This window comes from Humulus lupulus, chromosome 6 (assembly GCF_963169125.1).
Source record: "Humulus lupulus chromosome 6, drHumLupu1.1, whole genome shotgun sequence".
In the NCBI taxonomy this organism is placed as follows: Eukaryota; Viridiplantae; Streptophyta; class Magnoliopsida; order Rosales; family Cannabaceae; genus Humulus; species Humulus lupulus.
This window is the reverse complement of record NC_084798.1, coordinates 42,138,978-42,211,066: the sequence shown is the minus strand read 5'-3', so window position 1 is coordinate 42,211,066 and position 72,089 is coordinate 42,138,978. Positions and strand designations below refer to the sequence as shown.

General features: G+C 40.4%; 2 protein-coding genes, 1 long non-coding RNA gene and 1 other non-coding gene across 4 annotated transcripts; 2 read left to right on the top strand and 2 right to left on the bottom strand.

Moving 5' to 3' along the window:
- The first annotated feature begins 35,364 nt into the window (after positions 1-35,364).
- LOC133783986 (uncharacterized) lies at positions 35,365-37,114 on the top strand. Its single transcript, XR_009871060.1, has 2 exons — positions 35,365-36,175; positions 36,877-37,114. It is a non-coding gene; the product is annotated as an uncharacterized LOC133783986 (long non-coding RNA).
- Positions 37,115-41,558: 4,444 nt separating this feature from the next.
- Positions 41,559-43,039, top strand: LOC133785015 (uncharacterized). Its single transcript, XM_062224273.1, has 2 exons — positions 41,559-41,932; positions 42,229-43,039. The coding sequence occupies exons 1-2, from the start codon at positions 41,559-41,561 to the stop codon at positions 43,037-43,039; spliced, it is 1,185 nt and encodes a 394-aa protein (XP_062080257.1).
- Positions 42,741-44,965, bottom strand: LOC133783985 (E3 ubiquitin-protein ligase RZF1). The gene is made up of 3 exons (XM_062223549.1): positions 44,043-44,965; positions 43,572-43,747; positions 42,741-43,339 (listed from the first exon to the last, which is right to left on the bottom strand). Exons 1-2 carry the CDS (start codon positions 44,908-44,910, stop codon positions 43,713-43,715), a joined length of 903 nt encoding a protein of 300 aa, XP_062079533.1. The 5' UTR covers positions 44,911-44,965; the 3' UTR covers positions 42,741-43,339; positions 43,572-43,712.
- A 13,256-nt stretch (positions 44,966-58,221) lies between these two features.
- On the bottom strand, positions 58,222-58,327 carry LOC133787655 (small nucleolar RNA R71). Its single transcript, XR_009872661.1, has one exon. It is a non-coding gene; the product is annotated as a small nucleolar RNA R71 (small nucleolar RNA).
- Positions 58,328-72,089: the final 13,762 nt, after the last annotated feature.

The following is a 72,089-nucleotide window of genomic DNA, read 5'->3' as shown; positions in this document are numbered from 1 at the left end:
AGTAACCAAGTAACTAAACAAGCATATGGATGATTCTTGAAACCTTTCATTTTCTCAAACTCTTGATTACATCTTACCTTTATTTCACTTATCTCATTTCATCACTTTATCAAAATACAATACCAAAATCTCAAACATCTTTCCATTTACAATTTTATTTACTTCTTGTTACTAACTTTTTGTGCTATTTTCTACTAACCTTTTGATTTTAGGTTACCTCCTTGTGGATCGACCGCCCGATCTTACTACAACTACCGCTTAGTGTAGTCACATTTTGGGCGTTAAACAATCTTCTTGGACAGGCTATGCCCCCCGGTGTGGTCTCCGCAGAACCCTTCATGAATTTCTTCAATGGTCTTCTTTGCTTCGGGAGGGGTTACACACCTGAGCAGCGACATGGAATATCCTCTTCTGTATAGTTTTCCGTCCACAATGGTGTAACGAGGAAGTTGATACATCAACTTTCGAGCCTGATTTCGATCTTTTGGAAGAACTCCATTTTCGAGATAGTCAACTATCGGACTCATCCAGGTCGGCTCCGTCTCGATCATACACACATCTTCCTCGTCTGGCTCAGTAATGCTGGGTGTTGACAGGTGTTCTATGGGTACAACATTCAGCTCTTCATTTTCGGTGGAGGTGGCGAGTCGAGCTAAGGCATCTGCATTTGAGTTTCGTTCTCGGGGAACCTGTTTGATTGCATAAAATTCAAAATTCTCTAATGCGAATTTCGCCTTCTCCAGATAAGCCGCCATTCTTGTGCCACGAGCCTGGTATTCTCCCAAGAATTGATTAACCACGAGCTGGGAGTCACTGTAGCAATGAATGGCTTTAGCCTTGAGCTCCTTTACTATTCGTAGTCCCGCGAGTAGAGCCTCGTACTCGGCCTCATTATTCGATGCTTTAAAGCCGAATCTCAAAGCGGAGTGAAATTTGCTCCCTGCGGGGGTGATCAGAATAACCCCTGCACCCGCTCCATTTTCATTTGATGAGCCATCGACGTAAAGTTTCCACAGCTCGTGGGCCGTGGTTATTACCTCGTCGTCGGCTATACCAGTACATTCCACTATAAAGTCCGCCAATGCCTGTGCCTTAATGGTCGTTCTTGGATGGTAGGTGATCTCGAACTGTCCGAGCTCAACAGCCCATTTAAGAAGTCGACCTGAAGCCTCTGGTTTAGACAAGACCTGCCTAAGTGGTTGATCTGTCAGTACATGGATGGGATGTGCCTGAAAATAGGGGCGGAGCTTACGAGATGAATGAATTAGACTGAGGGCGAGTTTCTCCATCAATGGATACCTTGACTCTGCCCCCAGTAATCTCTTACTGATGTAATAGACGGGTTTCTGCACCCTCTCTTCCTCTCGAATGAGCACCGCGCTTATCGCGTGTTCGGTGGTTGAGAGGTATAGGTACAATACTTCTCCCGTTTCGGGTTTTGACAGGATGGGTAGTTCAGCGAGGTGTCTTTTGAGCTCCTGAAAGGCTAACTCGCACTCTTCTGTCCATTCAAACTTCTTACTTCCTCTCAATAAGTTGAAGAATGGAAGGCTACGATCCGTTGACTTCGAGATGAATCTGCTCAGGGCGGCCATCCTGCCAGTCAAGCTTTGGACATCTTTATGCTTCCGAGGTGAAGGCATATCAATCAGGGCCTTTATTTTGTCGGGATTAGCCTCGATTCCACGAGAGTTGACAATGAAACCCAGAAATTTTCCCGAAGATACCCCAAAAGTGCACTTCTGAGGATTTAGCTTCATGTTGTATTTTCTGAGCACGCCAAAGCACTCTTCGAGGTCATCAACATGGTTCTTGTTAAGTTGAGACTTTACAAGCATGTCATCAACATAAACTTCCATGTTGTTCCCTATTTGCTCTGAAAAACATCATGTTTACGAGCCGCTGATATGTAGCTCCAGCGTTCTTGAGCCCAAACGGCATAACATTATAACAGTATAGCCCTTTATCTGTGATGAAGCTCGTATGTTCTTGGTCGGGGGCATGCATGGGAATCTGGTTATATCCAGAATATGCATCCATGAATGACATCAGGCCATGCCCCGTCGAGGCATCCACGAGCTGATCAATTCTTGGCAACGGAAAACAATCTTTTGGGCAAGCTTTGTTGAGATCCGAGTAGTCAATATAGGTTCTCCACGTCCCATTGGGCTTTGGGACCAACACTGGATTGGCTACCCAGTCAGGGTAAAAGGCATCCCTAATGAAATGGTTTGCTTTTAACCTGTCAACTTCCTCCTTTAATGCTTTCTTTCTGTCCTTGTCCATCTGTCTTCGCTTTTGTTGCTTCGGGGGAAAGCTTTTGTCTATGTTTAATGCGTGGCTCACAACATTCGGGCTTATCCCCACCATGTCTGAGTGTGACCACGCGAAGACATCCTTGTTTTTCTTCAGGAAGCAAATTAATTGCTATTTTGCCTCGTCTTGGAGGTGTTTTCCGACTTTCACCTTCTTCGAGGGATCAGCTTCCTCGAGCTGAATTTCTTCGAGCTCCTCTAGGGGTTCGAGGTCAACTTTCTCCTCAACCCTCGGATCGATCTCCTCATCAATTTCTAGGACTATTCCGTCTTTATTTTGTATGATAACGAGTGTTTGAGCGCTCGTTTGATTCTTTCCCCTCAAAGAAATGCTATAGCACTCCCTACCTGCCAATTGATCTCCTTTTAATGTCCCGACCCCGCTTGGGGTTGGGAACTTAAGGGCCAGGTGCCTTACAGATGAAACTGCCCCCAGCTCGACCAGGGCGGGTCTCCCGAGCAGTACATTGTAGGCAGATGGTAAATATACTATCACGAACTCCATTATCTTGGTCACCGAGACTGGATAGTCTCCTAAGGTCACAGGGAGTTCAATGGATCCCATACAGGCAGTTCCTTCTCCTGAAAAGCCATACAAAGTAGTTGCACACACCTTCAGGTCGCGAAGGGAGAGTCCCATTTTCTCGAGGGTCGCTTTATAAAGAATGTTGACCGAGCTCCCATTATCTATGAGAACTCGGCGGACTCTTTTATTGGCAAGCTGAAGAGTAATAACCAATGGATCATGATGAGGGAACTGAACATGGGAAGCGTCCTCCTCAGTGAAAGTTATCGGTTGTGTTTCAATCCTTTGGCTTTTCGGTGCCCTAGGTTTGGGTTCATAAGGAGACCCGTCCCCTGTCTTCAGCTCGTTTACATATCTCTTTTGAGCATTTCTGCCCCCTCCTGCGAGATGAGGCCCTCCCGAGATGGTTATCACGTCCTCTCCATCTATCGGTGGGGGCCTGTCTTCTTCCCGAGGTCGGGAGTTATTATTTTGTGCCGTCGAAGGTGCGGTTACTCTCTGGCTCGCAGTAGTCTGTCCAGTACTCTAGTTTTTGACGTACTGCCGGAAGTAACCTCTCGAGATCAACCCTTCGATCTCCTCTTTCAGTTGTCGACATTCATCATATGTGTGTCCGGTGTCTCTGTGGAACCGGCAATACTTACTGGAATCCCTCTTGGATTTTTGATTTCTCATTGGGTCCGGACGCCTGAAGGGGACCTGGTTTTCATTAGCCAGGTATATGTTTTCTCGAGACTCGTTGAGCTCGGTGTGCACTTTATATATGGAGAAATACCTTTCTCCCTTCTTTTTCTTTCCTCCCTCAGCCTCGGGGTTATTTCCCTCGCTCTTTTTCCTCTTGGAGGGATTCTTCGAGGTAGGCTGTGGAGCTGCTGGGTCAGCCGAGGTTGAGGCGGAGTTAATGTTTATCGTTGTAGTTTCGGTCTGCGAGGTCGCCTTGAGCGTTGACCTCGCCTCCTCTACATTGACAAACCTCTGCGCTCGTCTGTTAAACTCGGTTATTGACCTCACCGGTTTCCCTTGCATGTCATCCCAAAGGGCACTTCCGGGTAAAACACCAGCTCAGATAGCCATCAGGTGCCCACTGTCATCCACATCTCGAGCTCGGGCGACCTCCAGAATTAAATCTTGTCAGGTAGCTTTTCAGTGTTTCGCCTGGCTGTTGTCGGACGTTGGTCAAAGTGGATGCCTCTGGCCTGACTCCCACCATAGCTCGGAACTGCTTCTTGAAGTCTCTAGACAACTGTTCCCATGAAGTTATTGAGTGTTTCTTGTACTTTTCGAACCAACTTTTGGCAGGTCCTGCCAATGATATTGGAAACAACATGCATCTGAGCTCGTAACCCACGTTACTAGCTCTCATAATAGTGTTGAATGTACTCAGGTGACTACATGGGTCGGTTTTTCCTTCAAACACTGGGACGTGAGGAATTCGGAATCCCTGAGGAAATTGAGTGTTGGAAATATGTGGAGCAAACGGCTCGAGCTCCTCATCAGAGTCCTCATATTGACCATTTCCTCGTTCATTCTTTAAAAGCCTAAAGGCTTTTTCGAGCTGATCGATCCTTGCTTGGACTGGGTTAGTAGGAGGTGTTGTCTGGAATTGACTGTCATTGATCGTGATTCCAGGCTCGCGTCTCCGTGAGGGATCTCTACGCTTATTCAAGCGATCCCTCAGGTCCGGATTTGTCTGATCTCCCCTCCCCCTACTTTGATTCAGATGACTTCGCAGATCAGGACGATTCTTGCAACTTCCAGTGTTTTTACGACCACGGTCGTTCTTACTGACGAACCTGGTCTCTCCGGACTCGTCACTGGTGAAACTCATTGATCGGTCATTTCGTGATGGATTCTTCCCATGTCGTCTCGTCTCCGCAGTGCGGGACAGAGACGTCTGACTTTTCTCAGATGGTACGCCTCTCCGCTCCTGGAATGTCTCCCTGTTTCCTTGTCTTTCCCCTGTACGCCCTTGATCCTGATCTCGAACAGGTTGAGCGTTTCTGCAACGAGGTGAAGGATATCTTATGGGAGACGGAGGGAACCGTATAGGCGACGGTGGCTGTCGCCCTTGTCGCGGCCTAGAGGGGCCAGAATTTGCCCGAGATGGGTCAGTTGCATTCGGTGCACTCCCAAGTACCTGAGTCCGAGCCTCTGCAGGGGTTCGGTTATTCTCAGTTCCTGGAGGCACTTCCACAGGTGGGTTAGGCGGGACCCGAGCTCGGGTACTCCTCTGTGGCCTAGGAGGAGCAGATGGCTCCGCTGGTGCCGGAGGTAGAGTCGGCCTCCTTATGGCAGCATTTTTTCGTGGACGTCCACGGGGCCTCCGGGGAGGAACATGCACGTCCCTTGGAGGAGGGACTTGGTTTTCGCGCGGAGGCGGGGGCTGAGCCACCTGCGCCTCTGCGGCCATCCTAGTCAACTCCTCATTCCGTTTGTTGGCCTCTGCCAACAGCTGTTTTAATTGCCGGTTTTCCAGTTCTACAATAGGAACGTAACGCTCAGGATTGTAGTACATATCCTCATCCCTTGGTGGAGGCGGTGGTCCCCGGGAATCAGAGGACCCACTTCTCTCCTCAGCATCCGGGTTCTCCATTGGTTGTTTTCCAGGACGCCTTGGGTAGCTTTCATCAGGGGTGTTCTGATTGTTTGTTGCCATGGCTTTTTCAGGGATGAATGCTTAAGGCTCTCAATGAAAGCACCAAACTGTTGACGCCGTTTTTCGTCAAACAGTGAAAGAAGAGTTCTTAAACAAGAATTGATAATGGCCAAATACAATAAAACAAATCAAACACACGATTTTTACGTAGTTCAGCAGTTAAATCTGCCTAGTCCACGAGTCTCTGTTATTAAACTCAAGATTATCTCTGAAAATTCTTAAGCATGAATTCTTCAGAGTTTTCTCTCAAGGTTCAGATTTTTCGGTCCTTTACAATGTTGCATGGCCTCTCTATTTATAGAGAAGGCTGCAAAATACTATCCCACATATTTTGGGTAGTTACTCTTTTTATGAATAAAATAAATGGCTTTAAATGCCTATAATCATATATAAAAGGAAACATCCCTGAAGACCAGGAAACGCATAACTGACCAAATAATATCCCACGATTCCAGGGAATTTATATTAATAAATGAGGATTACATCTCATATTTATAATACTTGTAGATATCCAAGGTGGTTATCACGTATCTCTAAGGCTTTAGTCTCCCAGGTTTCCTGTCACCTTTCGAGCTGGAGACATCTTCCGAGGTCACTCAACCTGTTCGAGATCGTATGCGCGTCGAGCTCGGGAACCCTGATCCGAAGTTGTCCCCGAAGATGAATGTGTTCCCGGAGCTATCTTTCGAGATCATGAACTCTTCGAGGTCACCATACTCGAGATCGTCCATATCCTGCAAGCTCGGCATATGATCCTGGAGCTTGCTTCCAACCTCATGAGTCCACTTATTTGCGAATCCAACTTTCGAGGTCATAATTAACATGGCTCGAAATCTGGGTATAACAGTATAATTGGTGTATTGTGCTCTTTTGGGTAAGTATGAATTATATATTAAACAAATTATCTATAGACAAGTTTCTCTATTTATATATAGTAACCATGTCTATAATATAGTATGTTTAATACATAATTGATTACTGAGCAGATTTCTTGGTCTTAATTGATTTAATTTGATTATCTTGAAATATCTTTGTGTCCAAGAAAGTTCAAATTCGAAATGAACTTGGTTTAAAATTAATTCCAGGTTCGTTCATTTCTGATGATACAGAATGATGTTTTGTTACATCTGGATTTTCTGGAGCAAAAGTAATTGAAAGTTATTTTTGGAAACTCTTCGATTTGATATGATTGAGATAAAAAAAAAAACGAGGTTGGCTTGCCTTAGGGTTTCTTAAAATCTATAAACATCATACTTAAGCAGCAGCTAATCTTAACTCTTCCCCATTCTAATATTTCATATATTGAAGGGTTCTTTTTTATGTAAAGAGTAATCTTGTTCAACTATCTATTTGTTTGTTTGTTTTGCTTTGTGTTGTTTATTCTTAAACATGTCATAAAGATTTTGAACGTGACATACAATCTTTGGGAGAAGATTTTGTTAAGTCTCACTTCGGGAGGAAGCGAGCACTCATCAAGATCAGAAGGAATTTCGTGCTCTTGGTGTTTATCAAAATCAGATTACTAAAGTGGTGTACTTCAAGGTTGAGACAAGGATTTAGAGGGAGTCGAATCTTGTATAAGTCAATTTCTTATTGTATTCTTGTGACTTTACTAATTGATTTTATCTTTGGGCGTGACCCCATGGACTAGGTATTCTTAACCACGTAAAAAAATTATTGTGTCACTTTACTTTTAGTTTGTTAACTTTTTGTTCGTATATTCTGATTCATCAACAATCTGTCTTAATACATTAGAATATTTGTTTGATCAAACAATTTTATAACTATTCCGCATTAATTAAATTATTTGTTAAATTCAGAGAACATACCTTGACAACCCTTAAATCAATTGTCCAACAATCTTTGAACAAAATATAACCTAAATTTCAATAATAATAATATATATATATATTTTCTTAACATTATCTAAGTTCAAGACAAAAAAAAGTTGAAAAAATATCTTAATCAAATGGAAAATAACTTATATAAATCAAATACCTACTCGTGAATAAAAAAAAACTAAATTTGAGATTTTAGGGTTTAAAAATGAGTTATCCGGGGAAAAAAAACTTACTGCAATTAGGGGTGTTTTCATCAAACCGCTCATACCACATAAACCACCTACATCGCACCACACCACACCACACTACATCACACCACACCGGTGCAGTTGAGGTTTACAGTTTTGTCAAATCACGCGGTGCGGTGCAGTTTGCAGTTTTAAATTTTACAAATGTGATTCAAACTGCACCGCACCAAATTGTTATATATACTTTTTTTCAATTTTACTATATTTAAACTTAATGCATATATATATATTTATATATTATAATATACACAATATCTAGAAAAATTATTATGTTTCATAGAATGCTAACACATATTCTACTTCAACCTAAAAATATTCCTCCTTAATCAAAATCTTTACTTCTATATCACTTTTTTTTCTTTGTTATTTTTTTTATTGTTTTGCTTAAAATTATTAGTTTGTTAAAAAATCTTTAGTTATGAGATTTATTATGAATCTTTATTAATTATTATATTTATATGTTAAATTATTTGGAGATAAGTATAAATCGCCCACACCGCACTATATTTTTGCGTTGCGATTTGAGGTCTATGCAGTGCGCGTTGCGATTTAAAAAATTGTTCAAACTACATATGCGGTGCGGTCTAATAAATTAGCAATAAACCGCACCACCCGCACCACGAACACTCTGCAACTAGCAGGGATGCATATGCTTCATACAAGGAGAGAAGGGCCAAGCTTGAGTGGAAAATATAAGCATGTTTTTTTTCTTCTTTTTTTCTTTGAAACATAACTAACGATAGTGCATTCGGAATAGTTGTTGCTACATTCTTCAATTTTTCATTCTTTTTTAATAGCATTAACGGCGGAATAAGATGTTGCTAATTTATTTATGTTTTAAGTGATTTTATGATGTCATCTCTGTTTTGCCCCGGGACACGAGGCATGACATAATGGGACTATGGGCTCTTTCATATAGATCAAAGGCCCAGTCTAAGCTCAATGGACAGGGAGGATAAGAAGCCTAGTGGCCCACTCGTCAGTAAGCCCAACACTGTTCAATGGGCATCGCCATTACGAGGGAACCAAGACTAAGGTTTGGACCCAACTCATTTTCCCGGTCCCGATTTAGTGGCATCATTCGGGATGCGAATAAGGATGATGTTCAACTGTTTGAATAAACTAAGACATCAGTAAATAAACCCGGGATCTGGAAAAATGAACCGGAGTCCTAGTAAACGAACTAGGATATTAGTAAATGAACCTGGACCTGGCATCCGGGTTGCAGGATTGAACTCCCCTGATGCTGACACATTCCGGAGAAACACAGAGTTTGGTCTCCCTAACTAACCTCCAGAAGAGGTTACATACGGAGTGTACGCTGATATTGGGGAACAATACTGCCACCACTCTGACGGATCATGTCCCCAAGATCTCCTTAGAAGCCCACGCGGACCAATCTGAAGCTACGTATTGTTGTTAGTTGTAAAGTGTGGTTATGCCCAAGCCGACCCAATAGGCCCTGATTAGTGTGTATTATTTAGCAAAGTTCTTTGTATTAAGCCTCTATTAGCGAGTGAACCATGATTATATCCCTATTAGGCCCAGTTTAATTTGGCGCTCAAGCCCATTGCACCTAACTACCTATAAATAGGACTAGTTATGCATTGTAGAAGGGATCCAAGAATTTTCTCTTGTAAGCAATTACTCTGCTCGAATTCGCAGAAAACTCCATTGTTAAAGTTCTCCAAGCTCTAATACAATAGACTCGTGGACTAAGGCTCTTTAACGCCCCAACCACGTAAAACCCTTGTGTGATTATCTTTAAATCCTTTCTTTTGGCTCTCTTATCTTTCGTAATTCTAGTTTCCAAAAAACTCAGTAAACATTTTGGTGCTTTCATTGAGAGCTGAAGAAGGCTTGAAAGGATCTTGAACGTCCGCAACAATGGTGAACACTAGACACACCATATTTGATCTTTCCCAACAACAACACCAAGGCAATGAGGAACCATTGCCCAACCAACCGCCCCTTCAGGGCCAACCTGAGGATACACCCTACCAAATTCCTCTGCCCGATGATTCCCAGAATTTCAAGGAGGGGGCTGACTATGAGGAGGGTTACTATGAGGAAGACGAAGAATATGAAGGGGAATACCAGGATCATGAGGCTGAAGATCCTAATAACCCTGAAGAAGAGATGAATCCCGATCAGGAGGATCCAAAAGTAGTCCGTCTGAGGCAACAACACCTGGACCAAGAGGCCAGGATAGCAGAGCAGAAAGTGGCCACCTGCCAGATGCAAGAATCACTCTTGGCTCTTCAAGCCTTCATTGCTACCCAAGGATTAGCAGCCAATCCTTCGATTGTTCTGCCTCTGGGAACACAACCGCCGACCCCATCGATTAGGACAGGTGCGCCGAAAAACACAAGCCCAATCCCTCCTCTGGGACCACATCCCGGAGAGGGCCCGTCAAAGCTGGCTCAAGAAAACGGAAAAGCCAAGAGGGCTGACCTTGTGGGAAAAGCAAACCCCCAGAGGAAAACTTATCCTGTCCCAAAAGCTGATGCCAACCCAGGGCAGCTCCCTAGGAAAGAACGGATGCGTCCCATCCCAGGACGTGATCATCTGATCGATCCGCAAGGGAAGCGCCTGCAGAGTGCGATGCCCCAGACTTTCCTTAGACAGACTAGACTGGAACAACAGTTCCATCCCAGTGCCTCCACTACGTAGAACATCCAGAAACCATCAATTCAGGAGATGATACTTCCCGGATAGATTTGCGCAACGGCCTCAATGCCCGAAAGGAATGGGCCCACAAGGAAAAGATCTGTCCCTGAGGGGGGGATCTAAGAAATAACCTCAGCGATAGGAGGAACAAAAGAGTCCCTCTAGACGATAGAATGGCCAAATAGTTCATGGAACAGTTGGCTGCTGTTATCCCCAAAAATTGGAGATCGATGACGTGGCAATAGAGGTGTCATGTTCAAGCCAAGTGCACCCGGGGAGAGTACTTGGGCTAGGGTGTGCCCGGTCGGACTTTGGTCCGAGGAGCACTCCAAAGGATGTGGTCGGACCTTGGTCCGAAGAGAGTACAAGGTATGGTTGGACCTTAGTCCAAGGAGAGCCATGACGTGTGGTCAGACCTTAGTCCGAGGAGTGCCATGAGGTATGGTCGGACCTTAGTCCGAGGAGACCCCAAGAATGTATTCCGAGGAGACCCCAAGAATTTGGTCCGAGGAGACCCCAAGGGTGTGGTCTGAGGAGACCCCAAGAGTGTGGTCCAAGGAGAGCCCAAGAATTTGGTCCGAGGAGACCCCAAGGGTGTGGTTCGAGGAGACCCCAAGAGTGTGGTCCGAGGAAAACCCAAGAATTTTGTCTGAGGAGAGTCCAAAAGGTCTGGTCCTTATGCATATGTCCAATAAGTGCATGGTTGTCCAAAGAGAGAAATGGCATGCTATAGGAGAGTGCCATGTTAGACGAGAGACATGGCATGCTAGAGGAGAGTGCCATGTTAAAGGAGAGACATGGCATGCTAGAGGAGAGTGCCATGTTAGACGAGAGGAGTGCATGTCCTACCACCATGCACATATCCGACCAGCAAATGCATGTCCTACCAGCAAGTGCATGTCCTACCAGCAAGTGCATGTCCTACCAACAAATGCATGTCCTATCAGCAAGTGCATGTCCTACCAGCACTTGCATAAGTCCAGCATGCATGTGTCCGACCAACACTTGCATGAATGGTCAGTAGGAGATATGGGTCGACCAGATAGAGGAGAACTAAGTCAAGATTCCCAGAAACGGCTTCAACAAGAACCGGTCTTGGCACACGCGGGAATCTCTCATTCTTCCCACAAATTGGGGGTTTTGTTACATTTTGAATGTTTTTTGTAATTTAAATATAATAAATATAATGAAATATCCCGATTCTAGGGGATATCAGATGTATGATCCTAAGCCTAAAAATATATGGCTTATGGGACCAGAAAGGGGCTTCTTTTTCTTCTTTGGAGACTTTTGGGAAATTTTGGGTCTGAGTTTTCTAGAGAGAGAAAGTGCTGGTATCATAAAGAATTCTTGTATTTTTGCAATCTGTACTGAAGAAACTCAGTTGGCTCAGTCAATCTGATCTTGAGTATAGATCTATAATCACAACTCTAAGTGGATTAGGCTATTACCAACATATTGAGGCTGAACCACTATAAAAATCTTGTGTGTTCTTTATTTTCTTTATTAAATCGTCTGTGTCATTTAAATTCTCTTGAAGGTTTGTCGTTTTTGACGTTTTCACGTCGTTGGCCAAAAACACGGTCAACAGTCGCATTAAGAAGGTCACGAACCGCTTGGTCTGGAAGCAAGAAGGAGGAGGTTCGAATTCCGAAGAGGAGGAAAAAGAACCATGCGCCAAACACATCCTCGATGTGGTGCTACCAAAAGGGTTCAAAATGTCAAACCTACCTGCTTACACTGGGAACACAGATCCCAGGGACCACTTGTCCCGCTACAATCGCCTGATGACTATATCTCACGTTTGTGACAACAGCAAGTGCATGTGCTTCTCAATCACTCTGGACGAACCCACGGAGGAGTGGTGGAAAAGAATCAAGCTAGGATCTATCCAATTTTGGTCTGGATTGCAGTCAGCATTCCACAAACAGTTTGTGGCCGCCATGAGGATGAATATGCAGATCAGTGCCCTCGCCAATATCAAGCAACTCCCCACGGAGACCCTTAGGGCCTATATTCACAGCTTCACGGAGGAGGCCTCAAAAACCAAGGAGGACGACGGGCATCCCCTGGTGGCTCTCCAGTCCGAGATCCGAGCCGGGTCCCCTCTCTAGGACGATATGCAGCGCATCAAGGCAACCACCCTCAAAGAATTCATAAGGAGGGCACAAGGTTTATCAACTGGGAGGAAGCCTGGATCCAAGCTTTCGGATGGCAGCCAGCCCCCTAGTCGAGTGCCTAGACCTTTCCTGGATATGGGATGCAATGTCCCACAAACCATTATCCGACACCCCCGCTGGCGCCAGGATCAACAAGCACTCATGGAATGACCTTCGCAACCCCGACAGTCTATGGTCCCACTTCATCGACCTATGCACCAGCACAATCTGCCCCATTCTTCGGATACGGTATGGCACCGGTCAGATACAGTGTCGCTCCCGATGGAGCCCAGCCGTCTCTTATTGGGGGAACGCAGGCAAGCGTGAACCCCTCCTGGGGGAAGATATCGGGCAAAGGACAACCGATCCAAGCCCTCCAAAAAGAGCAAAAGGGGTTACGAACCCCAATACACAGAATATACCAACCTGGTGGACACCAGGGAGAACATATATCTGGCAACGGGGAGTACGATCCATTACCAGAAACCTACCCCCATGTTCAAAGGGGGAAATAACTCAAGGGACACCAACAAACGATGTGCCTATCACAAGGACGTGGGTCATACAACTGAGGAATGTCGTCAACTGAAGGACAAAATTGAAAATCTGATCAAGTTGGGGCATCTCCACCAATGGGTCAGAATGCTAGTGGGAGTTCCGGGACTGCCAGAGCTCCTAGACAACCTACGGCCCCAGGTGCACCTAGATCGTACCGACCTCCTCAGGGAGGATACACTACAGGTTCGGGAGCACAAGCCCCTCAAGGGGCCCCGATTGTGCAAACACCCGAGCCTGGAATGCCCTATCCTTCCGGAACCGCGCCCCCACGAATAGATGGCCACATGGCCACTATATCGGGAGGGCCGCATCTGGGAGGACCGTCTCAGAATGATCAGAAATGCTACCCCAGTGAACTCGACCACGACCACAAGGTATGCGCCTTGGTTCAGACTCCAACGCAACACCCTAAGTTGATGAACTTACTCATCACATTCACGGAAGAGGACGCCCGGAACGTCCACTTCTTGCATCACGATCCTTTGGTCATCGATGCCCAAATTGCCAACAAAATGGTGTCCAGGGTGTTGGTAGACGATGGAATCTTCGTCAATGTGCTATTTAAGCCGGCCTTCACTACCATTGGCTTGACCGAGGCAGATTTGGCCTCATGCCCAACGTAGATCTACGCTTTCAATGGGGATTAATTACTCCCGATGGGGAAAATCCAATTGCCTGTAACATTAGGGAACGAGACCCAGGGCTTGTTCAAATTTTGTACATTCGTAGTGGTGGACTACCCCACTGCTTACAACGTTATTTTTGGTCGTCCCGCACTGGTCGATTTCGGGGCCATCACCTCCATCCACCACCTCTGCATGAAATTCCCTTGCGACAATGGAGGGGTGGGAACTATCCGGGGAAACCAGAAGAACGCCCGAAAGTGTTATCACATCTCTGCCTGACCAATTTACATGGTCTGCGAAGAGCCTCTTGAGGAGGAGATTGCTGATCCAATCCTGGCACCCTCCCCCGGTGCGGAGGGTGGCCCAGGACGAAGATGAATTGGATCCGCGACTAAGAACGGATAGGGCAATAGAACCCATGGAAGAGATAAAGGAGGTGTGCATCAGTGACAACGACCCGACCAAAGTAATCCAGGTCGGGAAGAACCTGAACCCATAAGTCAGGGCTGCCATTATCGCCCGAGTCAAAGAAAACCAGGACATTTTGGCCTGGTCTTAAGCGGATATGACCGGTATTTACTGCAACGTCATATGTCACGCCCTGAACATTGACGAGAATGCAACTCTAGTCTGGCAGAGGCGGAGACCCCTAGGGGCAGAGAGGGCCGAAGCCCTAAAATTAAAAGTTGAAAAGTTATCCTCGATCAAATTCATCCTGGAGGTCTTGTATCCTGTTTGGCTGGCCAATCCGGTGTTGGTGCCAAAGCCGAACGGGACGTGGAAAACTTGCATCGATTTCACTGATCTTAACAAGGCCTGCCCCAAAGACTGATTTCCTCTGCCCCAGATCGATCAGATGGTAGATCCAACATCTGGGTATGAGATGTTGAGTTTCATGGATGGCTACTCTGGATATAACCAAATCTCAATGCACATATCAGACCAGGAACACACCAGCTTCCAGACAGACAAGGGTGTGTACTGCTAAATTGTCATGCTCTTCGGGCTCAAGAACGCCAGAGCCACTTATCAGAGGCTAGTCAATAGAATGTTTCGGGCCTAGTTGGGAAGGAACATGGAAGTCTACATAGACGACATGCTGGTCAAATCCAAGACCTCCGAAGGACACGCTGATGATTTAGCAGAGTCGTTTGCCATCATTCGGAAGTATGGGATGAAGCTGAACCCCAAGAAGTGCACCTTTGGCATGGCATCTGGGAATTTCTTGGGCTTCATAATAAGCCCACGAGGAATAGAAGCCAACCTGGATAAGATCAAAGCACTGATCGAAATTCTCTCACCACTGAAGCACAAAGATGTTCAGATTCTGACGGGAAGAATAGCAGCCCTAAGTCGCTTTATCTCGAAGTCCACGAATAAGTGCATCCCGTTCTTCAATATCCTACGTGGAAGCCAGAGGTTCGAATGGACGGCCAAATGTGAAGAGGCCTTCCAGAAGCTGAAGGAACACTTGGCCCAAGCACCAATCTTGGCAAAGCTAGTGGATGGGGAGCCGTTATACCTTTATCTGGTCATGTCTGAACACGCCATCAGCGCCGCACTAGTGCGGGAAGAGGGAAAAGTTCAGCTCCAAGTCTATTACGTGAGCAGAAGGTTGTTGGGTGCGGAGTCCAGATACCCATTAATCGAGAAATTAATATTTTTCTTACTGATCACGTCCCAGAAGTTAAGACCTTACTTTTAGGCCCACGCCATAAAGGTACTGACGAACCATCCCCTACGACAAGTATTACAGAAACCCGAGTCATCAGGGAGACTCTTGAAGTGGACCGTGGAGCTTAGCCAGTTCGACATTGCATATGTCCCCAGGATTTCAATCAAGGGGCAGGCCCTGGCCGAATTCATCGTGGAGTGAACCGGGATCACTGAAGATCAAGAACCCATCGAACTCGCCACACCTCTGTGGAAGGTCTTCGTGGACGGAGCCTCAAATAAAAATGGGGTCGGGGCCGGGATCATCTTAATATCCCCCCAAGGATATCAGTTGCATAGCGCCCTACACTTCTAGTTTGTCGCATCGAACAACGAGGCCAAGCACGAGGCCATGTTAGTCGGATTACGTCTGGCCCTAGAAGTAGGGGCAACAAATATAGAAGTCTACATCAACTCCCAATTGGTGGCCAGGCAGCTCTCGGGGGAATACCAAACGAAGGGGGAAAGGATGGCCGCCTACGTTACGCGAACCAGAAAGTTACTCCAATCCTTCAAGAAATATTTCATCCGCCAAATCCCCAGGGAAGAAAATGTTTTTGCAGACACATTGGAAAAGTTGGCCACAGATGTTGAAGTAGAGCTCCCTATGCTTGTCCTGATCGACCATCTTCTCACACCCAGTATTCAGACCCCTGCAATCAATGCAATAGATCACTCCATGTCCTGGATGGGCCCTCTCATCCACTACTTAACCACAGGGGAGATGCCCGCAGACAGGGCGGCCGCCAGGAAACTTCAGTACCATGCTCCCAAATACGTCATGATGGATGGAAAACTCTATGCAGGGGGTTATCCATGCCATATCTCTGATGCGTGTCCAGGACAAAAATAAGTGAAATCATGCACGAGGTACACGAAGGTTTCTGTGGAGATCACACAGCCGAACTCATCTTGTCCAAGAAAATCCTAAGGCAAGGGTATTTTTGGCCAACGATGATGAAGGATTGTGTTGATTGCGTCCGCAAGTGCGAATAGTGCCAAAGGTACACGAAGATCCCGCGAGCCCCTCTAACAGAAATAACCCTTATGACCAGCCCCTGACCCTTTGCAGTATGGGGAATCGATTTGGTAAGATTACTCTTGACCGAGAAAGGTGGTGTAAAGTATGTCATCGTGGTTGTTGATTATTACACCAAGTGGGTCGAGGTAGAACCAATGAACACCATCACCTCCAAAAAGGCCCTAGACTTCATTATCAATAATATTGTGTGCCGATACGACCTCCCTCACAAAATCGTGTCCGACAACGGGAAGCAATTTGACAGCATCCACTTCACTGACTTCTTTGAAAGGCATGGCATCATCAAAAGCTTCTCCACGGTCGCTAGGCCTCAAGCAAACGGGCAAACAGAGTTCGTGAACAAGATTTTGAAGGGGACATTAAAGAAAAAGCTTCAAGCCTGCAAGAGCAAGTGGCCAGAAGAATTTCCCCGCATCCTATGGGCGTATCGGACCATAGATAGAACGTCAACTAGACACACTCCCTACTCAATGGTATACGGATGTGAAGTAGTCATCCCATTGGAAACGGCAGTCCCGTCTCATAGAAGAGACACGTATGATCCTGTCCAGAACCACGCCTTACTCCAAGAATCATTAGATCTCATTGAAGAGATCCAGGAAGAATCTCAAGTTCAGCTGAAGATGTATCAGGGAAAGATCGCTAGGTACTTTAACTCTAAAGTTAAAAATCGAAAATTTGAAATCGGTGATCTAGTCCTTATACGAGTCTTCCCTGCAACCCAAGATCTGGGAGTGGGGGTTCTAGGACCAAACTAGGAAGGACTATGCGAAATCCAAAATGAAGTATGTATGGGAACATATCGCTTAAGGCGACTAGGCAGAACAAAGGTCCCAAGGGCCTGGAACGCAGAACACCTCCACCGGTACTATCAGTAGTTGGGAGGGCCTGATTCTGTTATTAACTTTTCTTGTAAACGATGTACGCATCCGTCTTCGTTCTTTTTCTGAAAAGTGACCCAAGACTACATTCTTCGATCACTTAGGGTGTATGACCATATATACAAACAAGCCCAGGAATAAAAACAAAACAGGATGCAAAGTGCAAAGTTTTGTCCTGATCCGGACCATATAGACGGGGGGTACAAAACCCAATGGGACACAAGGCTCAGGCCCAGTCCTAACCCGGACGCACATGGTCCGGGGGGGTACAAAAACTCAATGGGACATAAGGCTCAAGCCTAGTCCTAACCCAGACATACATGGTCTAGGGGGTACGAAACCCAATAGGACATAAGGCCCAGGCCTAGTCCTAACCTGGATGTACATGGTCCGGGGGGTACGAAACCTGATAGGATGTAAGGCCCAGGCCCAGTCCTAACCCGGACACACATGGTCCGGAGGGTACAAAAACCCAATAGGACATAAGGCTTAGGCCTAGTCCTAACCTGGACGTACATGGTCCAGGGGGTATGAAACCCAATAGGACGTAAGGCCCAGGCCCAGTCCTAACCCGAACGCAAATGGTTCGGGGGGTACGAAACCCAATAGGACGTAAGGCCCAGGCCTAGTCCTAACCCGGACGCACATGGTCCAGGGGGTACGAAACCCAATAGAACGTAAGGCCCATGCCTAGTCTTAACCTGGACACACATGGTCCGGAGGTATAATACTCAGTAGGACAGACAGCCTAGGCCCAATCCTAACTCGGATATGCATGGTCCAGGAATACAAAATTCCCAAAATCGGTTGACCTAACGTGGTCTCAAATAACCAAATACATGTCAATGTCTCGTCTATAATGGCCTAGAACCATTGGAACGTGAGTCTTAGGTCTACATTGCTTAAAATTAGTCTTATGAAAGGCCCAGGCTGTTGAAACCTAACCCCTAGGTCCAAAATAATTTAATCAACTAATCTCTGATGGCCCAGGCCATTGGAACCTGAACATTGGAATCAGGACAAATAAATTTGACTATAGTTAATAACTACCTAGTGGTCCAAGTCGTTGGAACCTGAACGACAGGATTAAAGAGAGTTAACTAACTAAGTCATATCCAAAAGAATTCTCTGATAGTCCAGGCTGTTGGAGCCCAAACTACAAAATCGGGATAAAAAAGCTAAGTTATATTATAAAGTCTAAAATGGTCCCCGAACATGGGTCCCCAGACAGGCTAAATGCATTCTACAACCTTTCCCTAGTGGTCCTGGCCGCTAGGACCGGGACCAAACATTCGACTCATGTTCATGCAAAGTGGTAAAACACTTATTGAATTTTAAGGGAAAAACATTCTGCAAGAAATAAATTAATATATAACAATACAAAATAACATTCGACTCATGTTCATGTAAAGTGGTAAACACTTATTGAATTTTAAGGGAAAAACATTCTGCAAGAAATAAAATTAATATATAACAAAACAAAAGAATTGCCTCGGACGCATCTGCATCAATAAAAGCGATACAAGTATAAAAAAAAGAAGCCACGATTACAAGCCTAGGCTTTGACCTGTTTTGGGGCCTCCGGAATGGCTTCATCTTGCTCGTCCCCGGCTAAGAGCTCTGCATCGGCTTTTTCCTTGGCCTCGAATTCAGCTTTCTTCGCAGCAGGACCGGGGTAAACGAGGAGGTTCATGTTTTTGTCCTGGAGCCAGGCCATATAGATGGCATCATCAAAGGTGGCCTCTAGCCAAGCATCTGCCTACTCATTCTCTTAACGAACCTTTTCATTTCGCTTTACCTCCAGCTGAAGCAAGTTGTCGAAGGCTTGAACCCGAGACTCAAGAGTTGCAATTTTCTCCCGTTCCTGAACGAGACCAAGCCTCAGCAGCCTCCAGAAGGGCTTTGGTTGATGCCTCTAAGTCCTAAACACGAAGAAGCTTCGCCTCTAGGTTGTCCACCAACATTTTATGGTCAACATCTTTCCTGGACAAAGTATCTTCGTGTTGGGCCTGAATCTGGGCGACCTCCTCGTGGTCGGCTTAGGTCTGAGCAACCTCTTTGGCTAGGGCCTCCTTGGCGGCTTCCCGCTAGTTAACGACCCCCTCCAGCTCTAACTAGACCATCTCCAGCTTCATCGCCATTTCAGCCACCAAGTCTACGTTCCTATGGGCCAGAAACGAGTCCTGGAACAAACCGAAGTTAGAAAACATACAGGCAACAAATATGTTAAAGTAAAAGATCACATGAACATATAACTTACTGCAGTGGCTTGGTGACGAATGGCCTGGGAAATGAATAGGGCATCCTGATTGGCCAAGGTGGCATACCGCTTCAATCGTAGGTTGGACATAGTAGTCCCAACTTGGGCCAGAAAGTTCGTGACCAGTGGAGTCGTGTCCCCCCCCCCCCCCCCCAACTTAGGCCAAAATCTAGTCTCAACCACAAACCGGTCCACGATCAGTTGAGGAGCGCTGAAGGCGTCTGGACGCTCGACGTATTCCACTTTTTGACGAACTGTAACACCTTGGATAACCAAGGTCGTTACACAGTGTGATTATAACTGTGCAAGACTTGCTAATAAAGTCATATAGTTAAAAACGTGATTCTAAAGTCATAATTAGGTTAGGGTTAAAATATTTTGGTCATAAACGGGAAATTTCTTATTTAAATAAACGTTTAGTACATGGGATCCCAAAACAGGTTTTAAAGAACAGTTTACAAAATTTCAAAGTTATGTACAACCACAAGCCACTCTAATGCCAAAATGCGCATTTCAGGTTTTCCCATCCCTGCACTTTCCCTTGGTCGTGGCAGACGAGAAGTTGTGTAATGTCCCAATTTTCCTAAAAAGGTTTAGGACCTTGATTAGGAGGTCGGGAGGGCCATAATTAATTTATTTTTGTATTTAATTATTATATGCATGTTTATGTGAATTATATTATTATATGATGGTAAATGCATGCATGTGGGCTCATATTTTAATTGCAAGGGCATTTTGGTAATTTGGCCGTTGGGGGCGTGATTGTGTAATTTCATGCATATGGGTGAATTATAATTTTACCACATCATATGTGGATTGGTTTGAGCCATTCGGCATGAGACGATCATGGGAATGTAAGTGTTCGGTCTAGTCATAGCGGGCTTAAGTTCGGGGCTCGGGGTGAATCTCAGAGTCACTTTGATGATTAGAACATTACCGGGAATTAAAGGGTAATGGGATATGATTTATTGGTATTTGAGAATATTGAGAATAGCGGGAATTGGAGAGCGTTAATTATAATTAACGGTATAGGTTGGAAATGACGATTTTACCCTTGGGAGTGTTTAGAAGCTTTTATTTGACCTAGGGGCAAAATAGTCTTTTCACCCCCAAGATATATATCAGCCTTTGGGGTTTAGAAGGTTATGGAATTGTTAGAAAACAGAGAAACATCAACCTCCTCTCTCTCCTCACCCGTACACCATTTCCCTTCTTTCTCCCTTTGGAATTTTGAGAGCCAATTTGAGGTAACAAGCTAGGAAATCAAGGTTTGGGCTTTGGGACTTGATTCATCCATTGAAGGGGATTGAAAACCAAGCTTGAGGTAAGGAAACTCAGCCATGAAAGTCTGATTATACTCTGTTTTCTTTTAAGTTTCAGCTTGTGATTTCTTGGTGGTTAGTTGGAATTAATGGAAGTTTGGTTGGTATCTAACTTGGGTTTTGATGAGGGTGAGTTGTGGATAATGTTTAGTGGTTAAATTGGGTGTTAGGTTGAGGTTTGGGACTGGTTTGAAGGTTTGGTTTCGAGGGAAACGCAGGGGAAGAAAATCTGACTGTTTCTGGTATACGTAATGTGTCGCGGCCTGGCTATGGCGTGTCGCGGCCTTAGTGTGCTTCTGGGCAAGTTTTTGCCTCTGTCTGAGGGTGAGCCACGGCATGGCTATGGTGAGCCACGGCCCATCAGGGCAGATTTGGCCAGAAATAGGTTTTTGACTTGGGGATGCTAGCTTAAGGCCTCGGGGTCGGTCCTACTACCCGGTTAAGTGTGGATTGATGTCCCGGAGGCTAGATATTAGTTTGGAAACCTTTGCTTTCATTTTCATTGATGAATCCTATATTTTGTTGGTTATGACTAGGTGACCGCTAAAGGACTAGAAGTTGATCGTTCTCAAGGGTCGTTTCTTTTATTAATTCTTGCTCGAACCCAAGGTAAGAAAACTGCACCCCATATGTGACATGCGTGGCTGTGATTGATGCATGTTGGATGTTGAATGTGAACATTGATAGCATAGTGTATGCTTGGCAGCTTTGCCTATTTGCATATGGTTATTGTTGAGGCATGTTGGATGACTAAGTGTGATGCATGTGATGCACGAAAAACATGTGATTAGGGCATGCCATGAACGATGAATATGAGATTGGTCAGAGCTTGAGTCTCTGTGTTTGTGCATGATCGTAATTATGCTAGCAACTGTTTAGTAAGCATGTTGAATGCCCTATTCTTGGATAATTGGCATATGATACACATTGATAGCATTGCTTACCTGTGCATGGAACTGACTAACTAGTCAGATTTGGCAAAGGTGTTAGTATCAACTGTGAAGCTGTGACTCACTAGTCAAGTTCGGCAGTGGTACTGGGCACTGGTCACATTGCGCTGACTCACTAGTCAGAATGGCCTTAGCGTGTATCACGCAAGCCATCAAAGATTAGATCTAATCGACTATTAGCATTGAATGACTCAAAGAGCATTAATGCCAGACCGACCTCAAGGGTCGATGAACATTATAAGCGCTTAAAGGTTAGAGGCTTACCCAACAGCCACCCTTTCATTTGAATTAGTGACTTGCTTGCCAGTCACTCAGTATGGTTTACCAGAACCTATTGAAGATTAGAGGCTTACCCAACAGCCACCCTTCCACTTGAATTAGTGACTCGCTTGTCGGTCGCTCAGTATGGTTTACCAGAACCTCAAGTGTTGCGACACTCATCTGATTAGGATTGACTTGATAGTCCTCCAATCAGAAGGCCAGGATTTCTTATCCTGGATACCCCAGCATTTGTTGGAATCCATTTGCATGATGAATTGAGCTATGATTGCTAGGCATGCCAGATATGATTTGATATCATGATATGATTGTTTATGAGCATATGAGTTTTCTTGCTGGGCTTCGATTCACGGGTGCTTTGTGGTGCAGGTAAAGGAAAAAGGAAGCTGGACCATCCTTGAGTTGGAGAGCTTAGGTGATGACGTGTACATATGCAGCTGCTCGACCAATACTTGGGCGAGGTTTGAAAGTGGAACTAGGGATGAACCCTGTTTTGCCGCTTAGAACGGCCTGTTGTAAACACTTTCTTGTAATAGACTCTAAAATTATATTTTTGGGATCCCAATGTATACAGTAAATGTTCTAGTGAAACGTTATATCTTAACCAAAGTTTTTAACCTAAACCGCTAATCATACTTAGTTACACGTTTATGGCCAAACGACTCGTTTAGCGGGTTTAGCACTGTTTGCATTGTGCACTGTAGCGGTCCCTGGAGTTGGGGCGTTACAAGTTGACTATGTACATTCTACCCCAGAGCTTTCCAACTCAAGATTGGTCCACCTTGCCCTTGTCTTTGCCTTTACCTGCACCACGTAGCACCCGTGAGCCAAGGCCCAGTAAGAAAACCATAATGCAGAGCATAAACAATACAAACAATCAAATATTCCATAAAGTTGTTAACCAGGTATTTAGCATGCCATAACAGTCATCTAATCAGAGAGATCAAATCAATTATTCATAAGCCATTCATCTCATTATTAAACAAACTATAAACAACAGACAACAATGATAACATATCAATATTCATCATCAAATACTCATGGTCGACGCCCTTAGGCCGCATCCTCTATTTAACCCACTATCTTCGGCTCACTTAGGCCGAGCCCAGTGTTTAACCCACTGACTCCGGCCCGCTTAAGCCGAGCTCAGTGATTATTTAGCTGTCCTCAGCTACTAATGGCCGAGCCGCGTCCTGTGCGCAAATATCAATCCTGGCACTCTTAGGCCGAGCCCAGTGTTTAATCCACTGACTCTGGCCCGCTTAAGCCGAGCTCAGTGATTATTTAGCTATCCTCAGCTACCAATGAGCGAGCCGCGTCCTGTGCGCAAATATCAGTCCTGGCACTCTTAGGCCATTTATTTCATGCTCACATAGAATATCTCAATCACACAATATATGCATTCAAGTACGGGGAATCTCAGTCCCACACAATCACATAAGGGTGCAGTTTTCTTACTTTTAAATTCCAAGTGCTTTAGTTAATACGAACGGCCCTCGAGCATGATCTCGTTCCGAGCCCTAGCGTACACCTAGTCATAATCCATAAATGGTACTACGATGAGTTTAAATTCTAAAGGAAAATCCTGGGACCAAACTCACGCTCTCGGGACCTCTAATTCCACCAAACGAAGTAGTGAAACCATCCCCCTGAGCCCCCAAGAAAAACCCTAAAAAATTCCAAAAAATCAAGTTCAGAAGGCTGAGTAGCGCTACAGCGCTACCTGAGGGGTGCTACAGCGCTAGAGTCAGAGACTCCAGTCCCCCAAGAATACAACCTAGCGCTGTAGCACTCCCAACCTAGTGCTACAGCGCTGCAACCCGAACATGCAATTTTCTAGGTTTCTCCTTCGCCTCTTCCGAGCCAAAGCTCCAAAAATCCACCCCAAACCTCAACCAAACTCAAAATTGAACCCATAACTCACTATAGCTCACTCAAAACACCCAAATAACACCAAAAAGTTGGCTAACAACTTCATCAAACATAGAAGCCAAACTTGAGCTCAGAAGCTCAAGAACATTATCTAAAACCAGAAAACCCAGACAATTAAAGCCAGAAATTGTTACCTCAAGTGGATGAATCCGACCCTAGGTTGCCTTCAGTGCCCTACCAAGATTTAATTCCTCCAATTCCCAAGCTTAAGTCCCTAAACTTCCATCCAAAATCCAAACTCAGAAATCAACCTCAACAAAACTCAGCAAACTCAAAAACCTTAAACCCTGCCTTAACTTGGGAGCTTAATTCCAGCTGAACTCCTTCAGTTACTCCAAATATCAAAGCCCCAAAGCCTAACCTAGACTCCTCTTGAATTCTCAGCTTCAAAATCCACAAGGGAGAGTGAGAGAGGGAACAATCGTGAAAGAGGGAGATGGGTGAGCAGAGAGAGTGAGCTGAGATTTTTTTCCTTATTTCCTTCCTTAGATCATTCTGAATTCTTCTTTGTTTTGTCCTAACACAAGACTGAGTATATCCTTAGACTTAGGAAAGACCATTTTGCCCTCCCAAAATAAAACTAACCTTTAACTTAATCTAGGGGTATAATAATCATTTGTTCCCAATTCCCACTAATTCCTCGAGTGTTCCTAATATATGCCACTTAAATCCCATCATCAAATTAATCACCAATTATTTACCCAATGTTTAATAAATCCAATATATTTCCTAAATTCCCAAAAATACCCCCACGCTCCCCCAATCCAAGTATAAATCCCCGTCGTGACTATTTCCTAAAACCACTCCCTAGGATCGTCTCGAGCCATATAATCCAAATACATCCACATAATAATGTGGTCTCGCACTATTATCACATATATATTCACATTTATGTTGTAACGCCCTGGATAGCCAGAACCGCTATACTGTGTACTTATAAAGTTGCAGGACTTGCTAATCAAGTCATTTAGTCAAAACGTGTCACTAAACCATAAATGTGCTAAGGATAAAATGGTTTTGGTCTCAAAAGATACATTTCATATACTTAAACAAATTTACATATGGGATCCCAAAAAAAAAACAGTGTTTAAAAGTTGGTTACAAAATTTCCAAAATACAGACTACCATCAGCCACTCTAAGGCAAAACAAACATTTATAGCTTTTCTGTTCCTGTTATCCTCACAACCGTGGTGGCTGAGCAGCTGGTCATGTACATTCCGCTCATAGAGCTCTCCAAGTCAGGGCTGATCAAGTTTGCCCTTGCCTTTACCTGCACCATGTAGCACCCGTGAGCCAAGGCCTAGCAAGAAAACATAATATACATCACAACAATCATAACAAGAGAATAATTCTTCAAGCATGATCAAACACTTAACATTCCACATTAATATCATATCATGTAATCAGAATCAAAGATGCGACCAATCATTAATAATAGTTTAATCACATAATAACTAGGGCCGACAACTTAGGGTGCACCCTCTGTTTACCCCACTGACTCCGGCCCGCTTAAACCGAGCTCGGTGCATAATAAGCTGTCCTCAGCTACCAGTGGCCGAGCTGCGCCCTGTGCGCAAGTGTAACCTTTGGTACTCTTAGGCCGTTGGTTTACTATTTACATGGCATAATACCATCCTTTTCAATGCATACATATTAGGGAACCCTTAGTCCCATTACAAATACACAACCAGGTGCAGTTTTCTTACCTTTGGCTTCCAAGTGAACTAGTTACAAGCGATGCTCCTTGAGCAGGATCCGATCCCCGAGCCCTAGCTTAGCACCTAGTCACAACCAAGATAAAGGATACCATCAACAATCTTAAATGAGCTTCTAGACAAAGTTCTAGTCTCTGGAACATTGAACTTCACCAAACATAGTAAAAGATTCAATCCCGAGCACCCTAGGTTAAATTCCCAAGCCTAGAATCTCAAAACCCAAAATCCCTTAAGGGTCGCGGCATTAGCCATCCATGCCGCGGCATGGCCCCAACCAGAGGCCTCCCAATGCCCAAAAACAGGTAAGGGTCGCGGCCCTACTCAGACCATGCCGTGGCTCACCCTCCTTCCTCAGCACCCATCAGCTTCGAAGTGCCGCAACTCACCAAGAACTATGCCGCGGCCCGACCCCTTCGAACCCATAAAGACCTCCATTTTTTACTCTCAAACCTCATGCAAACTCACTCAAAACTACCCCAATTACACAACTCAATTATTCAAAAACTTCCCACAAGATTCCAACAACACAACCCAACTGAAACCTAAACTAGAAACCCATCAAAAACCCATTTCAATCACTGAAACTTTCTAACTCAAGAACACAAAAGCCAGCCATGGAAACACTGTAACTCAGCCATTAAACCTTAAATTAGAGCTTACCTCAGCTGCAGAACCAATCCTCCAAGAGCTTTCTGGCCTAACTTCCAAGGTCCTAGCCTCAATTTAATCTTCAAATCCAAAAATCCCAAAACCTCTTAGAACACACTCAAAAACACATAATTTCAACCACAGAAAATGGAATTCAATGCTTACCTCAACCTTGATTAAGTTCCTTTGATAATCCTTGAGCTAATCCTCTAAACTCCAGCTTCAATTCTTAGAATTCCAGCCAAGACCTCTAAGTTTATGTGTTTTTCTTTGGGAGAGAAAGAGAAAAAGAAAGAGAGGGTCGGTTTGCTATATTCCACAGTTTTCTAAAATCTTCTTAAGTCTATCCTTAAGCAATTAAGTTAATCCCAAGACTCGGGGTACCGAAAACGTCCCCGAGGGTAAAATGGTAAAATTCCCCAACGTTCCCACCTAGACTTCCTAACCTCAAATATATCTCCAATTATTTATTTTCATAATCCGATAATATAAATAAACACCCGATACCTGAAACACCCCTTGACTTGTCCAAAGTCAAATATTAAGCCTCGTTGTGACTTTACCGCTATCTAGCTTCCTAGGATCGCCTCAAGTCGCTCGCTGCAGATTTACCCACATAATAATGTGGTTCTCACAAGTATAACATTTAATCACATTTATATTCATATAATCATACAAGCATGCTTATCATGTAATCATGCATTAATCAATAAATTCACACATAAACCAACTATGCCCTCCCGGCACACTAATCAAGGCCCTTAAGCCATATTAGTGATTTTGGGTCGTTACATATGCCCTCAACGGGCCAAAATTACAAATATGCCCTTATAAGCTAAACAGGGCCTGCATGCATATCTAATACTCATAAACATGCATTTCACATATCCATGTAATCATATAATCATGCATATCATCTAATCATGCATTTAATCATTAAATCACACATAAACCAATTATGCCCTCCAGGCACGCTAATCAAGGCCCTTAAGCCTTGTTAGTGATTTTGGGTCGTTACACGAACAATCAAGCCCCAGTACACTTCCTTCCGTTTTTTCCGGCCGTCTTCCCAAGCCCGGGCCACCATTTTTGCCCTCTCCTCTTGGAGGACCATGTCCTCTTCCTGAGGAAGAGCGGGGTTGATTGGGAGCATGGGATCCTTCGAAACCTCCCAAGTTACAATGAGGCTCTCCCCAGAAGAATGCTCTTCGGCCAGGGCGACCTATTTTGTCCTGGTCCTCTTGGACGGTGTCGCAGACTCGCTAGCGTCAGAGTCAACGACCCTTTTCTCTGCCCTTTGATCTTCTAAGGGATCCCGTTCCAAGTCGATGATCGGGGGAAGAGCGGGCGGGGATGGAACATTTTCAATATGCGCCACCGGGGGGACACTCATAGCTGAGGCTCTCTCAGTAACTTCCGGGTCCGGCCTCGAATCCTCGAGGACCAGCTCAAGCACTCTCTTTTTAGTCGGGCCCTTACCGGCCTTCTTCGCTGAAGCCTTGGCAGCGACTGCCCTGGCCTCGATCATCTCCTTCATTTTGGCCACGTGATTCGACATGTGTTGAATCGTCTAAAATGGGAAAACAAAAGAAAATCATAAAAACATAAATGAGGATGGAAAAGATAAAGCAAATATTAGTCTAAGGTCCTCCTGGACGACCCTTTATTTAAACAATGGGCACGACTCAACTCCCCTAAGTCGAAGGAATGAATGTGGTCCCCCATGTCGTCCAGGTCCAGAAAATTACCATATTGTAGGAACCTGGATGAATACATGAGGGTTAACGTATCCAGGACAATGGGGCATGGAAGCCCCACTTCTCTGATGGCCTCGATCGGGTAGTCTCGGTACATTTGCCTATCCCTAACTAAGTCCTTGAGATGAGGAGCATAAGTTAAAAGCAAAGGCGAATTACCTTGCCCTGAGATGCTGGCTCCGAGAGCCCGAGTGTTCGGCTGAGCCTCCCCGAGGAGGGCATCTAGCTCCTCAGATGCGGCCCTTTCCGCTTGGCGGGCATCTCCTTTTTCTTCTTCGCCGCGTCCACACGGGTCGCGACCTCAACAACCTCGATATGGACGAGGGCCAACTCCTCCCTCAGGGCAGGATCTCTCTTGCATTGCAGCCCCCAGAAGCTAGGGGCCGCAATCGTCTGGTTGGCCGCGAGCATCCCAACCAGTCGTAAATTCTCCGTGTTCACATAGTTCCCCACGTCCAGCTACTCCATGCTTAGGGTGGCGTATCTGATCCAGGATCAATTTGGTGAGAAGAGTTTGGGCGTACGGTCCTATTTTCCAGGAGCATGAGTGAAGAACAAACAAAACCAAAGGAAAACAAAAAGAAGTTAGGGGGAAAACAACTTACCCACGCACTGGAAGTCCAGCACCAACGTTGGTTTCTTCTCTGGGAGAAACCCGGATGTCATGAACCAGTAGTGTCTGACATGTGGGGGGTGCTTCCAGGTGCTGTGAGGAGCCGGATAGTTGATGCGGGGCTTCAATATGTAGAAGTTGTCCTGGGTCTTGTCTTTGACGTTAAGCTGTGGCTCCAGATTATAGAAGTACAACACCTCCGCGGGGGTAGGCACTGTGATCTCCTTAGATTCATAGAAAATGTGCCACCCCGCGAGCAACTTGTAGGCCTGGGGCAGGAGTTGGAATGGCGCAATTCCCAATAACTTAAGGAATTGCGCGAAGTAGTCGTGAAGCGGGTGCGTAGCTCCCGCACTAATGTGGCCTACGCTCCAATCCCCGAACTTGCCCACTGTAATGCCCCAAATTTCCTAATAAGGTTTAGGACCTTGATTAGGAGGCCGGGAGGGCCATAGTTGATTTATTATGGTATTTAATGATTATATGCATGTTTATGTGAATTATATTATTATATGATGGTGAATGCATGCATATGGGCTCATATTTTAATTATAAGGGTATTTTGATAATTTGGTCCGATGGGGGCATGGTTGCATATTTTTATGCATAGGGGGTGAATTATAATAAATTTTACCACATGATATGTGGATTGGTTCGAGCCATTCAGCATGAGACGATCATGGTATGTAAATTGTCGGTTTGGTCATAACAGGCTTAAGCTCGGGGTGAGTCTCGGGGTGTTTTTAATGATTAGAGCATTGCCGGGAATTAAAAGGGTAACGGGATAAGAATTAATGGTATTTGAGATTATTGTGAATAACGGTAAATGGAGGGTGTTAATTATAATTAACGAGATAGGCAGGAAAGGACGTTTTTACCCTTGGGATGACTTTAGAAACCTTAAGTGACCTAGGGGCATTTAGGTCATTTGGCAAGGGATATGTATCAATTAGATGGCTGTAGAAAACAGAAAGAAAAACAGAGCATCATCATCATCATCATCCTTTTCTCTCTGCCGTACACCATTTCTCCTTCATCTTCCTTTCAATTTTTGAGAGCCAACTTGAGGGAACAAGCTAGGAAATCAAGGTTTGGGCTTAGGGATTTGATTCAGCTATTGGAGGGGGACTGAAAACCAAGCTTGAGGTAAGGAACTCAGCCACGAAAATCTTATATACCCTGTTTTTCTATTAAGTTTGCAGTTGAGGATTTTGATGTGTTAGTTGAGAATTAATGGAAGTTCTTGGGTTTGGTAACTTGGGTTTTGATGAGGGTGAATTGTTGATGATGTTTAGGGGTTGAATTGGGTGTTAGATTGGTGTTTTGGATTGGTTTGAAGGTTCTAAGGGAAATCGCAGGGGAAGTCGAGCTGGTGCGTGCTGGGTTCTGGGCTGTTTTCCATAATGAGCCACGGCATGGCATAGGTGAGCCGCGGCACATGGTGCTTGACAGGGTAAGGCCGCCTTTGTTTGGGGGCGCGCCGCGGCGCAGCTGGAGAGGGTCGCGGCCCTTAGTGGCTTTTTGGCCAGAAAAGTGTTTTTAGCTTGGGGATTCAAGCCTTAGGTCTCGAGGTCGAACCTACTACCCGGTTGAGTAGTGTTTGATGTCTCGGAGGCTAGTTTTTTGTTTGGGAACCTTTTATTATTCATTTTATTGATGGAATCCCATAATTGGTTATGACCAGGTAACTGTTAAAGGACTGATCGTTCTCAAATGTCGTTTCTTTTATTAATTCTTGCTCGAACCCAAGGTAAGAAAACTGCACCCCATATGTGACATGCATGGTTATGTTTGATGCATGTTGGATGTTTAAATGTAAACATTGATAGCATAATGAATCCTTGGCAATCTTTCCCATTTGTATACGATTATTATTGAGGCATGCTGGATGATTAAGTGTGATGCATGTGATGCACGAGAAGCATTTGATTAGGACATGCCATGAATGATGAATATGAGATGAGATTGGTCAGAGCTTGAGTCTCTGTGTTTGTGCATGATCGTAATTATGCTAGCAACTGTTTAGTAAGCATGCTGAATGCCCTATTCTTGGATAATTGGCATATGATACACATTGATAGCAATGCTTACCTGTGCATGGTACTGACTAATTAGTCAGATTTGGCAAAGGTGCTAGTATCAACTGTGAAGCTGTGACTTATTAGTCAGGTTTGACAGTGGTACTGGGCACTAGTCACGTTGCACTGACTCATTAGTCAGAACGGCCTTAGCGTGTATCACGCAAGCCAACAGAGATTAGATCTAATCGACTATCAGCATTGAATGGCTCAAAGAGCATTAATGCCAGACCGACCTCAAGGGTCGACAAACATTATAAGCGCTTGAAGGCTAGAGGCTTACCCAACAGCCACCCTTCCATTTGAATTAGTGACTTGCTTGTCAGTCACTCAGTATGGTTTACCAGAACCTATTGAAGGCTAGAGGCTTACCCAACAGCCACCCTTCCATTTGAATTAGTAACTCACTTGTCGGTCACTCAGCATGGTTTATTGGAACCTCAAGTGTTGCGACACTCATTTGATGAATATTATAAGCGCTTGAAGTCTAGTGGCGTACCTAGCAGCCACTCTTCCATTTGATTAGTGACTTGTTTGGCAGTCACTCATCTGGTTAGGATTGACTTTATAGTCCTCCAATCAGAAGGCCAGGATTTCTTATCCTGGATACCCCAGCATTTGTTGAAATTCATTTGCATGCTTAATAGAGCTATGATTGCTAGGCATGCCAGATATGATTTGATATCATGATATGACTGTTTATGAGCATATGAGTTTTCTTGCTGGGCTTCGGCTCACGGGTGCTTTGTGGTGCAGGTAAAGGCAAAAGGAAGCTGGACCATCCTTGAGTTGGAGAGCTTAGGTGATGACGTGCACATATGTAGCTGCTCGACCAATACTTGGGCGAGGTTTGAAAGTGGAACTAGGGCTGAACCCTGTTTTGCCGCTTAGAGCGGCCTGTTGTAAATACTTTTTTGTAATAAACTCTGAAATTATATTTTTGGGATCCCAATGTATACAGTAAACGTTCTAATGAAACGTTATATCCTAACCAAATTTTTTAACCCCTAAACCGCTAATCATACTTAGTTACACGTTTATGGCCAAACGACTCGATTAGCGAGTTTAGCATTGTTTGCAATGTGCACTGTAGCGGTCCCTGGAGTTGGGGCGTTACACCCACGCTGGTGTGGGCCTTCTCCTCCCTCCTGGACAGTCGATTGTAGAAGAGTCCAGGAGTCGATTCTATTCCCAAATGCTACTCCAAAGCATCCAGCATCAGGTAGTTCAGGAACTCATTTTTCTCCCCATCCATCTCCCATGTGTTACCAGTGGGAGGTTTATGCCCCTCCCGGATGGTGGGGCCCGATTGTACGAATTCCTCCGGATGAAGGGTGACACCGCGGCTCATGATCGATGATTTAGGAACAATCAAGGAAATAGAAAACCAAGTAGTTAGCACCAAAACCAAAAATATTGGTTAAGGTACGGGGGTTTCTCCTAAAACTGCTTGGAGAAGTCCCCTCCGGACCCAAATCCGGGACCAATGGAGATCCCAAGAATCTTGATCGGGAACTAGGAAGGAAAGGTTTTTTCTCAAGTTTCCCGAATCTGTTTGGAACGCCCAAAGAGGTCCGGGGCGACTCTACCAGAGACATTACCTAGACCGTCTGTTCTACAGACCTACTCTAATTTGCTCAGAACCACCCTATGCAGTGGTCCCGACTCTAACAATCCTATGGTCCCAAAGGTGGTACTACGTAAAAAAAAAGGAAACTGAGGTAAAGGACCAGGGAACTTACTGTGGGGTACTAGATCTGGAAGTCGTGGGGTCTCCGGCGATAAGGTCGGAAAGATTTCAGCTTTGAATCGACAGAGGCGATGCAGAAGCTCGTCTATTGGTCGAACCGGGACCAGACTATCTAAGGGTGGTGCAGAAAGAGGGTGGTTCGGAAAGAAATGGCGACAGAGATGAAGCAGTGTCAAAGAATCTCGTCGACAAATTTGGACATAAGAAGCTCTCTTTTAGCTCTGATTGTTCAAAATGTTTAAAGTTGCAAATGAAAATTGGGGGGTATTTATAGGGCCAAAAGCAAACTGCTCGATCCGATAGTTCAGAATAACTTCCCTCATCTAACGGTCTCAGATTACGCAAAAGCTTTAATTAGCCCAATCAAGTATCGGATCTTGGATTCGCCAATTCGCGATCCGCATCCACCCGATCCAACGGTCCACATTAGAAGATTTCAGGAAAATCCTCATCCGACAGTCCCAATTGGTGCAGAGATATTAAATAGCCCACTCTATTACCATATCGGCATCACTTGTACAGAAGGGACACCTCGGAAATCACAATGACACATGTCTGTCAACACAATAATCAAGAGATTCTCTCCAGATTTGTAAGGCGCGAGTGACACGAACACACCAATTACTGGGGGACACATATGTGAAGCGTGGGGAATTCGAAAGGATAGGGATCACCCAAGTGGCCCCTATGTAAATGAACCCGCCTTATAGGAAACAAACCGGGCTGTGGGGATTTGATCAGGGACGCTAATACAAGCCTTTTCCATGAAAGATTAACCAAGCAGCCCTCATGAAAATGAACCCGTCTTCTACGAAACAAACTGGGACGTTAGGATTGGATCCAAGAGAATGAAGCAAGTCTTCGATGTGCAAGCACAGACGAAGACTTGGGGGATAAATGTTATCCCCGTTTTGCCTGGGACACGAGGCACGACATAATGGGAGTATAGGCTCTTTCGTAGAGATCAAAGGCCTAGTCTAAGCTCAATGGACAGGGAGGAAGAGAAGCCTAGTGGCCCACTCGTCAATAAGCCCAACATTGTTCAATGGGCGCCGCCATAACAAGGGAATCGGGACTAAGGTTCGGGCCCAGCTCATTTTTCCAGTCCCGATTTAGTGGCATTATCCGAGATGCGAATAAGGATGAAGTTCAACCGTCTGAATGGACTAAGACATCAGTAAATAAACCTGGGATCTGGAAAAAGAACCGGGGTCCTAGTAAACGAACCAGGATATTAGTAAATGAAACCAGGCCTGGCATCCGGGTTGCAGGATTAAACTTCCCTGATGCTGACACATTCTCGAGAAACACGGAGTTTGCTCTCCCTAACTAACCTGCATAATAGGTTACATACGGAATGTATTAGGAACAGTACTGCCACCACTCTGACAGATCATGTCCCCAGGATCTCCTTAGAAGCCCACGCGGACCATTCTGAAGCTACGTACTGTTGTTAGTTGTAAAGTGTGGTTATGCCCAAGCCGGCCCAATGGGCCTTGATTAGTGTGTATTATTTAGCAAAGTTCTTTGTACTAAGCCTCCATTAGTGAGTGAACCATTATTATATCCCTATTAGGCCCGGGTTAAGTCGGCTCAAGCCCACTGCACCCAACTACCTATAAATATGACTAGTTGTGCACTATAGAAGGGATCCAAGAATTTTCTCTTGTAAGCAATTACTCTGCTCGAATTCGCAGAAAACTCCATTGCTAAAGTTCTCCAATCTCTAATACAATAGACTCGTGGACTAAGTCTCTTTAATGCCCAACCACATAAAAACCCTCGTGTGGTTATCTTTAAATCCTTTCTTTTGACTCTCTTATCTTTCGGAATTCGAATTTATGAAAAACTCGGTAAACATATGATATATTATATTTAATATAAATTGATAAATTCTTATAGATATAATAATTTTATCTTGTAATTTGAAATGAGACTAGTATATATACTTTCATATAATTGCTGAACTTAAATTGTTAGTCATTTTTTATTTTTTGTTTTGTCATAATAATATAATAGTATGATTCAATATGCTTTAGAAAAAGACAAGATTGTTATTACTTCATCATGTTAGAAAAAGAATATATGTTTATTCTGTGTAGAAAAGGGAAATTTTTACTTTTAAAAGTATTTTAATTTTTTGAATGTTAACTTTAACAAAAATATTTTTATATTTAACAGAATATTCTTATATTTAAACATCACTTAAACTTAAATAAAATAAAATAAATAATTAAAAATGATATTTTTGTGATATTTTACAATGATAATTATTTAAAAATAATAAATAATTAAACAAATTAAAATATGATTTTTTTGAGATATTTTACAATGATAATTATTTAAAAATAATAAAATTATACATTCTATAACTTAAATAAAATTTAATTAAACTTAAACTTATGTATTAGAATAATCTCATATTAAATATATAATATAATCTATTATCAATTAGTAACAAACTTATTTTCAAAAAAAAAACTAGCAAGAAACTTAATTTGAAAATTCAGGTATAATATTTAATATTACATTAAACATATAATATATAATCTCTTGTTATTACTCTCAAATTCAAAAACTAGAACAACATAAAATTAAACAAAAATAAATAAATTATTTAATTATAATAGGATATTTATTTGAAATTTATATGACATTAATATAAATTTAATAAAAATAATTAATAAATTCTATAAATAAAATTAAATAAATGCCCATTGCACGTTGCTTGTATCTAGTATATATATATATATATGGGGTGTAGAGACTCAGAAAAAGAAAAAAAAAAGTATTATTTAAATTATTATTTTTTGTGAGTGGGACCCACCTGAGTAAATGAGTCAGTACTCATTTTTTTTCTTCTTTTCTTTTCTTCTTCTTTTCCCTTCTCTCTCCCCGAAACCCCTTCTTCTTCTCCCTTTTTCTTTTCTTTTCTTTCCTTCGTTTTCTCTCCAAACCAGTCACGGCCACAACCAGTTGGACCACCGCTGGAGCACCATTTCCGACACGCGCCAGAGCTGCAGCTTCCCTGACCGGCGATGACGGAAACCCCAAATTTTGGTGGCCATCGGAGGAAGGACGCGCCTATACAGCCACTTCGAAGTTTCGCCGTCGAAACTTTGAGGTGACTTTCCGGCGAACTCTGACCATCGTTCGGCGAGTGGGTGGTACCGTTGGAATCAGCATCATGAGAGGATCGTCGCCCACTAAGTCATTCCGGTCAACTCACCATTTTTCTCCGGCGAGATTTTGGGTATCTTCGTCCCTTTGGAAGCATTTTCCGGCGACACCGGAGGTCATTTGGGCGAAGGAGCTGTACTTTCGTGATGTACTCATCGGGATGATCGTTTTGATATATGCCATGCATATATTCGTTGATGTTTCCGGTACCGCCACCAACCACTATTGTGCACCGCTTTGGTGAAGTTCCGAAACTTGAAATTTTAAATATGGTCATATTATATGTCATTGGACACGATTTTGAATAAGGAATGCTATGATGATAATCGTTTGCTCATTTGGTGCACGTAGGAAAAACGTGATATTAAAATCGGACTAAATCATTCTAATATCATCGATAAGCTTAGGAGCGTTGCTTTGGGCTCGGATTAAATTCTAAGGAGGTATCTAAAGAGGTAGGGATTCAACTAGACTATTGGACTTATTTTACTCGTATTAAATTGCATTCAACATATTCCAATTTTGATATTTATAAAATGTTTGAAAAATTGAAAACTTAACCTGCATGTTTTCTGATCTGTTCTGAGGGCACCGAGTGCCAAATATATATTTTGTTCACTTATTTATGCAGGTTATGATTTTTGGGTTTATTCAAATGTAGCTGTTATGCTGCCCAATTTTCTAAAATATAAAGGGAATATGTTTCTTTCTTTTCATGTTTACCTGCATTTGGTTATACTGATGAGAGCCATAGTGATCATGATTGGTGCACGTTGTTGTTTCACGACCTAGTCTCTGTGTCATCATAGGTAGATCAGGTGTCCACTCACCTGTAGGTGTAAAGACCTAGCATCTGTATACAGGAAGTGTTCTGAGCCTCCCCCTTGTGGTGGTTATCAGGTCCGGCTACCCGGTTTAGGATGTCGGATTTTCTATGGTGGGTAACGGGAACTAGGGATCTAGTGGACGGTGTGATGTGCACTTGTAGCTATGCTCTTATGATTATTTGTGGTTTCTCTATTTTGGTTTATACATGATGATATATGTTTTGCTTTCAAAGCTAACTATGCAGGGATTTTATTAAACTTTTGGGTCCATGATATTAGTTGTTTTCCTACTGGGCTTTATAAGCTCACCCCTATCTCTCCCATTCCAGGAGCCTAGTGACGCGAACGTGGAAATGATGAATTATCGATGGAGCCAATGTGTTTAGCCTATTTCTATTTCGGGTCATTGTCTTATCTTTTGAGCATTATATATGTATTCGACTTCGAATCTAATGATCAGTATATCTGAATGAGCTATGAAATAGTTAGGGATGAGGAATGGTGGATGCTAAGTATTATTTTGAGTGTTTATGACTTATTAAATTTAACTATTTGGTGATTACATAACTGTGGGAATATTATTGTTTTATGTATAATGATAAATGATCATATTTTTATTACTAATATTTTTCTATCTAATTATAGGAGTTATTTCATTATTTTAACTTATAATTATAGTACGATTTAATATAAAGTAAATGATCATTTATAAAGACTATTTTTCAACGAGGGTCAAAGTTTGACCTTTGACCACCAAGTTATGGATATTACAAATCTGCCACGGCCTAGGGCTCGGGTCGTGACATGGGGGCACTCTTAATGGTTACTACCTATGGATGGTTACTTAATATTAGTCATTGTATTAAGATCAATTATCCATATTTATAATTGTTAATTAATATTTCTAAAAATAAAATTTGACTTTTTCAAACTTTTGGAATGACTACTTAATGACATAACGGTCACATATTTATTAAATAAAGAATAAAAAAAATCTTATTTAATATTCGTTCTTCATTCTTGATTCATTCTTTTTATCAATTCCATGAAAAAAAAATCATTTTGGAATTAATGAGAATAATTCATGTGATCATTATCATTCCAACTAATGTTTATTGCCTAAATAATCTAAAAAATTCGAAATTATTGATTTTATATATTTATTTTCATTATCATTATAATCATTCCTCATCAAAAACTTGTTTAATGATTTATGGTAACCATCCATGTATGGGTCATAACCATTGAGAAGTCTTCTATATATATAGGGCACTACTTGGGTGCATCCATTTGACTATTTTTGCACTTAAATAATTTTGTTATAATGTGTAAATTGTTGTAATTTTAGACATCATGCAAATTTTCAAGAAATTCCATATAGTTTACACTGCATGCCGAAAACAAAGTTCAAACAGTTGAATTTTACATACACATACAAAAAAATAGACACGTGTGCAATAACATTGTTTTTCATACAGTAAACTATTCAGAATTTCTTGAAAATTTGTAAGATGTTTTAAATGACTACAATATATATCATCATAAAAAAAATTATTTAGGTGCTGAAATGCCTACTGGCTACACCAAAGTCCTCCCCATGTATATATATATATATTATTTTTAAAACTAGAAAATACAAAGAAAAGTGACCACTAGCTACTATATATGAATCGCTAAGATGAAGTACTAATTAACAAAGAGGAATAATTAAAAAAAAAAGGCGGTTTTTCTTTCTCTCTCTCTCTCCTTCGGTGTCTCACCGGAGCTATGGCGAAAGGAGTGAAGGCAGCTGGGAAAACCAAATCGAAGCCGAAATCTAAGAAATATGGTCCATCATCTTCTGATAGGATCATCAAAACGAGGTCAATGGATGAGGTATTAGGAGTGACGGAGCTGGATATTGAGGAAGATAAAGAGGCGGATGATCAATGGGTTGAGAAGCATTACTCACCAGAAGCGACGGAGGAGCTTCTCAGGAAACAAAGTGAGATTCGACAAGATTTCTCTGACTGGCTAACGATTGCGAATCGCACGACACAAGATGTACATTCGGGTAAGAAAATTCCTCCTCCGATTTTGCGATCTAACATCGTTAAGAATTTAGAGTCCTGTTTTGTTGGATCGCCAAAGCAGAAGGGCGACTGTCCAGGGGCTACTGCCTGCAAAAGTGGTTTGGGTCAGATGGACGAGCAAGGCGATTGCCTGATTGCTCCTGGAAGTGATGGTTATTTGAAGCGAGATACTGGCTCAAAAGTGAAAATAACCTTTGATGATATTGCAGAGGAGGTTAACTGTTGGCAGCCATCGATAGTTTGTTTCGTAATGGGAGTTAATCCACCTCTTCATATTCTTGATGGTTTTGCAAGGAGAATGTGGAAAGAGGATGTTGTTAAGGTGGGATTGATTGCTCGGGGGATCTTTATCATTCGATTTCAGAACATGGAACAACGAGATAAGGTCCTACAGGGAGGTTACATATTCTTTGATCGGAAGCCTGTGGTTATGAAACCATGGAACCCGATAGATGACTTTTCTAAAGAGGAGATTACTAGCGTACCGACTTGGATACAATTAAAAGGATTGGATATCAAATATTGGGGGGAAAAATCTTTATTCAAGATTGTTGGACAGATAGGCACACCTCTAAAAGTTGATAACATTACAAAACACAGGGATCGGTTGATGTATCTCCGTGTCTTAATTGAGGTTAACTTTGCACAAGATTTCCCAGCTTCAATTTCTTTCACTGATGAATTTGATCGTGACATTGTTTTGGAAGTGAAGTATGAATGGTTGCCCCTGGTTTGCTATAGCTGTTCAGGTTTGGGACATGAAACTAAATAGTGTAGGAACAAGCTTATAGAGAAGGAAACAGAGAAGAAACAATGGGTTCCTAAAGAAAAAGTGACAAAGATGGAGACAATGGTTCCGAAAGTGGATAAGGAGGGTTTTCAAAGAGTTGAGAAGGGGAAAAGAGTAGATAAGGAAGCTTTACCAGTTATGACTAAAGTGACTAATAGATTTGGTATACTAGAAAGTCAGGAACAGGAGGGTCCAAATTGTCATATGGAAGGGGGGGGGGGGGGGGGGGGAGATCCCTCTACTTCCAATGGATAAGATCCTCTGTTGGAATGTTAGGGGGGTTAATAGCCAACTAAAACATCAAGAAATCAAGCAATTGATTTTTTCTAAAAAAGTTGGGCTAGTTAGTCTCCTTGAAACTAAGGTCAAGAATAAGAGCATGGGTTCTCTATACACTAGTTTATTTCAGAATTGGTGTTTTACAAATAATAACTCTTGGATTGACAAAGGGAGGATTGTTATAGCATGGTTACCAAATTTGTTTTCTGTTGATATCAGACTTTGTACAGCTCAACTAGTTCACTGTGTTGTTCATTCAAGGCAGAAACAAGGCAGGTTTAATGTTACCTTTGTATATGGCTTCAACGAAGATAAGAAGAGAACTCAACTATGGATAGATCTGGAGGAGATTGCAACACAAATACAGGGGCCTTGGACAATTATGGGTGACTTTAATGATATCCTGTTTCCTAATGAAAGAATGGGAAGAAGATGTACTAAAAGTCCTACTCAAGAATTTCAAGATTGTGTGGAAAGATGTCACTTGGAGGACTTAAAATATTCTGGGAACTTTTACACCTGGAGTAATAAGCAAAAGCCAGAGGACAGAGTCTTCTCAAAGCTAGACCGAGTTTTGGTTAATCCTGAATGGGCAGATGTGTTTCAACATTCAGAAGCAATTTTCTTACCTGAGGGTTGTTTTGATCATAGTCCCATTTTGGTGTCTTTATAACAAGATGAGATTAGTGGCAAAAAACATTTTCGATATTTTCGAATGTGGAAAGATGCAGATGATTTTGGTGCAAGAGTTGCTCAAGTTTGGCAAGAAGGAGCTGATGGTTCTGCTATGTACAAATTGACAGTGAAACTCAAACGGTTGAAACATGTCCTTAAGCTGATTAATAAAGAAGGTTTCAATGATCTACACAAAGCAGAAATGGTTGCTAAGGAAGAATTGATGAACTTGCAGACAAAAGTGAATAAAGATCCTCATGACTCCCGAATGCAGGTAGAGGAACAGAATGCTAGGGAGAATTATGCCAAATTATCCAAGGCATATTCTCTTTTTCTAGCTCAGAAAGCTAAAATTACTTGGGCTTCCAATGGAGATGAAAACACAGCAATCTTTCATGCCTCTCTGCGGGCAAGGAGACTTCAGAACCGAATCTATACAATAGAAGATGAGCAAGGGAATTGGTGTGATTCTCCTATTACTGTTCAGCGAGCATTTCTTCAGTATTATCAACATCTTCTTGGCTCTGTGATGTTTAACAGATATAGGGTGAAGCAGAGCATTATTAATATTGGACCAAAGTTATCTGAAATACATTACAGAATTCTTGAAGCCGAGTACACAACACAGGAGGTCAAAGAAGCCATGTTCTCTATTCCTGGAATGAAAGCCCCAGGCCCGGATGGTTTTGGTAGTAGTTTTTACCAAGATAACTGGGATTTGGTAGGGTATGATGTGATATCTGCGATACTATCTTTCTTGACCTCAGGCAGAATACTCAAGGAGATTAATGCCACTACCATTACTCTTATTCCTAAGATGATCTGTCCGCGAAGTGTGAGTGACTTTAGGCCAATCTCATGCTGCAACGTGATTTACAAGGCTGCATCGAAAGTGATTTGTTCGAGATTGAGACAAGTATTACCTGATTTAATTGCTGAAAACCAGGGGGGTTTCGTACATGGTAGATACATAGCCCATAATATCATGGTTTGTCAGGATTTGGTGAGGTTATATGGGCGAAAAAAGTGCAAACCTAGTTGTATGATTAAGATTGATCTAAGGAAAGCATATGATACAATAGAGTGGGGATTCATTGAAGAGATGCTCAAGGCTTTTGACTTTCCTCAACACTTTTCAGAATTAATAATGACTTGTGTTAAAACTCCTAAGTTTTCTTTGCTTCTCAATGGATAGATGCATGGTTTTTTTGCATCAAAACGAGGTGTTAGGCAAGGGGATCCCATATCTCCCTTGCTGTTTGTCCTTGGAATGGAGTACCTATCAAGAATATTGAGTAAAGTGGTTACTTTATCTGGTTTCAAATACCATGATAAATGCTCCAATCTGAAGTTAAACCATCTATGTTTTGCGGACGACCTTCTTATTTTCTGTCATGGAGACTATGTTTCAATCCTTCTCATGCTCAAAGGTCTGAAGCTATTTTCCTCTTCTTCGGGCCTGGTTCCCAACTCTGATAAGTCTGCCATATACTGTCACGGTATGCCTGAAGCTGTAGTTGATCGGATTCTGGAGGTCTCTGGATTTTCTCGCAGCCACCTCCCATTCAGGTACCTCGGCATCCCTATTTGCTCAAAAAAATTCCTTCTGTTGAATGTAAATATATATTGGAAAGGATGATAAGCAGGATTAGATCTTGGAGTACTCGGAACCTCTCTTATATGGGGAGAGTCACATTGATCAATTCAGTCCTAATCTCAATTCATTCATATTGGGCTCAAATTATGATTTTGCCTAAAAAATTGTTAAAAGAGGTTGAAGCTATATGTAGAGCCTTTCTTTGGAAAGGTATCTCGGATACTCACTTACCAGGGCTAATTGCTTGGGAGAATATTTGTGTTTCAAGGGCTGCAGGTGGCTTGGGATTTCGGAAATTACATGATTGGAACATGGCTGCCATGGGAAAATATGTTTGGGCAATTGCCAAGAAGAAAGATAGCCTGTTTGTCAAGTGGATAAATAGTGTCTATTTGATGAATCACAATTGGTGGGATTATAAATGTCCCATGGACTGCAGCTGGTACTGGAAGTGTTTGGTGGCTGTGAAGGATAGTTTCAGAATGAAAATTTCTCAGGATTCTTTTTTGTCCCAGGAATATACTATCAAATGGGGATTAGACTTGCTGTTTCCTCAAGAGTCTAGAGTAGCATGGAGGAAGTTTGTTTGGGATAGACTCATTACTCCCAAGCATCGATTTATTATGTGGTTAGTTATGTGGGGAAGACTACACACAAAGGACCGAATTGTTAAATTCAAGCCTAATATTGATCAGGATTGCTTATTATGTGGACAGGAAAAGGAAAGCATTGACCACCTCTTTTTCAAATGTATATACAGTCAGAGGTGTTTAGAGGCTATCAAAAATTGGCTTAATTGGAATGCACAATCAACTAATCTCACTTGTCTTCTGCATTGGGTCTCTCATGCCAAGCTTAAATCCAGGATATACAAGAGCATACTGTTCTCTTTTCTTGCTACAACAGTGTATCATATATGGAGAGTGAGGAATGATGCACTTTGGAATCACAAGCTTTGGCAAATTCAACACACAGTTAGTAGAATTCAGCATGATTGTAAATTTCGGGTATTTAGTGTGTTGCCATGTAAAGCATCTAGGAAAGATAGAGAATTTATTAACCGTTTGTCTCTGAATTGATTTGTACAGATTATATATAGGGCCTTCACTTGTTTCGGCAGATTGTTGGGTTGGAATTGGGTCTTGTAATTGTGTTGGGTTTCATAGACTTTGTCTTGTAATGGTTTGTTGAGCAATACAATCTTTCTTATTCATAAAAAAAAAAAAAAAAAAAAAAAAGAGGAATAATTACAATAGAGACCAATAAGTATATACACTATAATACTATATCTAATTTACGAACTTTTTACTAAATTTTTTACACATCGTCAATAAATAAACTTATACTTGCGGTGCACACATCATAACTTAAACGAGAAACTGCAAAACAAAGTTGCGTTAGATTGAAGTAATGCATAAATAAAACAAAAATATGATATTGCGTTTACACTAAATACTTTTTTATTTCTTAATATTATTAGTAAATGCGACTCTAAATCAAATTTTAAAAAAATTAAGTAAATATTAGAATAGAAATATTTGAAGTTATATGTAAATAACCAACAATGAAAAGAGAAGAATTTTAATAATAATAATAATAACAGTGGCATACCTGGTATATATATATACCTGATAAATTTAATATGAACACATTTCGTGGCTGCATGGAGTTAATTAGCTTGAATAGTATCTATATATACGCTAATATATATATATATGTATGTGTTACCAATTCCCTATAATTTTCAATTTTTCATAGAATGAGCCATGACGGCCACCAGGTGGTAGCTGCACAAAAAAGATAGTAATTAATTAAAAGAAAACATATAATTAATTAAATTAATACATATAATTCATTATACTAAATATAAATGGAAATTTGTATGTATAATTTTTTTTATTTGTTGGTGTTATTAGTTTCGAACTGAGATTTTTTTTTTAATTTTTAATGAAAAACTATTACAAGTTTCGATTCCATATTTTTCAGTAACATTAATTAGATGAGCGCTTAAATTTCGAAAATCCATAAAAATAAATAAGTAAAGAAAAAGCTAAAAATTTGAAAAATAATAAAAGTAGGTACCCGGAGAAACATTATTCTGTTGATGATCGTAATCATGTGGATAATCAAAGCTCATCATCATATGCCTCCAACAATCCAGAAAAGCACGAAAAGGCCAAAGAGAAAGCAACTGAGTCCACCAAAAACGCACCGTATTGGACCCATCTTCGTCGTCGTCTTCTTCCTCTTGACGATCCTCTACATCATACCGACAAACGGGACAAGTCGTATGGAGTCTCAGCCATGGAAGAATACAATCAGAATGATAGAAATGCTTACACGCCAACTCTCTCACTTCCTCCCCCACCTCGAACTCCTCCTTACAAACCGGACAAATCGGGTCCCTTCTCAACTCCATTTCCGTAACCCTAACCCTAGTCAAGCATGCCTCCACCGCCCGACGTCGTCGGTGACCAGGCTGTCCTCCTCCTCCTAATACTGTCTCGTTTAAGGCGTTCGTGAAAACGTCGTCGTTTTCATCATCATCTTCTCGAAAAAATCGGAAGGTAATCCACGGCTCTAAAAAAAGTTGGTTAGTTGTTGGGTTGTAGGGTTCTCGATCTCCTTCGCTCGACGGTGCCGTCCGTCCGAAACCGGTGGGACGAGGTCTTGAGGCGTTATCAAGTGCTAGGGCTAAGCTTTCGAGTAAAGTGCGGCCGCCGAGGGATAAGGATTCGAGAAGAGGCGGCCGCCATATCGGCCTGGAAATGTCGAGCTCGTGATGACGGAGGTCGTTGGAGCAGTAAGGACATGAAATTTCGTGTGCGTTTGAAAGGACTGTACGGATGGTGCGTTGGCAGTTAAGGCACCTGAAGTAATGAAAGGTTCTTGTTCTTCTGATTCCGTTGACAATTACGCGAGGACGACGACCATTCAATGATGAGGACATTTTATTTTGAAATTCTTGCAACTGATGATACTATTTTGAGCTACTATTGTATATATATATATATGGAGAAATATGTTGGGTGGAATGGGGTGGGATGTATAGAGAGAAAAGGATGACTTGGAGGAATAAAGGAAGTGATTCCTTATGTTCTCTTAGTATATTTGATGAATTTGTTTGGTTTTGTACATGGACAAAGTAAAGGATGATCCAAATAATATGTCCACGGAAATTTAAAATAAATACTTAAAACTTTACCCTTAGTCTAAATTACACAAATTATTTTAAATATTTTTGTACCTAGTAATATATTTTTTTTGAAAGAAAAGCATAATATATTTATTTAAGAAGGGAAATTTCATATTATATACATAATAATTTAGTAAAAATTTTTAATATGCCAACATAAGTTATTATCTCAAATATACGACAATTTCAATATTTTAGACAAAAATACATCTAACATTCAAAACACTCATTTTCCCTATCAATTGAAACTTTCTCTCTCTAACATCTCTCATTATCTCACTCTCTCTAACATTCTAATCTTGTAGTTCTCGAAAAAATACCAAAATTAAAAAAAAAAATCTGAAACCGACATTTGAGTGAAAAAATATAAACATCCAAAGTTTTCGTCAAATTTCAGTGCAGAGTATCGAAAAAGCATCGTTTTGGACAAAAAACAAGTTTTCATGATTGCATCGAAACATCATCGATGCACCATCGATTTTGCATCGAAACATCATCGATTTGGCATCGAAACACCATCGATTTTGCTTCGAAATTGCATCGAAACACCATAAAAAAAGCATCTAAATTGCATCAAAATGATGTCTTTTCGATGCATCAAAATTGCATCTAAATTGCATCAAAAATCGATGCTCTTGTGATGTAATCATAAAACTTGATTTTTGGCAATAACAATGCTTTTTTCAATGCAAAATTGATGGTGTTTCGATGCAAAATCGATGGTGTTTCGATATTCTTGCGATGTAAACATAAAAACTTGTTTTTTTACCAAAACAATATTTTTTCGATGCAAAATCGATGGTATTTCGATGTAAAATCAATGGTATTTCGATGGTGTTGCGATGAAATCATGACAACTTAATTTTTGGCCAAAACGATGCTTTTTCGATGCAAAATCGATGATTTTTCGATGCTCTTGCGATGCAATCATAAAAACTTGTTTTTTTGGCCAAAACGATATTTTTTCGATGCAAAATCGATGATGTTTCGATGCAAAATCGATGGTGCATTGATGATGTTTCGATGTTGTTGCGATGCAATCATGAAAACTTGATATTTAGTCAAAACGATGCTTTTTCGATGCAAAATCGATGTTTTGTACTGAAATTTGACGAAAACATTGAAGGTTCATATTTTTTCACTCAAATGTCTGTTTCAGATGAATTTTTTTAAAATTTTGATATTTTTCGAAATCTACAATATTAGAATGAGAGAGAGAGTGAGAGAATGAGATATGTTAGAGAAAGAGAATACGAATTGAGATAGAAAATAAGTATTTGAATGGTAAGATATTTTTGTCTAAAAAAAATTGAAATTGTCATATATTTGAGATATTAACTCATATTAGTATATTAAAAATTTTACAAAATTATTATGGATGTAATATTAAATTTCCCTTTAATAAGAAAGCTACATAATACTTAATTAAAAAGTTAAAAGATGAAGGTTTTTTTTTATGGTAAATGTTAAAATAATTATTCCACGTAAAAAATCGTATTTTTAAATAGGGGAATTATCTAGTCGCTCGGTTATCTTTGAGGTGTGACATCCCTCAAATAAGACAATGAATAATTTACTGTAGCAAACAGTATTTTTTGTTGTTTTGTGACCGGTTATGTGCAATTTATAAAGTAAAAGTAGTACTTTGTTAATTGTACATTGAGTATATTTAATACTTTTTATTTGATTTAATTGTTTAGTGGGGCAAAATTGTAATAACACATATTTGTTGATATTGCTGATATGTTACGTATCCATGAGAAATAAAAATATATTTTATTTGAAGCATATTGTATTGAGTTATTAATTAAAATTATTTATGAGTGAAGCATTATTAATTTTCTATGACAAAGCACATGTCACTATTAAGACTCGATCATTACATATATATGTATATATATATTTTTAATGTCGATGAGATTAGATTATTTGATATATATATATATAAATACATTTATATGAAAATAAGTAAATGTACTACTAAGAAAGTTATGTGGAAGTTATTTTATTTTACGGAATATATATTAATTTTTTCTCAAAATATTTTTTTTTTAAAAAAAGGCTTTATAAACAAAAACATTAATGATTTTTTTTTAAAAAAAAAAACAATATATAGAGAGAGTAAGTGATGTTGTTAGCATCATTCTGCTTTATTATTACTTGTTATTTTATCAATTTAACTTATATTTTTTTAATAAGTTAATCTATTTATTAGTATGTACAAAATAATACTGTTATGAAGTATTTTCGTTTTCACTCTTTGTTGGTATCATACTTTAACTTACTCTTATTTTTTCTATTTTTTAATATATTTTTAGTATGTTGTAGCTATTCTAATGATAAATGATTAAATATATCATTAATTATTTAAAGTTTTTTTTTTAAAAAAAAAAATCTATCATTTATTAATATTATCATGGTTTTGTAAATATAAATGGAATTGATAATTGCAACAAGGTGAAAATAATACAAAACATATCTAGCTACTTCAATAATGATAATTAATTAAAGTACAATATGCAAAACATAATAGAATGAATACTTCTACAAAGATAGTAATTGTTGAAGAAGTATTTTTTTAAAATGGAAAATTAACCTTAAATCATTTACATAACTATATATACCATGCATGAAAAGAATTTGTATATAAGATCTTAGAGCTAACTACAAAAATTATTTCACTCTAAGTTTTGGAGAATTTTACATAGTTTTAATATAATAATTTATGTGTATCAAAATTAATTAATTCAATCCCCAAGGGAGAAAATACAACATTTATATTTAAAACATAGTTGTTGTAAATACTTAAATAAAATATCTACTTCGCCTTAATAAGTATGAACCTAACTTAAATTTAAATATAGTTTTAAACTACTATCTAGATATTTTGCATATGTCTAGTGAGACAACACTAAGCCGACAACATTTTCGAACTTGGTAGTAAATTGTTTCTATTTGAACATTTTACAATATTCCCAACCTAACCCTGCAACGCAAGCAGCAGTAGTTATCTTGAAATCTTTATGGTGTATTATTGAGAACATATTTTGCATACAATGTCCAACCAAATGATTCTACCCAAGTTAAATATCCTATAAACAATACACAAAAGTACGCCAGAATAATACACATAACATTTGATCATTTCATTTTATTTTCCTATTCTTATCTAAATGCATATGCAATGAATGTTCGTACGTTTTAACTTTATTAAACAACTAGAAAACATAACCGCGCTTCGCGCAGTCTTTTGTAATTATTAAAAAATATACATAATTTAAAATACTTTTAGGAGAATACTACGACATGGATTCTTTTTCACCCTACTCATACAACATGTTCCTTATATGGACACGTGATGGCATATTGAATACAATTTTTTTTTTCATGATGGTGTCCATTGTATATCAAATTTCTTGCAAGTTTTTGAAAAATTCTGAATAATTAAAGTACTGAAAACAAAGTTCAAAAAATTTGTTATACGTGTGCATTTATTTTTTATCATTATTATACGCTTTGCATGATTTTTTTTATAAAAAGTCTAAATTATGCATATGGAAATTTATGTTTTGTGTAAGACTTATTTTGGGCAATTACCTGTTTGAATCTTTTATTTTTAAAAATTAACTTTTAGAACTCGTGTTTTGTCAAAATGTTAAATATAGGATTGGATAGATTGATTATTTGAACATTGTATTTTGGCCGATTACCCGTTATAACTCTTTATTTTTATAAATTAACATTTGGACCATATATTTATTCAAAAGGTTAAAAATTCTTTATAAAAATTAAATTATATATAATTTATGTTTTTTTGTAAGGGTTCACATCATTTTGAATATTGTATTTTAGTCGATTACTCGTTGGGGTCTTTATTTTTAAAAATTAACTTGTTGACCTCAAGTTTTGTCAAGATGTTAAAAATAGGAATAGATAGATTGGTTATCTGAACACTATACTTTAGCCGATTACTTATTTTGACTCTTTATTTTTAAAAATTAACCTTTGGACTATGTATTTATTCAAAGTGTTAAATTTTTTTTATAGAAAGTAAATTATATATACACACTATTTTGAATTTTGTATTTTAGTCGATTACCCGTTTGGACCCTTTATTTTTTAAAATTAACTCGTGGACCTTATGTTTTATCAAAATGTTGATTACTCGTTTGGATAATCTTTTATATACCGCTTCAAATATGTTATTTTATTAGTATATTATGTAGTATATTTGTAGTTTTTTTTTATTATTTTATTTTTTGTTAGTTCATTAGGTATTTAATTAAAAAAATATCTTATTTAAATATCTAAAAAAATAACATTTAATGTAGTTTTTGTTTTATTTTATTTTTTGTAAGTTTATTAGGTATTTAATTAAAAATATATATCTTATTTAAATATCTAAAAAAATAAAGTTTAAATAATTATTAATAAAAATAAATAAATAAATTAGATTAAAAGAGAAAATAGAAAAAATAGTTTGGAGTAATTTTAGAATGACACATCATCTCCTTATTAATAAAAATGAATAAAAAAATTAGATTAAAGGAGAAAATAGAAAAAATAGTTTTGAGTAATTTTGGAGTGCCGCATCATCTCCTTGAAGCTCTCATTTATATATATACTAGAAAACATAACCGCGCTTCGCACAGTTTTTTATAATTATTAAAAAATATACATATTTTAAAATACTTTTAGGAGAATGCTACGACATGGATTCTTTTTCACCCTACTCGTACAACATGTTTTTTATATGGACATGTGAGGGCGTATTGAATACAATTTTTTTTCTTCATAATGGTGTCCATTGTATATAAAATCTCTTGCAAGTTTTTGAAAAATTCTGAATAATTAAAGTACCGAAAACAAAGTTCAAAAAATTTGTTGTACGTGTGCATTTATTTTTTTTATTATTATTATCATTATTATACGCTTTGCGTGATTTTTTTTATAAAAAATTTAAATTATGTATATGGAAATTTATGTTTTGTGTAAGACTTATTTTGGGCGATTACCCGTTTGAACATTTTATTTTTAAAAATTAACTTTTAGAACTCGTGTTTTGTTAAAAGGTTAAATATAGGATTGGATAGATCGATTATTTGAACATTGTATTTTGGCCGATTACCCGTTTTGACCTTTTATTTTTATAAATTAACATTTGGACCATATATTTATTCAAAAGGTTTAAAATTCTTTATAAAAATTAAATTATATATAATTTATGTTTTTTTGTAAGGGTTCACATCATTTTGAACATTGTATTTTAGCCAATTACTCGTTGGGGTCTTTATTTTTAAAAATTAACTTGTGGACCTCAAGTTTTGTCAAGATGTTAAAAATAGAAATAGATAGATTGGTTATCTGAACACTATACTTTGGCCGATTACTTGTTTTGACTCTTTATTTTTAAAAATTAACCTTTGGACTATGTATTTATTCAAAGTGTTAAAAATCTTTATAGAAAGTAAACTATATATACACACCATTTTGGGCTTTGTATTTTAGCCGATTACCCGTTTGGACCCTTTATTTTTTAAAATTAACTCGTGGACCTTGTGTTTTATCAAAATGTTGATTACTCGTTTGGATAATCTTTTATATACCGCTTCAAAGATGTTATTTTATTAATATATTATGTAGTATATATTTGTAGTTTTTTTTATTATTTTATTTTTTGTTAGTTCATTAGGTATTTAATTCAAAAAAATATCTTATTTAAATATCTAAAAAAATAATGTTTAATGTAGTTTTTGTTTTATTTTATTTTTTGTTAGTTTATTAGGTATTTAATTAAAAAAATATCTTATTTAAATATCTAAAAAAATAAAGTTTAAATAATTATTAATAAAAATAAATAAAAAAATTAGATTAAAGGAGAAAATAGAAAAAATAGTTTGGAGTAATTTTATAATGACACATCATCTCCTTATTAATAAAAATGAATAAAAAAATTAGATTTAAGGAGAAAATAGAAAAAATAATTTGGAGTAATTTTAGAGTGCCACATCATCTTTTTGAGGCTCTCCTTTATATATATATATAGATAGATAATAATATATTTTTTTTTGTTAAACATAAAAATGCTACAAATAATTTGTTATATCTTAGCTCATATATATTATTTTAGATACATAATTTTATTTTAAAATACAATGTTAGATTACACATTTTTTTAGCAAATAATTTTAATAAATAAATACAAGCAAAAGTGAAAAATAAAATAAAATAAAATAAATTAAGCTAAAATTCTATTTGATAGATCTAATGACTTTTTCCGAAAAAATATAAAAGAAGAATATATAAACTAGTGTAAAACAAAAGAAATAAATAATATTTTTTACCTATATTAAAATCATTTGCTAAAAAAATATTTAACAGAATAATTTTTTATAGATAGTTGGGTGCAGAAGTATAGGTAATTGTTGAAGAAGTATTTTTTTTAAATGGAAAATTAACCTTAAATCATTTACATAACTATATATACAAAGAATTTGTATATAATGGTAACTATTATTTTGTTTGGGAGTTTTATATGGAAAAAATTAATTTTAACCATTGTCAAATTAATTATAACACATATCACAAACAACTCCACTTTAGTATATCTCTAGCTGGTATCAATTTGTATGGATTTTATTTGAAAATATTTTAACCAAATTTAGATTTAGAAAATTATTTAACAATTTGATAAAACATAGTATCAAATTTTATTTTTTTTTAAACAGAGACTGTTATAGAATTACGCTAAAATACAATAACAAAATGGTATAGACTCAATTTAATTAAATTTATTTTATGAAGAAATTTATATAAAAATTATTTTTTTCTAAAAAAATATTTTTTATTTCTTTTGTTTTAAACTAGTTTATATATTCTTCTTTTGTATTTTTTCGGAAAAAGTCATTAGATCTATCAAATAGAATTTTAGCTTAATTTATTTTATTTTATTTTATTTTTCACTTTTGCTTGTATTTATTTATTAAAATCATTTGCTAAAAAAATGTGTAATCTAACATTGTATTTTAAAATAAAATTATGTTTCTAAAATAATAAATATGAGCTAAGATATAACAAATTATTTGTAGCATTTTTATGTTTAACAAAAAAAAAGTATATTATTATTGTTTAATAAAGTTAAAACGTACAAACATTCATTGCATATGCATTTAGATAAAAATAGGAAGATAAAATGAAATGATCAAATGTTATGTGTATTATTCTGGCTTACTTTTGTGTATTGTTTATAGGATATTTAACTTAGAATCATTTGGTTGGACATTGTATGCAAAATATGTTCTCAATAATACACCTTGAAGATTTCAAGATAACTACTCTTACTTGCGTTGCAGGGTTAGATTGTGAATATTGTAAAATGTTCAAATAGAAACAATTTACTACCAAGTACGAAAATGTTGTCAGCTTAGTGTTGTCTCACTAGACTTATGCAAAATATCTAGATAGTAGTTTAAAACTATATTTAAATTTAAGTTAGATTCATACTTATTAGAACGAAGTAGATATTTTATTTAAGTATTCACAACAACTATGTTTTAAATATAAATGTTGTATTTTCTCCCTTGGGGAGATGGTATTTAGTCCAATCCCCTTTATAAATAAGGATTGAATTAATGAATTTTGATACGCATAAATTATTATATTAAAACTACGTAAAATTCTCCAAAATTTAGAGTGAAATAACTTTTTGTAGTTAGTTCTAAGATCTTAATAACAAAGACTCGTATAAATTTAACTAATGAATCACGTAAAAACTTAATATCTTTCTATTTTATTATATCTATCTCAAACAGCTTAATTACTCTTTTTTCTATTATTGACAAAACCTTGCCTCAACAATATTATAGTGATTAACCAATTGTATTTTATTTATTTAATTATAAGGAGTTAAGAATAATATTTTTTTAAATTTTATTATATTGTCAATCTTTAGATATATAGACATCTTAACACATTTACAAAATAAAAAATTTACTTATACATATTATCCAAGTATATTTCTTTTATTAAAGCATTCTCTTAATTATATATATTTTTTCAGTACTTTTTATTTATTTATCTCTAATTGAATTTAGTCTTGACATAAAAGTAAAATGATTTTTTTATTAGTTTGGTTAACTTTATTTACACAGTATTGTGAAATGGTAAACCAACATTTCAATATTTATTATGTTGATAATATCATCACTAATGACAAAAGAGTAAAGAGAAAATTAAAAAGGATAACATATTTTTTATATTAAAATATTATAAAATAGTACAACAAAAAAGAAAAGGACAACTTACTTTATAAATTATTTAATATTAAAATATTATAAAACAATACAGATTTAATAAAATGTGAACTGGTTACTAATTTTTCATCAAATTTTACCCTTCAATTGATTTTAGCCGTAGCATTAACTTTTTTTACTTTATAAATCAATCTAATGACTATAAATGTGTTGAGGGATGCCACACCTCAAAATGAAGCAAGGGAATGAATAATTGACCTTTTAAATAATTAAATAAGTTTTTTTTTTTTTGTAGCCTATATATATAACAATATTTATAACATCTTTTGTTTGTTATATTTTTATTATATTATGAGATAGTGGGGTTTAGTAGTTATTAAAATCTAACAAATAATTTTATGATTTTAAAATTTAGGATTGATTGTGTACTTTAGTCAAATTTAAGTTGCATTTGTACGTTGTCATTTATTCGAAGGCATAGTAATGAATCTTCTTCTTCTTTTTAACTATAAATTTTAAGGTTTTCGACTAATTAAAGGAAATGTAATTGGATTATTTAGTATTATGTTTACAAATTTGATCTTATTTTATTAAGTTACGTGTAGCATTGCTTGACTTAATACTTACATTACAAGATTGATGATTTTTCTCGGCACGTTTTAGAAAAGCGTTGGCAAAAGAAAATTTTCCAATACTTTACATAAACGCACTGATAAAAATTTTCCGATACTTTACATAAATGCACTGACAAAAGAAAACATCTATTGCCAACGCGTGTCACGGAGCACGTCGACAAAAGTCCTCACATTTTGACTATTAGACTTTTTATGACGCTTTTAATCTAATTTCTTCGAGTAAAATTGATTTTTAACTTGACGTAGTGACTTTTGAAATTATATTACGAAAATGCGTTGTTAAAAGACAAAGAAATGTGCTGAATCATAAAAGTACTGGCAAAAGTATAATTTTTTTTAAAAAGAATCAATTTTTAAAAATTTTAGCAGGGGTTTCTTTGTATTTTGCATCCTTTTCAAATTATCATGTATTTAGGACTTAATGAACAGTCTGATTTTCCCGAGTGTTCCAAGATCTACAATGAGACTAATTAACCTTGTTTTCATTAATTATTAGTGGTTAAACTGTTATGATTAGTGTTGATTGTTGTTGATCTAACCCCAACGTCATAGTTTCTTGTGTCATTTGATGACCAATTGTTATTTTTAAACCTAATCAACAGTTTGATTGCACCCACAATGTTTGAAGATCCACAATCTTATATTGACTCTCACTAGTTGAAGTGTACTAGTTGAAGTGTTATGATTTGTATCTATCGATGGTGATATCACCTTAGAAGAGTAGTTTATTGTAACGTTGACTAATTATTCATTATTTGAGAATTAATGAACGAGTCGATTATATAACTAGTGTTATAAAATAAAAAAATTCATTGATTAATAGTTTTCTTATTGACTGTTAGTAATTAAAGTACTGTGATTTGTATCGATCGATATTGATCTCACCCTAAGGTATCAGTTTCTTGCAACATTGACTATTTATTATTTCACACTTAATAAATAGTTTGATTGTGCCCCTAGTGTTGAAAGATCTATAATCGCACTAATGAGGATTGCTCTTGTTCACTGTTAATGTGATCATTTGTGTGGATCGTTCTCGATGACACCTTAAATTATTAGTTTGGTACGACTATTGTCTATTGAGTGTTAGAATTTTTTAAAAAAAATTGAATTTCTTGACCTTTACCAGCACAAAAACACCTTTCCTAGCATACATTTACCCCGATAAATATTCTTGTGCTGACGCAATACCCAAGGTGCCCCACCCCCTCGCTGGTCATGGCACCTAGGCGTGGTCCAACTAAAGAAAATGGCCCTGCGTCCTCACTGAATCCTCCTCCCTCCTCCTTCGCAGAACGTTGAGGAGGACCTTCATGAGAACCTAGATGAAGGTAATGGCAACCACCTGCCCCAACAGCCTGAGGTGGCACGAGAGGACGTCGCCACCCTGAGAGAAGAGATGGAATGGTTGCACGCCATGAACGTCATTGTTGTAGCTGAAATGGTTGCTCAGCGATGGGACATGGAATATCGACAAAGAGAGGCGACCCTCACTTTCGAGACGACCATACACATGGCAGTGAGACATCGCTAAGCTCCTTCAGGGCAGCCCCACTCCTTGGAAGGAGATGGAGTGGAGCAATCAATTGCTCGCTGCTCTAGGAGTACTACCAATATCGAAAGATCCCAATCCCAAGCAGGATGACCTCCTTGATCTCCTAACTAAGGAGGACAACAACCACCACAGGCTCGGGACCATGGTGAAGGCTCAGTAAGTCATTCGCTTCATAGTCGATCCCATAGGAGAGAGGAGGTAGCATTTTCACATGCCTTGGAGAAAGAGTGAGACCCAGGAATGGGCCTGACCTGCGCGAACACCTCAATGACCGGCGAGGTGATGCCCAATGTCAAAACATGGAGAGCCAAGACAACTTGCGTGACCATCTAAACACTTGAAGGGAAGGACAAGAAGACCACCATGGGTGACCTCCAGTCACCAATGGGCGAGAAGTCCCAGTCGCCGACTCTTTCTCAAATTGAGGAACTGAGGAGGGCAATCATGGAGATTGGCGGGACCAAGAATGGCGAGCCCTCTTTGAATCCTAGAAAGGCAAGCCCCTTCTCTCCCGCCATCGCCAACGCACAGCTACCTAACAACTTTAGGATGCCACTGATGGCAGCCTACGATGTTAAAGGAGATCCTTTGGAGCACATCAACACATTCAAGATTCAAATGGAGATCCACAAGGTGTCTGACAATGCTTGGTGCAAAATTTTCCCAGTCACGCTAGTCGGAGCCGCGAAGCAATGGTTTTGGAAGTATCCCCCTAGATCCATTGTCTCTTGGGAACAACTTACTTAAGACTTCTACCAATAGTTCAACGTCGCATGCGTCCACCCTCCAACTTGAAGCAGGGCAAGAATGAGACTCTGATGGACTACGTCATGAGGTCCCAAGAGGAAGTTGCTCATGCCAAGACTATTGACAATGAGGTATGGCTGATGGCGATCATGTCTGGCATCAAAGTCCATAGCCCTCTGTGGAATAGCATGACCAAGAAATTAGCCAATTTGATGCGAGATTTCTTGGACCGCGCAGACAAGTTCATCAAGCTAGATGAGGCAGTGAAGAATGTGAACCAGGCGAAGACTGGCAATCATGGTCGAAGGAGCGGCAAGGATCGGAAGAGTAGCGAGAGAAACGTTAACGAGAAGCGAGCAAGTAGTCACTAGGTGTCTCACAAGCAAGGGCAAGACCACAAGAAACCCAAGCAAGCGGGAAGATAGCCTGTTTACGAGCCGTGCTTCAACAACTACACTGCCTTGGCTCAGACACGTGAAAAACTCTTCATAGCAACCAAAGGCCAAGAACCATACAGGAAGCCTATCCCTATAAGGAAGGATCTAAAAAAACGCGACCAAACCAAGTACTACCACTACAACAAGGACCATGTTTATGACACTAAAAAATATCACCAAGGCCAGAATCAGAACGGTGGTCGAAATGACGGAAGGCAAAGGCAGTAGTCACCGCCAAACTGGCCGCGGTCGCCAGCCTACGTATGCGAGGTACCAGACATGATTGTTACTATCATCACGATTTGTGGAGGACCACACCTCAGAGGGGATAGTAGCAAGTATCGGGACAGGTATGTGCATGAGCTGTGACACAGACGTGGTGATTACGAATGGGGAGAGGCCAACCAAGGTCTCTCTCATGGAAGACCAAGACATCGCATTCACTAGCGAAGACTCAAGACACGTTAACTACCTGCACAACGACCCCATGGTCACGCAGCTCAGATCGCTAACCTAAAGGTGCTAAGAGTTCTAGTTGATAACGGCAGTGTCGTCAACATCTTATACAAGTCATGTTTGGAAAAAAATGAAATTTCCTGTTCGCGACCTTGCGTCGTGCTCAACCATAATCTGTGGGTTCAATGGTGAGGGTTTGGGCCCTATTGGATCCATCAAGCTTCCAGTGACTCTAGGCAATCCCCCTCAGAGAACAATGTGCACGGTGACATTCATGGTCGTCGACTGCCCATCGGCGTACAACACCGTGCTATACGTCTCATTGATCTATGTAACACCCTACTTCCTTAGAGTCATTACTAAGTGAGTTTAAAACGTGCATTCAACTCGCTAATCAAGGTTTTATGTCAAAAGTGTAACTAAATCATAAACAGAGTCATAAACTTTGGAAATAATTCCATTTACTGAAAATCATAAAGTGTTTGACATTTGGGATCCCAAAGTACTGTTTAGAAATATTTACAACATATAATTACAACCAAAGTCGACTATACGCCATGAGATTGAAGGGGTTGGGGATGCCCATAATATTGCTAACGCCATTTCCTTGGCCGATGATAGAGATAGGGCCATAAGGGAGTATGATGCCCCTATGTTTAATGAGCTCAATTCGAGCATTGTGAGGCCCGAAATCCAAGCAACCCAATTCGAGTTAAAGCCCGTCATGTTCCAAATAGTTGGTCAATTTAGTGGGCTGCCAACAGAAGATCCTCATCTCCACCTTTGTTCATTTTTGGAAGTGAGTTATTCTTTCAAGCTACAAGGAGTAAGTGAAGAGGCTTTAAGGTTGAAGTTGTTCCCGTTCCCTTTGAAGGATCGAGCTAGAGCTTAGCTCAACACCCTTCCTCCCGACTCGGTGACTACATGGAATGAGTTGGCTGAAAAATTCTTGATGAAGTACTTTCCTCCTACCAAGAATGCCAAGTTTCGCAATGAAATCATGTCTTTTTAGCAGCTAGAAGATGAATCCTTTTGAGAAACTTAGGAGAGATTTAAAGAATTGTTGAGGAAGTGCCCGCACCACGGGATTTCGCATTGTATACAAATGGAAACATTCTATAATGGGCTAAATTCTTCCACTCGCATGGTGTTGGATGCTTCAGCTAATGGGGCTATTCTCTCTAAGTCCTACAATGAAGCTTATGAGATTTTGGAAAGGATTGCTAGCAACAATTATCAATGGTCCAATGCTAGAGCCTCAACAAATCGAAACGTAGCGGGTGTACTTGAAGTGGATGCATTGACCGCTTTGACCGCTCAAGTTTCATCAATGACTAACATTCTCAAGAACATGAGTTTGGGGGGAATGGTACAACCAGCTGCTATGGGACAAGTTGCCAATGTGTCTTGTGTCTATTGTGGATAGGGACACACTTTTGAGAGTTGTCCTTCAAATCCCGCCTCGGTTTGCTATGTGGGGAATCAAAATGCCAATTGTAACAACCCATATTCAAACTCTTACAATCCGGGGTGGAGGCAACATCCCAATTTCTCATTGGGGGGGGGGGGGGGGGGGGGGTCAAGGAGCTAGTTCAAGTGGAGCACCAATGCAAGGCAAGACAACATATCCGCCAGGGTTTTCTCAACAACCACCAAGAATGCAACAACCTCCTCCGCCTCAAGTATCTCAATCAAGCTCTTTGGAGAGATTAATGAAAGAATATATGGCCAAGAATGATGCTGTGATTCAGAGCCAAGCAGCCTCCTTGAGAAACCTTGAGATTAAAATGGGAAAATTGGCTAATGAATTGAGGAATAGACCGCAAGGCACCTTGCCAAGTGACACCAAAAATCCAAGGAGGGATGGCAAAGAGCAGTGAAAAGTGGTGACTTTGAGGAGTGGGAAAAATCTGGAGTTAAATGGGGAGAAAGATAAGCGAAAAAATGAGCCCACTTCAATCCAAATTGGTGAAGAGAAGAGTGAAAAGTCAGCAAGTTCAGCTGCTGAATTTACCCAAAATGCTACAGCATCCGTTCAACAATATGCGGCAGAAAAGTGTTTGAGCAAGCCACCTCCACCATTTCCTCACAGATTTCAAAAACAGCAACAAGATGGCCAATTCCGAAGGTTTTTAGATGTTTTGAAGCAACTCCATATCAATATACCACTAGTGGAGGCCTTGGAGCAAATGCCAAATTATGTAAAGTTTTTGAAGGACATTTTGACTAAGAAAGGGAGACTTGGTGAGTTTGAAACGGTGGCCTTGATGGAAGGCTGTAGTGCCATGTTGAAGAGTAAAATTCCTCCTAATTTGAAGGATTCGGGTAGCTTTACAATTCCTTGCTCTATTGGTGGAAGTGATGTGGGTAGAGCTTTATGTGACTTGGGAGCTAGTATTAACTTGATGCCCATGTCTATTTTTAAGAAGTTGGGAATTGGAGAAGCGAGGCCAACTACAGTCACTTTGCAATTGGCAGATCTTTCTATGGCGCACCCGAAAGGAAAAATTGAAGATGATCTAGTGCAAGTTGATAAGTTCATTTTTCTGGCCGATTTCATCATTCTTGATTATGAAGTGGATAGAGATGTTCCCATTATCTTGGGTAGGCCATTTCTAGCTACTGGGAGGACCTTGATTGGCGTGGAAAAAGGGGAGCTCACAATGAGAGCTCAAGAAGAACAGGTAACTTTCAAGGTATTCAATCCTATACGTTCTCCAGATGAAGTAGGAGATTGTTTTGCCATCACTGTCAAGAACTCTAATATGGAGGAAGAGGTACCCACAAGGTATAACAAGAAAGTGAGGATGAGGCTATCTCTTAAAGAATTTGAGAGCAAAAATGAGCTAGGGGCAAGTATAAACAAGGCACCGTCTCATTTGCAAGAGCCACATAGAAGAAAGAAAAAGAAGTGTGGTAGGAAAGCTCATTTCCAAAGGTTCGAAATGGGGAAGCGGGTGTATTTCTCTAATTCTAAAATGAAAGCAAGTTCCAGACATCTAGCATCAAGTTTCTCTGATTCATTCTTGATAATTAAAGTCTTTCCTTGTGGTGCATTGGACTTGCGTGATGAAATTTCAGGAAGAAAGTTGAAGGTGAAGAGGAAAAAACTTAAGTTTGGGGGTGGCGAGGTTAAGCAAAACAAGACCTCTTCCATTTTGATGGATCCTTGAATAATGAAGTGAATAGAGCTGCTGTGATTAAAGATGAATCATGAGGGCAGCTAGTTGCATCTGCACATACTAAAAAAAATTGAAAAGTAAAAAAAAAATAGAAAAAAAAAACAAAAAGTTACCGAGGCATTTTGCATTTTATAAATATATATTTTGTTATTAATTTTTTTTTTTGTTTTAGTGCTTTTGTTCTTTTTCATTTTTATTTTTTTAGGTACAATGGAGGTGCAATTTTGGGGTTACAGTTACTGCTTTTCTCAGTTTGGGGAAGAAATTCAGCTTTGGCAAGCAAGTTTATAAAATGTTCTAGGTTGCTACAGCATGAAATTTAGCAAGCATGCCTCTTTATTACTGGACAAATTTGAACCACAATACAGAGCCCCTGTCAAAGGCTCGACTGGTTAAGGTTAATAAAGAAATATATATATATAAAAAGCAAAAACAAAAAAATATCAATAAAACAGAGAAATTAAAGGCAATTTCCCAAGTTAGTCAGCCTCTCCTCAGCCCGTGATAAAATTGAGAAAATGATGAGCTCTTTTTTCATTGGTTGGAACTATTACTCAGGTTCACCTTCAGAAGGTCGAATTCTTCTTATTTGGCAGCAAAATTTGGTTTCTGTTGAGGTTTTAAAGGAGAGTGATCAGCTATTACATGTCTGTGTTAAAGGACTGAAGACTAATAAGTTGTTTTGTGTTACATTTGTGTATGGTAGGAACTCGATTGAGGAAAGATTGCCTCTTTGGGTTGATCTGACTGGTTTGTGTTTCCCAGCCACCACTTGGCTTGTGGCTGGGGACTTTAATGCAATTTTTGAGGGTACAGACAGAGGTGGTGGCCACACCATTTCTACCCTTGAGTTGGCAGATGCTCAAAAGTGGAGGGCCTTGGGTTTAGTTGATGAGTTGCGCTCTAGTGGGTCTCATTACACTTGGACTAACAAACAAGCTAATGAAGACAAAATTTACTCTAAATTGGACAGAGTATTTAAAAATGAAGAGTGGTTGGACTTGTTCCCTCAAGCTGAAGCTATTTTTAATTGGGAAATGCTCTCTGATCACTGTTATTGCATTATCAAACCTGGAGCTACTGTTAAATATGGAATTAATCTATTTAGATTCTTTAATATGTGGACCGAACATGGTAGCTTTAAAAGCATTGTCATGCAGAGCTAGTGCAAGCCTAGCAAAGGGTATGGGCTGGATCGAATTGTTAGGAAATTGGGCAGACTTCAGATGGTTCTTTGCAAATTCAACAAACATATTATGGGAGATGTTGCTCAGAATTATATTTCGGCTAAGGTTCACTTTCAAGCTGCTCAACTATCTCTTCAACGTAATCCTCACTCGATAAAGTTACAAAGAGATGAAATTGTAGCATGTGATAGCTATGCTTATCATGCTAGAACTTATGAGAGTTTCCTGAGACAGAAAAGCAAAGTGGACTGGCTTCGTTATGGTGATGATAACACGGCGTACTTTCATGCTTGTTTAAAACAAAGAAGAGCTTCTAATTGTATCACTTCATTTGTTGCTAAATCTGGTCAGATAATTGAGAGATTTGATGATGTTGTGGCTCACTTTGTGAATCATTTTCAGAGAATTATGGGAAGCAAAAGTAATGCTTCAGTTCCTATTCAGCATTCCTGTTTCAGACTTGGTCACAGACTGACTTTGGACCATCAGATCGGTTTAGTGAGGCCTTTTACTAAGAAGGAAGTGAAAGACGCCTTGTTTAGCATTAGCTCAATTAAAAGTCCGGGGCCGGATAAGTATGGATCGGGCTTTTTCAAAGCCATGTGGAGCGATTTAGAAGCTGAAATCTCAGAGGCTATCTTTGATTTCTTTGAGCGTGGTGTTCTGCCAGATGAGGTGAATAAGGCTACTATTTCCCTGATTCCTAAGATTGATGCACCCACTAGGGCAGCGAATTATAGGCCCATAGCGTGTTGGAATTCTATCTACAAGTGTATTTATAAAATGCTTTGTGGTAGATTGGCGACGGTGCTTCCTAGTCTAGTTCATCAAAATCAAGGAGCGTTTGTTAAAAATAGATTGTTGGTGCACAATATTCTTATTCTTCAGGATATTATTAAAGGGTATAAAAGGAAAAACATTTCCCCTAGGTGTGTGATGAAAATAGACCTGAGCAAAGCCTATGATATGCTAGATTGGAATTTTTTGGAGGACATTCTCACAGAGTTTTGCTTTCCGATTAAGTTTATCAAATGGGTAATGACTTGCTTGAAGGATCCTAATTATTTGATCCTAATGAATGGTAGGATTCAAGGGGAATTTAGAGGTCGGAAAGGTCTAAGGCAAGGGGACCCTATCTCTCCATTATTATTTGTGCTAGCTATGGAATATTGTACCCGGTTATTATGTCAAGCTTCCATGGACAAGGGTTTCAGATTCCATCCTAAATGCAAGCCTATAAAGATTGTCAATCTTTGTTTTGCCGATGATTTGATCATCTTTTGCAAGGGAGTATCAAGCTCAGTTCAGATAATGAGGGACGGTTTCACTGAGTTCTGCTTGGAATCTGGTCTATCTGCTAATATGGAGAAATCTCAGGTCTACTTTGGGGGTGTGGCAGAAAGAGAGACTCGTCAAATGCTTGATAGGCTCCGATTCTCAGAAGGGTGCTTTCCTCTAAAATATTTGGGAGTTCCTCTTTGAACAACAAAATGGAAGGCTGGAGATTGTGCTATCATCATAAAAAAGATTCAGTTGAAACTACACACTTGGGCTAGTCGTCATCTCTCTTTTGCTGGGAGGGCGCAATTAATTAACTCTGTGCTTCTTAGTATTAGATCATTTTGGATGAGCATTTTTATTCTCCCTAAGAGTGTCACCAAGGAAATAGATCGCTTATGCAGGAATTTCCTCTGGGGAGTTAAGGACAGTAACAATCATCGTAGTAAAATGCATCTCACTGCCTGGGATCAGGTGTGCCTGCCAAAATGCATGGGTGGTCTTGGTTTCAAGGAGGGTTGCAACTGGAACAGAGTGCTACTTGCTAAGTTTGTTTGGGCTGTTGCTTCTAAGCAAGATATTCTTTGGGTGAAATGGGTGGATTCTATCTATTTGAAGGGCCAGGATTTCTGGACTTATATAGTTCCTCAGGACGTGAGTTGGTATTGGAGGAGATTAGTCAAGCTGAGATCTGTTTTCCCTGTGAAAAGCCTAGATGAGGCAGTCAAGAACAACAAGATTTGTTTGAAAGTTTTATATCACAGGTTACTTAACAAAGAAAGAGTAGCCTTTGATAATGTGGTCTGGTGCTCTTTGGCTGTGCCTAAACATAGATTCATCTTGTGGCAAGCTACTCTTGGGCATCTGCTCACGCATGACAAGCGAAGCTACTGTCAGCTGGAATTGCCTACAGTGCTCTGCCCGGTTTGTGAAGAGGAGCAGGAATCCCACTCTCATCTCTTTTTTGCCTGTCCATTCTCACAGCAGGTTAGAGCTCAAATGGAGGTTTGGTTGGGTAGGGATCTTTGGCCGAGCTTGTACGATAATTGGTGCTCTTGGATGGCTGGTAAACCGAAGGGGCTGAAACAGCAAGTTGCTGCTGCTGCTTTGGCAGCAGCTGTTTACATGATTTGGAGGAATAGGAACAATTGTATTTTTGAGTTTAGTTCTCTATCTGTTGGCTATGTTATTCAATTGATCAAATATTATTTGAGAGGTAGACTAACTAGACTTCCTAAGTTGAAAATTAGGAAAAATGATTTAGCCTTTATTAAGAATGTTGTTCAGTTGTAAGTTTGTGTAAGTGGGCTCAGTTGAGTTTGGTCTGTATCTGTTTTGTTAGTTTTCAATATAATCATTCTTTTCATCAACATAAAAAAAAGTCGAATATACGACAAAATCTGAGTTTAGTACAATCATTTCCCAAAAAGACCCCTGGCCGCGGCAGCCAGGCAGGCCAAACATGTACGCGCCGCTTCACGCTCTCCGTACTCATGGTTGGTCGACCTTTCCCTTTCCCTTGCCCTTACCTGCACCACAGAGCACCCGTAAGCCGAAGCCCAGCAAGAAAACCCTTACAAGCAGAAAACATACGCATAACAAACACTCAGCATAAAAACAGGCCATCAATAGGCTAAACACATACGACCATGCCGTCCTAGGCACTTTACCAGGCCCTGGGGTCGCGGTCCACATCGTGAGGATAACCCAGGTATCCTTTAGGGTCTCGCCCTGGCAACTCACACTCCACGTGCTCAACGCTGCTCCCGGCCCCTGCCGCGCTTGGCCTTGCACTCCACGTGCCTAACGTCGTTCCCGGCCCCTTGCCGTTCCCATCCTTGCCGACCTCGGCCTGCGCCGTTCCCGGCTCTTGCCGAACATTCACACATTTGCATTCATAGCATAATAAAGCATATACTGAACATGAAAAAATTCAATCAAAGGGCTACGCCCTGCAATACAATTATATAGGGCTCTACTCTGTATACAAGCTCTATGGGAACAATGGTTTTCTTACCTGAGTCCCGAGCTTTCCAAGCACCAATATGTCGAGCACAGTCCCCTAAACTGAGCCTTGCCGAAACCCTAGTCACAACACATTAACAATATTCATCCATCAGGTTCTAATCCATTAAATATCTTTGAGTTACAATTCTAATCTCCAGGACCTTGAATCTTATCAATCCGAGTGATAAAATCCATCCCGAGCCTTAGCAAATAAGTTCCCAAGACAAAACCCTCAAGTCACCCTGCACCTTGAACTAGGGTCGCGGCCCAACCCCACAAGCACCGCGGCTAGCCTCAAAACAGAGGCTAACACCTCCCTAAAACACGCATGGGCCGCGGCGTGCCTCGACCACCATGGCCTCCCAAGGCCTCGCTTGCACGCGGGCCGCGGCATGCCCCTCCAAGGGCCGCGACCCTCGCCTCCAAACCCAAAAAAACACCATCTTTCCCTGCACACCCTTCGAGCCAACACCTCCAAAATCACCTCCAACCTCATAATTAAACCCAGAATTCATATTTATGCAACCTAAACATACCAACAACCTCAAGAACCAATTCCCACACACATCAAACAATCAAAACCTATCCTAGAATCCAAACCATGCATACTTTATGAAAACCAGCAGAAATTCCAAACTTAATCCTTATAGTTTAAAGCTTACCCTTGCTGGATTGAATCTCTGAACCAACTTCCTAAGCTCCAAGCTTCAAGCTCCCCTTAATCCCAGCTGAATTCCTTAGCTTCAAATTAGCTTCACCAAATTTTCCCTTGATATGCCTTAGAGAAAGATGAAGAGAGGACAGCTTCAAGAGAGGGAGAAAGAGTCGATTTCTAAGTTTATAAAAACTTCCTAGGCTTTGTTTTATTTAACTTAAGCTCTAAGGTTACCTCAAGGCTCGGGGTGCCAAAAACGCCCCGAGGGCAAAATGGTAAAATTTTCCCAATATTCCCTCCTAGACATTCTAGCCTCAAATATATCTCTAGATATTTATTTCCATAACCCAATAACCCCATAATACATCTAATACCCAAAATACCCCTCGACTCGCCCTGAGTTGGATTCTCAACCCTGTTATGACTTTCTGGCTAACTGCTTCCTAGGACTGTCACGGATCGTGCTACACATATATATATCACAAATATATCACATTTATACCCTCAACGGGCTAAAATCACAGACATACCCCCAATATCCAAATGGGGCCCACATGCATATTTAATTCAACTAAACATGCATCTCTATCACATATTCACATAAATTCACAAATTCACCTATTGCCCTCCAGGCATGCTAATCAAGGCCCTAAGCCCTATTAGCAAATTTGGGTCGTTACAACTATCCCCTCCTTACAGAACTTTCGTCCTCGAAATTACCTAAACAATTCGGGATACCGCTCCCTCATCTCTGATTCAAGTTCCCACGTCGCCTCCTCAACCTTGCTGTTCCTCCACAGCACTTTCACCAAGGCGATGGTCTTGCTCCGCAAGACTTTATCCTTCCGGTCAAGAACCTGAGTTGGCTTCTTCTCATAGGACAAATCCTGATCTAGCTCCAAATTCTCATAACTCAGAATGTGCGTCGAATCTGACACATACTTTCGAAGCATGGACACATGAAAAACATCATGAACCCCTGATAAAGCTGAAGGCATCGCTAACCTGTAAGCTACCTCTCCAACCCGTTCTAGAATCTCGAAGGGGCCAACAAACCTAGGGCTCAGCTTGCTCGGAACACCAAATTGTTTCACTCCCCTCAAAGGTGAAACCCTAAGAAACACATGATCAACAACCTGAAATTCCATGCTCCTATGTTTTAGGTCTGAATAACTCTTCTGACGACTCTAGGAGACGAGCATTCGCGCTCTTATCTTTTCAATCGCCTCATTGGTCCTCTGAACCATCTCTGGATCCAAATAACTCCTCTCACCTGCTTCATCCCAATGGATAGGTGATCTGCACTTCCTTCCATAAAGCATCTCATACGAAGCCACTCTGATGGTCGCCTAGTAACTGTTGTTGTACGAAAACTCAATCAAAGGGAGATACTTACTCTAAGATCCCCCAAAATCTAGCACACAGGCTCGCAACATGTCCTCCAATATCTGAATCGTCATGTCAGCTGTCCATCTGTCTGAGGATGATATGTGGTACTAAACCGTAGCTGCGTGCCCATAGCCTTCTGCAGACTCTCCCAAAACTTGGAAGTGAAGGTGGGGTCCCTGTCGGATACTATCGACCTCGGAGCCCCTTGAAGTCGAACAATATCCTTCACATATAACTCAGCATACTGCTCCACTATATAAGTCGTCCTAATAGGCAAAAAGTGGGTGGACTTAGTATACCTATCTACAATCACCCACACCGAGTCATGTTGTCCCACGGTCCTCGGTAAACCAACCACGAAGTCCATGGTAATATCCTCCTACTTCCATTCTGGGATCCCTAGAGGCTGCAACAACCCCACTGGCCTCTGATGCTCAGCCTTGACCTACTGACAAGTTAAGCACTTGGCCACATAGTCCACCACATCCCTCTTCATGCCCAACCACCAATACAAAACTCTCAAATCCTGGTACATCTTCATCGTACCCGGGTGCAGGGAATAGGGTGTGGTATGCGATTCATCTAAGATCTCCCGCCGGATATCAGAATCCATCGGAACACAGATCCGACCCTTGTACTTCAGTAACCCCATCTCTGAAATAGAAAAGTCCTTAGTCGCTCCGACCAAGACATTCTCTCTATGACCTCTCAACTGGGAATCTTTCCCCTACGCCTCCTTGATGCTCTCAAGGAGTGTAGATTAAAGAGTGATGTTGGCCAACCGACCAACCACCAACTCAATACCTGCTTTAGTCATCTCCTCAGCTAGCTTATAGATATCTGTCTCAAACTAAACAACTGTCCTGGGCCTTTTCGACTCAATGCATCAGCCACTACATTAGCCTTCCCAGGATGGTATAAGATATCACAATCGTAATCCTTAACCAACTCCAGCCACCGTCTTTAGCGCATATTCAGATCCTTCTGAGTGAAGAAATACTTCAAGCTCTTATGGTCGGTGTATATCTCGCACTTCTTACCATAAAGATAATGTCTCCAAATCTTAAGTGCGAACACCACCGCTGCCAACTCCAAATCATGCGTGGGATATTTCTGCCCATACTCCTTTAACTGTCTCGATGCATAGGCTATCACCTCACCAGCTTGCATCAACACACACCCCAAACCCTGTCTGGATGCATCACAATAAACCACAAAATTTTCATTATTTGTCGGCAAACTTAACACTGGTGCGGTGATCAGTTGCCGCTTCAGCTCCTTGAAATTGTTCTCACATCTGTCTGTCCAGACATACCTTGTCTTCTTCCTTGTCAGTTCTGTCAAAGGTGTAGCTATTCTGGAGAACCCTTCAACGAACCGCCAATAATATCCCGCCAACCCCAGAAAGCTTCTCACTTCAGGGACACTGCTCGGTCTAGGCCAATCTCTTACTGCCTCAATCTTACTTGGGTCAACCAGAATCCCCTCCTTACTGATGATATGGCCCAAAAATGTAACTTGCGGTAACCAGAACTCGCACTTGCTGAACTTAGCATATAACTTATGCTCCCTTAACCGCTTTAAAACCAACCGCAGATGCTGCTCACGCTCTGTCTCTGACTGGGAGTACACCAAGATGTCGTCGATGAACATAATCATAAACTTATCCAAATAATCCTTGAAAACCCTATTCATCATGTCCATAAAAGCTGCTGGAGCATTGGTTAATCCAAAGGACATAACCAGGAATTCATAGTGTCCATACCTCGTTCGGAAAGCGGTCTTTGGTATGTCCTCCTCTTTAATCCTTAACTGATGGTAACCTAACCGAAGATCTATCTTAGAGAACACTGTCTTTCCCTGCAGCTGATCAAACAAGTCATCAATCCTAAGCAGTGGGTACTTATTCTTAATGATTAACTTATTCAGCTCCCTGTAATCAATATACATCCTAAGAGATCCATCTTTCTTCTTGACAAACAACACTGGAGCACCCCATGGCGAGAAACTCGGTCTGATGAACCCCAAATCAAGTAACTCCTGCAACTGAATCTTCAACTCCTTTAATTTTGCTGGAGCCATTCTATAAGGTGTCCTAGATACTGGCTCCGCCCCTGGCGCAAACTCTATAACAAAATCAATCTCTCGCTACGGCGGCAACCCTGGCGAATCTGCCGGAAACAAATCCGGGAACTCACACACCAATCTAGTCTCTCCCGGTCCATCCGACACCACCTTAGAGGTATCTACAACGCTCGCTAGGAATCCTATGCAACCTTCCTGCATCAAGTCTCTAGCCTTCAATGTTGAAATCATAGGTAACCGCGGTCCACTAGCTGTCCCCACAAACACAAAGGGTACCTCCCCTTCGGGTTCAAAAGTCACCATCCTACGCTTGCAATCAATCGTCGCCCCATACTTCGATAGCCAATCCATCCCTAGGATCATGTTGAAGTCATCAATCACAAGCTCAATCAGATCAGCAAACAACTCCCTACCATCTACCTCTACTGGTAAAGCTCTAATCCATCTCCTAGAGACTACCAGTTCCCCAGTCGGCAATAAAGTCTGAAAACCCCTAGCATACAACACACTAGGTCTACACAACTGATCTATCACTCTAGTAGACACAAACGAATGAGTAGCTCCTTAATCAAACAATGCAGTAAAAGAGGTTCCAGCACTAGAAATCTGACCTGTCACAACCGAGGGGCTAGCCTCCGCCTCAATCTTAGTCAAAGTAAATACCCTGGTAGAAGCAAGACTGTCACTCTGCTTCAACTCCTCTTTCTTGACTTGAGGGCAATCCCTCTTCAAATGACTGGCACTCCCACAGACAAAGCAGGCCCTAATCTTGCACTCACCTTGGTGTCGTCGCCTGCACCGCGGACAACTGGAAAACTCCTCCAGTTGTCACTTCCACCCTGACGGCCAGTAGAAGCACCCCGTGCCCTCCTATCTAAACTGGGAGGAACAAATGAATCTGGGGCCTTCCTCTTCTGCTCACTAGAGCCACCACCTCGACTGGATCCAATAAAAGGAGGCACTGTCCTCCTGGCATCGCGCCTGACAACGCTTTCCTTCCAGATCTGGTCTTCGGCCCCCTCAACTTTAAGGGCCTTGTCTACAACTTGAGTGTAAGTAATAGTCTTCGGATCCAAGTTAATCTTTACATCACGAGCAATCATGACATTCAAACCCCGTATGAACCTGTCTCTTCTTGTTGCATCAGTCGACATTAAATCTGGCACAAACTTCGCCAATCTGTCAAATCTCAAAGCATACTCAGTCACGGTCAACCGATTCTGAGTTAGGTTGATGAACTCGTCAATGTCCACAGTTCGAACTGCCACACTGTAATACTTTTCATTGAATAAGTTTCTGAACTCTTCCCAAGTCATAACTGTTACGTTCCTTCTCTAAGCTACCACGTCCCACCAGATGCGGGCATCCTCTCTGAACATGTAACTAGCACAAGCTACCCTCTCATTACCCTAAACCCTCATAAAATCCAGAATTGAGGAAATCATATTTATCCACTGCTCTGCCCGCAGTGGGTCCGATCCACCTTCAAAGGTTGGAGGATGCTATTTCTTGAACCTCTCATACAAAGGTTCCCACCTGTTCTCCATAACAGGTTGAACTGGCACTGGTGCCACAACCTGCTGAACTGGCAGCCCAGTGACCTGAGGTGAGGCCTGCTGCCTCAACTATCGATGCTCTTCCTCTGTTCATTGCAGTCTTGCTTCCATCTCGACAAACATCTCTTGCCAATTCTGTGGGGCAGGTGGAGTGTCCTGACTCTGGTTGTCATCCTCGGCCCTACTACCGTAGAGTCTAGATGATTGTTGAGGCATCTCAACAATTATGCCTGCAACCAACAACGTCGCTCATCATGCATGATAACAACATCGAAAACCACCTCCTAATCACATCAGCCAACCACCAGCAGTAATTCACATAATGTACATATATCATATAACACAACGGGCCATGCCCTGGCATCATGCATATGTTAACTCATTCATCATGCTCTGTATGAAATAAGCAGAAAAACAAGGCATTCAAGCACATATTCAAGCATATTAGTCAATCATACCAACCAACCCTGAGTCGAGCTTGTCACTGACAGCGAGCGTACATGTTCGGTCAATCTCCGGAACCATAAATCTTGGTTCGCTCTGATACCAAGTTGTAACGCCCTACTTCCTTGGAGCCATTACTAAGTGAGTTTAAAACGTGCATTCAATTTGCTAATCAAGGTTTTATGTCAAAAGTGTAATTAAATCATAAACAGAGCCATAAACTTTGGAAATAATTCCATTTACTGAAAATCATAGAGTGTTTGACATTTGGGATCCCAAAGTACTGTTTAGAAATATTTACAACATATAATTACAACCAAAGTCGACTAGACAACAAAATCTGAGTTTAGTTCAATCATTTCCCAAAAATACCCCTGGCCGTGGTAGCCAGGTAGGCCAAACATGTACGCGCTGCTTCATGCTCTCCGTACTCATGGTTGGTCGACCTTTCCCTTGCCCTTACCTGCACCATAGAGCACCCGTGAGCCGAAGCCCAGCAAGAAAACCCTTACAAGCAGAAAACATATGCATAACAAACATTCAGCATAAAAACAGGCCATCAATAGGCTAAACACATACGGCCATGCCATCCCAGGCGCTTTACCAGGCCCTGGGTTCGCGGTCCACACAGTGAGGATAACCCAGGTATCCTTTAGGGTCTCGTCCTGGCAACTCACACTCCACGTGCTCAACACTGCACCCAGCCCCTTACCGCGCTCGGCCTTGCACTCTACGTGCCTAACGCCGTTCCCGACCCCTTGCCGTTCCCGGCCTTACCGACCTCGGCCTGTGCCGTTCCTGGTTTTTGCTGAACATTCACACATTTGCATTCATAGCATAATAAAGCATATACTGAACATGACCAAATTCAATCAAAGAGCTACACCCTGCAATACAATTATATGGGGCTCTGCCCTGCATACAAGCTTTATGGGAACAGTGGTTTTCTTACCTGAGTCCCGAGCTTTCCAAGCACCAATATCTCGAGCACAGTCCCCTAAACTGAGCCTCGTCGAAACCCTAGTCACAACACATTAACAATATCCATCCATCAAGTTCTAATCCATT

Bases quoted from the DNA above. Each gene is read 5' to 3' on its own strand.
- LOC133785015 (XM_062224273.1), top strand. From the start codon at position 41,559: ATGCATGGTTTTTTTGCATCAAAACGAGGTGTTAGGCAAGGGGATCCC. The intron at 41,933-42,228 runs GTACCTCGGCAT...TTGTGTTTCAAG, and splicing joins CGCAGCCACCTCCCATTCAG to GGCTGCAGGTGGCTTGGGAT.
- LOC133783985 (XM_062223549.1), bottom strand. From the start codon at position 44,910: ATGTCCTCATCATTGAATGGTCGTCGTCCTCGCGTAATTGTCAACGGA. The intron at 43,748-44,042 runs GTACCTACTTTT...TTTTTTGTGCAG, and splicing joins ACAGAATAATGTTTCTCCGG to CTACCACCTGGTGGCCGTCA.